The 72,089-nt window shown below is 35.3% G+C and overlaps 2 protein-coding genes across 2 annotated transcripts; both read right to left on the bottom strand.

The window, feature by feature from the left end:
• Window positions 1–37,564: 37,564 nt before the first annotated feature.
• LOC144256686 (phosphoglycerate kinase 1-like) lies at window positions 37,565–38,818 on the bottom strand. Its single transcript, XM_077802097.1, has one exon. The coding sequence runs from the start codon at window positions 38,816–38,818 to the stop codon at window positions 37,565–37,567; it is 1,254 nt and encodes a 417-aa protein (XP_077658223.1).
• An 8,567-nt stretch (window positions 38,819–47,385) lies between these two features.
• Window positions 47,386–58,368, bottom strand: LOC144256628 (cysteine-rich secretory protein 3-like). The gene is made up of 7 exons (XM_077801984.1): window positions 58,297–58,368; window positions 55,447–55,563; window positions 54,605–54,692; window positions 52,690–52,835; window positions 52,193–52,287; window positions 49,923–50,011; window positions 47,386–47,513 (listed from the first exon to the last, which is right to left on the bottom strand). Exons 1-7 carry the CDS (start codon window positions 58,366–58,368, stop codon window positions 47,386–47,388), a joined length of 735 nt encoding a protein of 244 aa, XP_077658110.1.
• Between the last annotated feature and the right edge of the window lie 13,721 nt (window positions 58,369–72,089).

Below are 72,089 nucleotides of genomic sequence, written 5' to 3'. Positions count from 1 at the left end.
TAATAAAATATTCATCCTGAAGTAAAGGAAATACCACTTACTGTTGATTCTCAGAACAGGATGAAATATTTGTTTTATCTGTTGTAACAAGGTGGAGAGAGACAAGTCAGACTTGTATATATATTACACCTATTTCCTGCTTTGGCAAAGTCTGGTCCTGCAAGTAAATCTTGGTCAACAAGGTCTGCATGAGCATTTGTCATACAAGTGGTTTCAAATTTCATTGCTATTTGTATCACTGAAATTTTGACATTAGTTGATGATTCTCCACATTGCTATCTAAAATAAATTGCTATATTTTTTTACTAATATGCATTTGTAGTTCAATGCATATGTTGCTATAATTTATCCACATTTTTGTCAATCAATACTTTAAAAATTCTTAACCAATTTATTCTCATTGTAACATCAGAGTTTTCAGGATTGCTCTATAAGAGTAGTCTATATTGTTAAAAGCTTAAGATTTATAGTTTGATGAACAAGGTCAAATTTCTGCACTAATATATATGGGGAAATCATTTTTTGACTAAGTTTTGAAATATGTGAATGGGAATAATATTACCTTTAAGGTGAAAATATGATGGAATATGTTCAATGGCTTTTCTTGTAGTATGAATTTTCTTGTTATTGTTTCCTACTTTGTGTGAATCTTTTCTTCTGTGTCTGGACAACTTGCCCCTAATGCTGGTGAACTATGGGATTGCATATGATTTTTATGAGAGGTTGTTTGACCTACTAAGCTAGAGGTAGAAATGCTCATGCAAAGTGGATCAAAAATGAAAAATACATATTTAACTTCTTATTCACACTTACTAATTTTTCTCTAATTTTATATTTATATTTTTATAATTATTATGTGCACCATGCTACATAAGGTATTTTGCTTGCTAAATATTAGCACTTTCATTATAAGCTAAATAAATATCTGTGTTCCCTTTGAGTCAGAAACTCCCATACCTATAATCTACTAACAAAGCAACAATCTTCTAAACAACTGTTTCTATTCACCTTGGGTCCCTTATCTCCCACATTATTTTTTCTGCATTTACAACCACTATGGTCATTGTTGGTCCTTCACAACATGTTCCCTAATTTTAGGAGTATCCTGAAACTGTTTTTCATTTGTTTATCTAATCTCTGTATTAAAAGGGTAAATAGTTTCCTTATATGCTATAATAAGTTTCAACTACTCTTCTAATGAAACTTATCCCTGAGTCTTTTACTGATCATTACTATGAATCATTACACTCTACTTAAGGAATGCTCCAGGCTGGGGATGTGGCTCAAGCGGTAGTACTGGGTTTGATCCTCAGCACCACATTTAAAAAATAATAATAAATAAATAAATAAATAAAATAAAGATGTTGTGTACATCGAAAACTAAAAAAATAAATATTAAAAAATTCTCTGTCTCTCTTTAAAAAAAGGAATGCTCCTTTTCTAACTTCTTCAAGTTATTTTTGCATTCCTGGGCTTTGTGAAGAACACGCTAAGCAGAAAGGCTATATGAGATACATAGGAAACATGGCTACATTCTTAGGCCACAGTGCTACTCTGCTGCAAGACCCTGTGGCATCTGGATACTACCTTTATGTCATTTTTATGCTATCCAAAACTGATTAGTAAATGCAAAGTTAATTAGACTCCTGTGTTAAAAAATTATCACAGCCCTAGTTTTTGTGAAGTCACCAATTGTTTACTGATTAAAAGCAGTCTTTAGAAACTTTCAGGTTAGAAATCTACAATGTTTCTCATTGTGGAAATCGCAGTTTTCTTATCTCTAAAATATAGATTTTCTATCAGAGATTTTCCTTGATGAACGAAAACCATTATATATATATATATATATATATATATATATATATATATATATATATATATAATATATAACTAAACTCTTAATTTAGTTTTAGGTATATGATAGTCTATAAACATGATTATTAGCATTTCTATTTTTGCCTCCCCCAAAGCCATAAAATGAGCACATAAAATGTTCCTATACATGTATTTTGAATTTCTAATTCAAATGTATTTTTGGCAGGCATGGGACACATGTTACTTAGGGGTCTGAGGAAATAGGTCACTTGAGCACAGAGTTGAAAGCTAGCCTGGGCAACACAGAGAAAACCCATCTCAAAAGTAAATAAAATATATAATGTTTACTGTTTTTATGCGTAATAAGAATTGTAGTGCATTCTGTTGTCATATATAAATAAAAATACATAAATAAGAAAAAGTTAAAAAAAAGATTTCAGGAACATTTATAAGAATTTTTTTCCACCCTGTGATGTTATAGGAAATAATAATAACTTATTAAAACTTATAAATTCCCATCTAAAAAAGTCCCCTTAAATCTTATACATAAAACATCCTAAAGTTTATAAATCATTCTTAAAACATATCAGAAACCCATACAACTGAAAACTTAAGAATTTCTAAACTTAAGAATCTAAATAAAATAATATTTCTAACATTATTCTAAAACTGCATCTTATAAAGCTACTGTAATTAATTCCTAAATTTATTCTCATAAAACTGGTTGAGCTGCTTTCTCAAAGAGTTTCTTTGTTTCTCAGTCAAGGTGCACTAGTTCTCATATCTTTATAATCTTTCTCAATAGAAAGTAAGTTCTAAACATCAATCCACTTTCCACCAATATTAACTATGCTCATCATAAATCCTTATGTAAAGTAAAAAAGGCTTTATAAAAAGAGAAGAATATATCTTTATATGTTTTAACTTTCCTAAGTGTATAATATAAGGTTCCTCAATCAAAAATGAGACTACATGTGGTGAGCTTTTTAAAATACGCATAATGATTAGATTTTCTTAAAAGCTGGAAATATGGGCTTGGGTTCTAGTTGATATAATCAATGTGGTGCCTAAAATTCTCATGACCTTTCAGAGGATGATTGTTGTCCATTATCAGATTTGTCCACAATGTACTGAGATAAGAGAACAGCCTTCTACTTTGTCCTTGATATGCTGAGGGGTAGTAGAACAGCCTCCAAGGCATGAACTACCTTTTATGTTCTAGCCATCTGAAATTTAATTTGGCATTTAACATACTCATGCCTCCTGTCAGGAACATAAGCATTAAAGAGAAAAGTTCCAATTACATAAAAAAGGGTCTCATGGTTTCGGTTTCCCACCAACCAGTGTGGCTTTGCCAGCATTCATCCTCACTGTGACCCTGTCAAGACAGTGGGTGAGCAGCTTTGCCAGCACTTTTTCTCACTGTGACCCTGTCAAGACAGTTAGTGGGGGATCGCCTTCACCATAATCAAAACCAAAACCTGAGAACAGGCCCAGAGGCCTGGTGAGGGGCACAGCCGCCACCTCCCCCCCCATGCCTGCAAGGTAGGTGGAACTGTGACCACGACAGAATAGGCCCAGCATCCCGCGGAGGGGTAGAGCCGCCAACCGAGCCTCCAAGGTAGGCGGACCTGCGACCCACCAGCAGAACAGGCCCAGCGGCCTGCTGAAGGGCAGAGCCACCCCCTCCCCCTGCACCTGCAAGTTAGGCGGAACTGTGACCATCAAAGAACAGGCCCAGTGGCCCAAGGAGGGACAGAGCTGCCAACCACGCCTGCAAGGTAGGTGGACCTGTGACCCACCTGCAGAACAGGCCCAGCTGCCTGCTGAGGGACAGAGCTGACCCCTCCCCCTGGGCCTGCAAGGTAGGCAGAACAGTGACCACCAACAGAACAGGCCCAGTGGCCCTCGGAGGGGCAGAGCTGCCAACCACGCCTGCAAGGTAGGCGGACCTGCGACCCACCGGCAGAATAGGCCCTTCAGCCTGCGGAAGGACAGAGCCACCCCCCGTGCCTGCAAGGTAGGCAGACCTGTGACCCACCATCTGAACAGGCCCAGCACCCGTGGAGTGGCAGAGCTGCCCCACACGTCTGCAACGTAGGTAGACCTGTGACCCATCTGCAGAACAGGCCCAGCGGCCTGCGGAGGGGCAGAGCTGCCCCCCCCCCGTGCCTGCAAGGTAGGCTGACCTGTGACCCACCGGCAGAACAGGCCCAGCGTCCTTCAGAGGGGTAGAGCCGCTGCCCGCACCTTCAAAGTAGGCGGAACTGCGACCACCAACAGATCAGGCCCAGCGACCCGCAGAGGGGCAGAGCTGCCGCCCGCGCCCGCAAGGTAGGCGGACCTGCTACCGACCGGCAGAACAGGCCCAGCGGCCTGCCGGTGTGGTAGGCACATTGCCCCAATTGGAGGAGGAGCAGAGCCGCCATTGGAGACTTTGCAACTATACAAGAGCAATACAAATATATAGGGGGAAAATTCAAAAACACAACAGTTTCACCAAGCAGAAAGAAACTCGAACAGTATGAAGAGACAAGGAAAGAAAGAACCACAAGCAATGCAGGTCAACTCAACATTAGAAGAGATAATATCTGCAGCAGATTGAATGTCAGATAAAGAATTCAGGATATACATGCTTCAGATGATCTGGAGTCTCAAGGAAGACATTAGACAGCAAAATCAGACAATGAAAGATCACTTCAACAATGAATTACATAAACAAATCCAGGAAGCAAAAGATCAACTATACAGGGAAATAGAGGTTATAAAAAACAAACAGAAATCCTAGAAATGCAGGAAGCAATAAACCAACATAAAAACTCAATTGAGAATACTACCAGCAGAGTAGAACACTTAGAAGATAGAACATCAGACAATGAAGACAAAGTATTTCAACTTGAAAAGAACATAGACAGCTCAGCCAGACTGTTAAGAAACCATGAGCAGAACATCCAAGAAATATGGGATAACATAAAGAGACCAAACTTAAGAGTCATTGGAATCAGGAAGGTATAGAGGTCCAAACCAAAGGTATGAGCAATGTATTCAATGAAATAATACGAGAAGGGCTGGGGATGTGGCTCAAGTGGTAGTGCGCTCGTCTGGCATGCGTGTGGCCCGGGTTCGATCCTCAGCACCACATACAAACAAAGATGTTGTGTCCGCCAAACACTAAAAAATAAATATTAAAATTCTCTTTCTCTCTCCCTCTCTCTCACTGTCTCTCGCTCTCTCTCTAAAAAAAAAAGAAAAAAAAAAGAAATAATACGAGAAAACTTCCTAGACTTGAAGAATGAGACAGAATCCCAAATCCTAAAAGCCTACAGGATGCCGAATGTGCAAAATCATAAGAGATCCACACCTAGACACATTATAATGAAGATGCCCAACATACAGAATAAGGAGAGAATTTTGAAAGCTATAAGAAAAAGGAAGCAGATTACATTTAGGGGTAAACCAATCAGGATAACAGCTGATCTCTCAACACAGACTCTGAAAGCTAGAAGATCCTGGAATAACATATTTCAAACACTGAAAGAAAATGGGTTCCAACCAAGAATTGTGTATCCAGCAAAATTAAGCTTCAGGATGGAAGATGAAATTAAAACCTTCCATGATAAACCAAAGTTAAAAGAATTTGCAGCTAGAAAACCATCTCTCCAAACAGTCCTCAGCAAAACATTGCAGGAAGAGGAAATGGAAAATAACAATGAAAACCAACAGTGGGAGGTAGGACAGTAGAGGGGGGAAAATAATCAAAGAGGAAAACAAACCATGTTTAGTAACATAAATAAACAAATATGGCTGGAAGAACAACCCATATCTCAATAATAACCCTACATATTAATGGCTTAAACTCACCAATTAAGAGACACAGGCTAGTAGAATGGATCACAAAACATGACCTAACAATATGCTGCCTACAGGAAACACATTTGATAGGAAAAGACATACATAGCCTGAAGGTGAAAGGTTGGGAAAAATCATATCACTCATATGGACTTCGGAAACAAGCAGGAGTGTCCAAATTCATATCAAATAAAATAGATTTCAAGCCAAAGTTAATCAAAAGGGAAAAAGAGGGACACTACATATTGCTCAAGGGAACCATACACCAACAAGACATAACAATCATAAATATATATGCCCCAAATAATGGTGCAGCTGTGTTCATCAAACAAACTCTTCTCAAGTTCAAGAGCCTAATAGACCACCATACAATAATCATGGGAGACTTCAACACACCTCTTTCACCACTGGACAGATCTTCCAAACAAAAGTTGAATAAGGAAACTATAGAACTCAATAACACAATTAATAACCTAGACTTAATTGACATATATAGAATATACCACCCAACATCAAGCAGTTACACTTTTTTCTCAGCAGCACATGGATCCATCTGAAAAATAGATCATATATTATGTCACAGGGCAACTCTTAGACAATATAAAGGAGTAGAGATAAAACCATGCATCTTATCTGATCATAATGGAATGAAACTGAAAATCAACAATAAAAGAAGGAAGGAAAAATCTTGCATCACTTGGAGAATGAACAATAGGTTACTGAATGATCAATGGGTTATAGAAGACATCAAGGATGAAATTAAAAAAATCTTAGAGATAAGTGAAAACACAGACACAACATATCGGAATCTATGGGACACACTGAAAGCAGTTCTAAGAGGAAAATTCATTGCTTGGAGTTCATTCCTTAAAAAAAGAAAAAAACCAACAAATAAATGATTTCATACTTCATCTCAAAATCCTAGAAAAAGAAGAGCAAAACAACAGCAAAAGAAGTAGAAGGCAAGAAATAATTAAAATCAGAGCTGAAATTAATGAAATCGAAACAAAAGAAACAATTGAAAAAATTGATAAAACTAAAAGTTGGTTCTTTGAAAAAATAAATAAGATTGACAGACCCTTAGCCATGCTAACGAAGAGAAGAAGAGAGAGAACTCAAATTACTAGCATACAGGATGAAAAAGGCAATATCACAACAGACACTTCAGAAATACAGAAGATAATCAGAAATTATTTGAATCCCTGTACTCCAATAAAATAGAAGATAGTGAAGGCATCGATAAATTTCTTAAGTCATATGATCTGCCCAGATTGAGTCAGGAGCATATAGACAACCTAAACAGACCAATATCAATGGAGGAAATAGAAGAAACCATCAAAAGACTACCAACTAAGAAAAGCCCAGGACCGGATGGGTATACAGCAGAGTTTTACAAAACCTTTAAAGAGGAACTAATACCAATACTTTTCAAGCTATTTCAGGAAATAGAAAAAGAGGGAGAACTTCCAAATTCATTCTACGAGGCCAACATCACCCTGATTCCTAAACCAGACAAAGACACTTCAAAGAAAGAAAACTACAGACCAATATCTCTAATGAACTTAGATGCAAAAATCCTCAATAAAATTCTGGCAAATTGGGTACAAAAACATATCAAAGAAATTGTGCACCATGATCAAGTAGGATTCATCCCTGGTATGCAAGGCTGGTTCAATATACGGAAATCAATAAATGTTATTCACCACATCAATAGACTTAAAAATAAGAACCATATAATCATCTCTATACATGTGGAAAAAGCATTCAACAAAGTACAGCATCCGTTATGTTCAAAACTCTAGAAAAACTAGGGATAACAGGAACATACCTCAACATTGTAAAAGCAATCTATGCTAAGCCTCAGGCTAGCATCATTCTGAATGAAGAAAAATTGAAGGCATTCCCTCTAAAATCTGGAACAAGATAGGGATGCCCTCTTTCACCACTTCTGTTCAACATAGTCCTCGAAACACTGGCCAGAGCAATTAGACGAAAGAAATTAAAGGCATAAAAATAGGAAAAGAAGAAGTTAAATTATCACTATTTGCAGTTGACATGATTCTATACCTAGCAGACCCAAAAGGGTCTACAAAGAAACTATTAGAGCTAATAAATGAATTCAGCAAAGTGGCAGGATATAAAATCAACACACATAAATCAAAGGCATTCCTGTATATCAGGGACAAATCCTCTAAAATGGAAATGAGGAAAAACACTCCATTCACAATATCCTCAAAAAAAAAATACTTGGGAATCAACCCAACAAAAGAGGTGAAAGACTTATACAATGAAAACTACAGAACCCTAAAGAGAAAAATAGAAGAAGATCTTAGAAGATGGAAAAATATACCCTGTTCATGGATAGGCAGAACTAACATCATCAAAATGGCGATATTACCAAAAGTTCTCTATAGGTTTAATGCAATGCAAATCAAAATCCCAATAGCATTTATTGTAGAAATAGAGAAAGCAATCATGAAATTCATATGGAAAAATTAAAGACCCAGAATAGCAAAAACAATGCTAAGCAGGAAGTGTGAATCAGGTGGTATAGCTATACCAGACTTCAAACTATATTACAGAGCAATAGTAACAAAAACAGCATGGTACTGGTACCAAAACAGGCTGGTGGACCAATGGTACAGAATAGAGGACACAGAAACCAACCCACAAAACTACAACTTTCTTATATTTGATAAAAGGGTTAAAGCATGCAATGGAGGAAAGATAGCATCTTCAACAAATGGTGCTGGGAAAACTGGAAATCCATTTGCAACAAAATGAAACCGAATCCCTTTCTCTTGCCATGCAAAAAAGTTAACTCAAAATGGATAAAGGAGCTTGATATCAATTTAGAGACATGGCATCTGATAGAAGAAAAAGTTGGTTAAGACCTGCATACTGTGAGGTCCGGCTCCAAATTCCTCAACAGGCCACCCATAGCACAATAGTTAATATCTAGAATCAACAAATGGGACTTACTCAAACTAAAAAGTTTTTTCTCAGCAAAAGAAACAATAAGAGAGATAAAATAAGGAGCCTACATCCTGGGAACAAATCTTTACTCCTCACACTTCAGATAGAGCCCTAATATCCAGAGTATACAAAAAACTCAAAAAATTAGACAATAAGATTACAAATAACCCAATCAACAAATGTGCCAAGGACCTGAACAGACACTTCTCAGAGGAGGACTTACAATCAATCAACAAGTACATGAAAAAATGCTCACCATCTCTAGCAGTCAGAGAAATGCAAATCAAAACCACCCTGGACAAGCATGGAGGTATTGTGAAAATAAGAATTAATTTTGTTTTTTGAAAATTTAAACACATACTACAGAGACAATATTTGGGAGGAGATTTGTTTCTGAACAAAACTTTGGTAGGGAGAATGGGAAGTGTTTGAGGCATTTTATGAGCCTTAATTTTTCAGTATGATTCTAAAAGATTACAGAAACCTGAGCGTATCCATGTAGAGAAACCAGAGTCTCATGTTAGTCTCCTTAACTCTGAACCTAGAGGAGAAGCCTTCAGTATGACTGACTATATTATTTTTCAGGGGGAGGTGTGCAGTGTATAAGTGATGTTGGGCTAAATGCTAGTGACAATAGAAGATTAAACCAAAGTCAGCGCTCTTCTGATGAAGGGCCTGTGTGACAGTTTTACCATGGAGCTTTGTCTGGGTTGCAAAGCTCAATTCATCTGAATAAGAAGAAAATTCTAGGAGTTCAGAGTAAACGGAGCAGGGACGAATGCTTTGCATATGTTTGAAGCACATCTGTACCTTACGATTAATTAGATGTCTTCAATGACAAACATAATTTCAGTAAAAAGCAAATTGGAGTTTTTCTCCATTACAAAGCTCAAGTCATCTTTGGAGAATATCAGAAATGGCAATGTGCAATTTTATGAAATTTAAAATACTACAGGCTTTGAAAATCACATGACCCTCCTGTTCCCTTAAAAGGATGCCACATATTATCAGTCACATTATTTGGCACTTTACCACAATACACTTCATCTATATTATACAGTTACTTGGCCTTAATTATCTTCAGCTTCTGTATCCATAGACGCAACCAATCATGGATTGAAAATATGTGAGAAAAACTTGTCTGTATGAGCACTTATATACCATTATTTCTTGTCATTATTTTTTTAAGTGATCCAATGTAATAATTATTTTCATAATGTTTACATTGAATTATGAATTATAGAAATATATAAGTGATATAAAGTATACAAGAGGACACTAATTGTCCTTAGATACTGAGGAGCAACTGTACTTATCCTAATGAAGTACATGCATTTGTTTATTTTTCTATATTACTCAGTTTTGTGAACTCATGGGGGGAATTGGCTACATCTTGCTGCAAGGTCAGAGACTATACAGAATTGCTGCTCAAGAAATGTATATGGAATTAATACTCTAATGTGAATGAGACTCACCGTTAGAGCAAGGTCATTACTTATAAAACATGCTTAATTCCATGTGTAAATAATTTTAATCTTTAGGAGGAAAGCTCTTATTCTGATTGATTTATTGTTATATAATAGTACATCTGTACAAATGATGAGAGAACAGGATGTCTTTTCTTAGCAGGCAATGCATTTGTTTATGTACCTTGAACTCACGTCAGACTTCCTCTTGTATGACTGGTGGCAGAGGACAGCTCTATCCATGATTTCATTTGACTCAGTGTGCTGTTACCTTAAGATGGCTTCAAGGTATCGCCTGACTTCTCAGAGCTTGTGTGGTCCATGGAGGAAACAAGAAAAATTAAAATTAAAAACTCATTTTCAAAGTATACACATGTGATATTCTAAAACTCCAGAATATTAATGGCACTGCAATATATAAGGTTAAAAAATGTGTTCAGATTGTTGCTGTATCTGGTGTTGCAAAAGTAACTGCTTCCTGGATTTTATGTAATTAATTTTTCAGGCAAAAGGCCAAATGCACTATTCCTCAATTTGCCCTTTCGAGTCTTAATCAGCTTTCATAGAAACTCAGAAGAAACTCTTGAAAGATACAGCTCTCAAAGTTAATCTACTTATGAAAATCAGCTATAAATCATCAGTATTATTTGGTAATACTGTATAATCTTTGAAATCACCACATATATCCAAATATCATATCAAAGAAAGAATTTATATGATACTGAAATGCCGCAGTCTGGCTGGGCACAATTCAGGAGCCACTTGTCAAAAGAAACAAACTTTATTTTTAAAACTACAAACGCCAAACAAAACAGCTCCTCAGAAAAAACCCTCAGAGCCCAACTGCCACCACCGGCTTCCACAAGCCTCTCCCGCACACCCCAACAACCACCTCCCACAATCCTCCTGCTCTTGAGGCCGATTGGCTAGGTCGTATGGGCGGAGCCAAAGAAGTCCCCCAATGAGCAGTTCCGTAGTCTGAAGGGCAGGGAAACAGCCCAATGAACATGACCGCAGAGGAGCCAATCAGCTAGATGTTGCTGGGGCCGCTGTGAGCCAATCATCAGCTGGCAGCTTAAAGGGCAGGGAAACAGCCCAATGAACATCACCGCAGAGGAGCCAATCAGCTAGATGTTGCTGGGGCCACTGTGAGCCAATCATCAGCCAGCAGCTGGAAGTTTGCTGGCAGCTGGAAGTTTGCTGGGGCCCCTTTGGCTGTGGCTCTCAACATCTCCCCCTCTCTGTTTAAACAACAAGCATGTGGCTTAGGGACCGTGCCTGCCTTAGGTTGTCCAATACTACATATGGTCCTTACCCGTCTTCGGATGAGCTGACCTCAGGGCATCAGCCTCCTGTCTTAGGTTGGTACCATTGTAATTGGATCATACCCCTCATTGACTACCGGTCCAGTATACAGCCACACCTGTGGAGAGGTACCAGCGGGGGGGTGAGGTTCTTTGCCTCACCTCTGTTGGCCCCCAAATAGCTGAACGATCATTACAAGCAGAAGGGAGGAAGATATACCAAATCAATACTCCAACACTACCACAAGTCGCTGCACCAACAGATAGTTCACAAAGCATACAAGTGAGTTTACAATGCATACAAGTGACACATAGTTTAGGCAAGTTTTGTAAGCGGTTCAGTGATGGCTATTGCAGAAACTGTAGATTAGTTTTATCTTTGTCTTCACCGGCACAGGGATGAAGATAGGAATTCTGGCAATAATGGCTAAAGAAAAAATTATATAACATTCTAGAAGGTACTAAAAGAAAACAATTTTCTTAACAATTCTTCACTGGCACTGGGATGAAGATAGAAATTCTGTTCAGAGTTTCAGAAAGTAAATCCTCTAAAATAAAATATATTTAAAATAAAAGAATGGAAAAACTTTTTAAATATTACTCTGAATTTCATTTCAATGTTTTAGTTATGAAGTATTAATAGCTTAAAATTCATAGTCAATTATGCATACACTTTTTAGAATTTTTTCTAAAAAGCCGTCACAAACCCTTTTGAGTGTTTTTTTGTTTGTTTGTTTGTTTTGTAAGCACACACTCTCCTACTTAAAAAAAAACCAAATAAAACAAACTTTAAAGTTAATGGAGTTTTTCCTTATAAGGTTCTATTCATTTTGCCAACCTGAGAGAAATTTTGAGCACAGATCCTAGTATCTTTAAGAAATGTCAATGAAAAAAACTGTACTGAGGAGAGGAGATAAGGTCACTACTTCTCTCTTATTGAAAATACTAAACCTGGACACATGGTTTCTTTTTCAAAGATAAAAAGACTTAAAAACACCCAAACAAGAATAGGTCAGATAATCTGTAATCCTGGCTGCTGTTTTTCAGTACATGGTCAGTTCACCAATATTTAGTAACAAAATATAGAATACAATATAGATCTTTAAATATTTCACCTTCCTGAAAACTTATTATATAGAACAGTTTTAAATATCTGACATGGTTGAAAAGACACTATTAGTGTTAGCATTTTGATTGCTATAAAAATGTTTTGGAATGCCCACAGTGGCAAAATTTTGTAAGCAATGAGCTATAACATCTTTAGTTTTTTCTCCGGCATGAAGGGAGCCCATCAAAAATCCAGAAGAAGTATCAACTGTAACATGCAAATATTTTAATTTTCCAAATTCTGGCAAGTGTGTGACGTCCATCTGCCAAATATGGTTAGGTATCAATCCTCTAGGATTGACTCCAAGATTAACTTGTGGTAAAAAGGTCACACAATTTTGACATTGTTTTATTATTTGTCTAGCTTGCTCCTTAGTTATTTTAAAACGCTTTTGTAAAGTATTAGCATTGACATGGAACCTTCTACGAAAATTTATAGCTTCTTCTAGTATAGAGAAAATATGTACGTCATGTGTAGTTTTATCTGCTAAATCATTGCCCAAACTAAGGGCTCCAGGCAATCCTGTATGTGCCCTGATATGTCCTATAAAGAATGGATCTTTTCTGCCCCAGATTAAACTTTGTATAGTGGAAAACAAAGAGAAAACAGTAGAAGAAGGGGAAATTCTACCAGCATCTTCAAGGGATACTATAGCATTAACTATATACTGACTATCAGAAAATAAATTAAATACAGAATCTTTAAATATCACAAAAGTTTGTAATACTGCATTAAGCTCTACCTTTTGAGCTGATTGTTTGGGTACTAAAAATGTAAAAGTTCGATCAGGTGTAACTATTGCTGCTGTACCATTATTTGACCCATCAGTGAATATATTTGGAGCATCCATGATAGGTGTTTTTCTTGTCATTTTTGGAAAAATTACAGGATGCAATGACCAAAAAGACAATAAAGGATTAGATGGTAAGTGGTTATCAAATGAAACATTAGATTTGCACATGATTATTGCCCAAGTATTTAATTCATTAGCTAATTCATCAATTTGATTCATAGTATATGGAGTAATAATTTTATTGGGAGAAATTCCAAACACTGCCTTTGCTGCTTTTATTCCTTTGAGTATTAATTGTCCTATAGCCTCAGGATACCTAGTAAGAATAGTGTTAGGAGAATAAGATAAATGTATCCATAATAATGGACCTTCTTGCCAAAATACTCCTGTAGGAATATTTTTTGTTGGTAGTACAATAAATAATAAAGGCAAACTTATATCAATTCTATCCAAATGCATATTTTCCATATATGTTTCAATAATTTTTAATGCCTTTCTTGCTTCAGGCGTTAACATTCGGGGTGAATTTGGATCTGATGGACCTTTTAGGATATCAAATAAAGGTCCCAATTCTCCTGTTGGAATACCTAGATAAGGCCTTATCCAATTTATGTCTCCTAATAACTTTTGAAAGTCGTTAAGTGATTTGAGTTGATCTACTCGTATTTGAATTTTTGGTGGACGGACCATGGTTGAGGATAATAGAACTCCCAAATAATTAATTGGAAAATTTAATTGTACTTTATCTATTGCTATCTCTAGATTATAATTTTTTAATAAGTTTGTAAGTGTGGCATAACATTCTAGCAATGTGTTTTTAGCTTTGTGTGCTAATAATATATCATCCATATAGCGAAATATTTGTAGCTCAGGATTTTGATTTCTAAGTGGCTGGATTACTCTGTTAACATAAATTTGACACATAGTTGGGCTGTTAGCCATCCCTTGAGGGAGTACTTTCCATTCATATCTCTGATCAGGACCTTCATGATTTAGTGCAGGGATAGTAAATGCAAAACGTGGACTATCCTCAGGATGAATTGGAATTGAAAAAAAACAATCTTTAATATCTATAACTAAAACATACCAAGTTTTTGGCAAAGCAGACAATTGAGGAATCCCTGATTGAGCAGGTCCCATAATGACCATTTCATTATTAATGGCTCTTAAATCTTGCAATAATCTCCATTTACCAGATTTCTTTTTGATGACAAAAATGGGAGTATTATCGGGAGATACAGAAGGTTGTATATGTCCTTTCACTAATTGTTGTTTGACCAGATCATGGGCTACTTGTATCTTTTCTTTAGTCAAGGGCCACTGAGGAACCCATACTGGTCTTTCTGATTTCCAGGTAATTTTTATTGTCTCAGTGGCCCTTTGTGAAAATCCAACCCATGTCTGTCTGTTCCTTGATTTATTTGTATTGGTGCTGCTATACCTTGTTCTTGTTTTTCTAATCTTTTTCCTTTCCTAAAACCTTGTCTAGCCATAATAGTGGGTGCATTTTGATTGATATTATTTGTTAATGTCAAACCTAATTGATCTAAGACATCTCGTCCCCATAAATTTACAGGAAGATGATCCAATACATATGGCTGTATAGTTCCTTCACATCCTTCAGGATCCTTCCAATCTAATACCATTGCACTTCTATCGGGATTAGTCGCCACTCCTAAGCCTCGAAGCGTTTGAGTGGCTTGCTGTAATGGCCAATGTTTTGGCCATTCTTGATGAGAGATGATGCTCAGGTCTGCACCTGTATCCAGTAGCCCATTAAATTCATGTCCTTGAATATTTAATTTTAGCATGGGGCCAGAATCTAAATTTAAAGAAAGCATAGCCCAATCTACACCTGTGGAGCCTAATCCCTTGGAATCTCTTTCTACAGCATGACTGGAAAATTTATCATGTAGGTTTGGTATTATTAGTAATTGTGCTATTCTATCTCCTGGTGAAATTACTGATATACCCTTTGGAGAACTGGCTATAATTTTTATTTCACCTTCATAATCGGGATCAATTACTCCAGGACTTATCAAAAGTCCTTTTAGAGTAGAAGAGCTGCGTCCCAATAATAAGCCTACTGTTCCTTTGGGAAGAGGTCCTTTCACCCCTGTGGGAATGATTTGAACTCCCATCTCTGGAGTTAGTACTGCTCTGGCAGAGGCGCAGATGTCCAACCCTGCGCTCCCTCTAGTCTGTCTGACGAGGGATCTGATGCCCTGGGCACTACCCTGATGGGGTTGCTGGGGTTGCTGGGTTCCTCCAGAGCTCCGTATATTTGTGGTTTGGGGCCCCGGAGCATTGGGGCCCCCTGTCCGTTTTTTGGCAACGGAGCCCGATGCCTTTGTCCACGATATTGTGGATAAAAACCTTGTCCTTGCTCGTTTTTTGGTAATGGAGTACCCTCTATGGTGGTTTGAGAACGGCATTCATTAGCCCAATGTCTCCCTCTACGGCATCGTGGGCAAATACCCGGTATTCTATTCCTTTGATACCTAGTATTGTTAAACCCTCCTCCTATGGGGCAATTCCTTTTAAAATGTCCTGCTTGTTGACAATTGTAGCATGTTCTTGGCCCGGCATCTAAAGCCTGTTTTACTGCAGCTGCCACAATTTGCCCTTGTTCATTAATGTCTCTGGCATCTAAAGCCTGTTTTACTGCAGCTGCCACAATTTGCCCTTGTTCATTAATGTCTCTGGCATCTAAAGCCTGTTTTACTGCAGCTGCCACAATTTGCCCTTGTTCATTAATGTCTCTGGCATCTAAAGCCTGTTTTACTGCAGCTGCCATGACTTGCTCTTGTTCATTAATGACTCTACACAATTTAATATATTTGTTTAAATCTTCCTGTTTCCATGGTCTAATGATATCTCTGCACCAACGATTCGCTTGGTCATAAGCCAGTTGTTTTATTAATGGCATTGCTTGTTCTGTATTCCCAAAAACTCTGGTAGCTGTTTGAATAAGCCTATCTACAAATTCAGCATAAGGTTCATTAGCTCCTTGTATTATCTTAGATAATTGACCTTGTAAACCTCCATGTCCTTGTAAAGTCTTCCATGCCTTAAGTGCATCTACAGCAATTTGTGCGTATACACCAGGATCATATGCAAGTTGTTGCTGCCGATCCTCATAAGGTCCCTTTCCTAACAACATATCTAGATTTCTCTGAGGATAACCAGCTGCTGCATTTCCCATAGCCGTCTCTTTGCAAAATTCCTCATTAGCAACCTTCCATAACAGGTATTGTCCTCCAGTTAGCACAGCTTTACACATATTAGCCCAATCTGATGGTGTCATGTTTAAGTTGGTAATGGATTCGATCAAGCTTACAGTGAAGGGTGCTTGAGGACCATAGGTTGTTACAGCCTCTTTTAGCTCCTTCACTGTTTTGTAAAATAAACCCTGGTGAATTCGCTGCCCTCCTACCTCAAATACAGGGCATACTTGAGATCCTGTCTCAGGATCCCAACTATCAACTGCGGGGGTTGGGAGCCTCCTAGCATATGGAGGTGGTGCTGTTGATTGGACACTTATGCCCTCTGGTGATAGAATGCTGTTAGTAGCAGTCTCCTGTAGAGGTGGTGCTGTTGGTTGGAGACTTTCACTCTCTAATAGAAAGATGTTATTAACAGTCTCCTGTTGTAACTTTTCCCCTGATGGCTTTTGCTGCTCTAAACTTCCTTCCTCTACCTTTGTCTGAACTGAAGGCTTTGGACTAAGCAAACCAGATACATTCGCCCACAATGTCAATGTGCCAACTGGCAGAGTCCCTGGGTTGTACTTTTCTATTCTTTTTAAATCTTCACCATGATGGTTCCATTGTGATATATCTAACAACTCCTCCTTAAAAAGCCATGGGCTATATTTTTGTATTGTATCAAAGTATGCCCTGAGTATTCTTGATTTTACTGAGATGCCTCCTTCGTCTAACAAAGTTAGAAGTTTGCTGGGGCCCCTTTGGCTGTGGCTCTCAACACTGAACATATAGTGATTTGGTTCCACATGAGAAAGCTGATATAGCTCAGGCCTTTACAGAAAGCATACATAAATATGATATTCCAGATGTTCCAATTATCATAGAAGTAGAAGGTTCAAAGGCTGCATTACACGGTGAACTGAGGAATAGATGTCTCCTGAGTGAAATAATCCTGTGTATAAAATTTATAATGGACAAGTGTCAGGGTACTCACTAATCAGTGTTGATATCAAAATGTATTCTACTGTCATGTATAAGTAAAACCAACCAATTAAGCTTGTTCTTGGCAGTGAATACCAAGGACTCTAAGAGGAAATGAGGAAGGGACACTGAACTCATCTTTTGCTCCAGGATTTAGGTGCAGACAGAGAAGAGCAATGTTGGTTGCAAAGTAAAACAATGTTCTTATAAAACATCTAAAGAAATCCACCTGCACCCTGGGTGTGTAACCTACCCTAAATATTCTCTCTGCTTGAAGGTGTGGAGTAACTCTCCATTTAGTCCCAGTATACTACCACCAAGGAGCATGTGAATAATGACATGTACAAACGAGCTCTGTGGAGTCCTCCCACTTCTTTCTTTACGATAGGCAAACAGTACTTTTACAGCCCTGAGGTTGGACACAGGGTTTTGTCAATAAGCAGACAATTATGGCAGGTTCAAAATCTTTGTATTTTTGTTTTATCTGATAGTATTGGATATTATAATATGTGAAATGTATGGTAAGAACTTAAAAACACATTTGAACTTATAAATTAAGCAAAATCAGATTTTCACTTTTCTCTTTAACATAAAATGAGCTTAGAAATTGCCACTCTTTGCTATCAAAATATAGACACTTAAACAAATGAAAAAGGCCTGTGTTTAGATTTGTCATGAAGTAAGGTCACAGGGATACAACTTCTCCTAAATTGGAGAAAAGGACAATAAGTTATAGAGAATAACAACTTCTTTTTATTTATTTATTTTTTACTTCAACATTTTATTTTATTTTATTTTATTTTTATTGATTGTTCAAAACATTACAAATCTCTTGACATATCATGTTTCATACATTAGATTCAAGTTGGTTATGAACTCCCATTTTTACCCGAAATACAGATTGCAGAATCACATCTGTTACACGTCCACATTTTTACATAATGCCCTATTAGTAACTGTTGTATTCTGCCACCTTTCCTATCCTCTACTATCCCCCCTCCCTTCCCCTCCCATCTTCTCTCTCTACCCCATCTACTGTATTTCATTTCTCTCCTTGTTTATTTTCCTGTTCCCCTCACAACCTCTTATGTGTAATTTTGTATAACAATGAGGGTCTGCCTCCATTACCATGCAATTTCCCTTTTCTCTCCCTTTCCCTCCCACCTAGTATATCTGTTTAATGTTGATCTTTTCTTCCTGCTCTTCCTCCCTGCTCTGTTCTTAGTTGTTCTCATTATATCAAAGACGACATCTGGTATTTGTTTTTTAGGGATTGGCTAGGTTCACTAAGCATAATCTGCTCTAGTGCCATCCATTTCCCTGCAAATTCCATGATTTTGTCATTTTTTAGTGCTGCATAATATTCCATGGTGTATAAATGCCATATTTTTTTATCCATTCATCTATTGAAGGGCATCTGGATTGGTTCCACAGTCTTCTAATTGTGAATTGTGCTGCTATGAACATCGATGTGGCAGTATCCCTGTAGTAAGCTCTTTTTAGGTCTTCAGGGTATAGTCTGAGAAGGGCAATAGCTGGGTCAAATGGTGGTTCCATTCCCAGCTTTCCCAGGAATCTCCATACTACTTTCCAAATTGGCCGCACCAGTTTGCAGTCCCACCAGCAATGTACAAGAGTACCCTTTTCCCCACATCCTCGCCAGCACTTGTTGTTGTTTGACTTCATAATGGCTGCCAATCTTACTGGAGTGAGATGGTATCTTAGGGTGGTTTTGATTTGCATTTCTCTGACTGCTAGAGATGGTGAGCATTTTTTCATGGACTTGTTGGTTGATTGTATGTCCTCCTCTGAGAAGTGTCTGTTCACGTCTTTGGCCCATTTGTTGATTGGGTTGTTTGTTTTCTTATTGTTTAATTTTTTGAGTTCTTTGTAAACTCTGGATATTAGGGCTCTATCTGAAGTGTGAGGAGTAAAAATTTGTTCCCATGATGTAGGCTCCCTATTTACCTCTCTTATTGTTTCTCTTGCTGAGAAAAAACTTTTCAGTTTAAGCAAGTCCCATTTATTGATTCTTGTTATTAACTCTTGTTGTATGGGTGTCCTATTAAGGAATTTGGAACCCCACCCCACAATATGTAGATTGGAGCCAACTTTTTCTTCTATCAGACGTAGAGTCTCTGATTTGATATCTAGCTCCTTGATCCACTTTGAGTTAACTTTTGTGCATGGCGAGAGAAAGGGATTCAGTTTCATTTTGTTGCAAATGGATTTCCAGTTTTCCCAGCACCATTTGTTGAAGATGCTATCCTTCTTCCATTGCATGCTTTTAGCTCCTGTATCAAATATAAGATAGTTGTAGCTTTGTGGATTAGTCTCTGTGTCCTCTATTCTGTACCATTGGTCCACCAGCCTGTTTTGGTACCAGTACCATGCTGTCTTTGTTACTATTGCTCTGTAATATAGTTTGAAATCTGATATCTCTATACCGCCTGATTCATGTTTCCTGCTTAGAATTGCTTTTGCTATTCTGGGTCTTTTATTTTTCCATATGAATTTCATGATTGCTTTCTCTATTTCTACAAGAAATGCCGTTGGGATTTTGATTGGGATTGCATTAAACCTATAGAGAACTTTTGGTAGTATTGCCATTTTGATGATGTTAGTTCTGCCTATCCATGAACAGTTTATATTTTTCCATCTTCTAAGATCTTCTTCTACTTCTCTTTTTAGGGTTTTGTAGTTTTCATTGTATAAATCTTTCACCTCTTTTGTTAGGTTGATTCCCAAGTATTTTATTTTTTTTGAGGATATGGTGAATGGAGTGTTTTTCCTCATTTCCATTTCAGAAGTTTTGTCGCTGATATACAGAAATGCCTTTGATTTACGCATGTTGATTTTATATCCTGCCACTTTGCTGAATTCATTTATTTGTTCTAGTAGTTTTTTGTAGACCCTTTTGGGTCTTCTAGGTATAGGATCATGTCATCCGCAAATAGTGATAATTTAGGTTCTTCTTTTCCTATTTTTATGCCTTTAATTTCTTTCCTCTGTCTAATTGCTCTGGCCAGTGTTTCGAGAACTATATTGAATTGAAGTGGTGATAGAGGGCATCCCTGTCTTGTTCCAGATTTTAGGGGGAATGCCTTCAATTTTTCTCCATTCAGAATGATGCTAGCCTGAGGCTTGGCATAGATAGGTTTTACAATGTCGAGGTAAGTTCCTGTTATCCCTAGTTTTTCTAGTGTTTTGAACATAAAGGGATGCTGTACTTTGTCGAATGCTTTTTCTGCGTCTATTTAGATGATCATATGGTTCTTATCTTTAAGTCTATTGATGTGGTGAATAACATTTATTGATTTCCGTATATTGAACCAGCCTTGCATACCAGGGATGAATCCTACTTGATCATGGTGTACAATTTTTTTGATGTGCCTTTGTATCCGATTCGCCAGAATTTTATTGAGGATTTTTGCATCTAGGTTCATCAGAGATATTGGTCTGTAGTTTTCTTTCTTTGAGGTGTCTTTGTCTGGTTTAGGAATCAGGGTAATGTTGGCCTCATAGAATGAATTTGGAAGTTCTCCCTCTTTTTCTATTTCCTGAAATAACTTTAAAAGTATTGGTATTAATTCTTCTTTAAATGTTTTGTAAAACTCCGCTGTATACCCTCCGGTCCTGGGCTTCTCTTGGTTGGTAGTCTTTTGATTGCTTCTTCTATTTCATCCATTGATATTGGTCTGTTTAAGTTGTGGGTATCCTCCTGACTCAGTCTGGACAAATCATATGACTTAAGGAATTTATCGATGTCTTCACTATCTTCTATTTTATTGGAATATAGGTTTTCAAAATAATTTCTAGTTGTCTTCTGTATTTCTGTAACGTCTGTTGTAATATTGCCCTTTTCATCCCATATGTTAGTAATTTGAGTTCTCTCTCTTCTTCTCTTCGTTAGCATGGCTAAAGTTCTGTGGATCTTGTTTATTTTTTCGAAGAACCAACTTTTAGTTTTGTTAATTTTTTCAATAGTTTCTTTTGTTTCAATTTTGTTTATTTCCACTCTGATTTTAATTATTTCTTGCCTTCTGCTACAATTGCTGTTGTTTTGCTCTTCCTTTTCTAGGTCTTTGAGATGAAGTGTGAGCTCATTTATTTGTTGGTTTTTCCTTTTTTTGAGGTATGACCTCCAGGCGATGAATTTCCCTCTTAAAACTGCTTTCATTGTGTCCCATAGATTCCGATATGTTGTCTGTATTTTCATTTATCTCTAGGAATATTTGATTTCCTCCTTTATGACTTCTGTAACCCATTGATTATTCAGTAACATATTGTTCATTTTCCATGTGATGTAGGATTTTTCCTTCCTTCTTTTATCATTGATTTCCATTTTCATTCCAGTATGATCAGATAAAATGCATGGTATTATCTCCACCCCTGTATATTTACTGAGGGATGCCCTATGGCATAATATATGGTCTATTTTTGAGAAGGATCCATGTGCTGTTGAGAAAAAAGTATTGCCACTTGATGTTGGATGATATATTCTATATATGTCAGTTAAGTCTAGGTTGTTGATTGTGATATTGAGTTCTATAGTTTCTTTATTCAACTTTTGTTTGGAAGATCTGTCCAATGGTGAGAGAGGTGTGTTGAAGTCACCCATAATTATTGTGTTATGGTCTATTTGATTCTTGGACTTGAGAAGAATTTCTTTTATGAACGTCGCAGCACCATTATTTGGTGCATAAATATTGATAATTGTTATGTCTTGTTGGTGAATGGTTCCTTTTAACAGTATATAATGTCCTTCCTTATCCCTTTTGATTAACTTAGTCTTGAAGTCGATTTTATTTGATATGAGGATGGCCACTCCTGCTTGCTTACGAGGACCGTGTGCGTGGAATATTTTTTCCCAACCTTTCACCTTCAGCCTGTGTATGTCTTTTCCAATCAGATGTGTCTCCTGGAGGCAGCATATTGTTGGATTTGTTATTTTAATCCATGTTACCAGCCAATGTCGCTTTATTGGAGAGTTTAAGCCATTAACGTTTAGAGTTACTATTGATGTATGGTTTGTACTTCTAGCCATGTTTGATTATTTGTCTTCTTCTAGTTTATTTCTCCAAGATTAGCTTTCCCCCCGCCCTCTGACTTTATAGAGGCACTTCCCACTGATGGTTTTGGTCATTGTTTTTCATTTCTTCCTCATGTAATATTTTGCTCAAAATGCTTTTCAATGCTGGTTTTCTGGCTGCAAATTCTTTTAACTTTTGTTTATCATGAAAGATTTTTATTTTGTTGTCGTACCTGAAGCTTAATTTTGCTGGATACAGACTTCTTGGTTGGCATCCATTGTCTTTCAGTGTTTGAAATACGTTGTTCCAGGATCTTCTCGCTTTCAGCGTCTGTGATGAAAAATCCATTGTTAACCTTATTGGTTTACCCCTAAATGTAATTTGCCTCTTTTCTCTTGTAGCTTTTAATATTTTCTCTTTGTTCTGTATATTGGATATCTTCATAACAATGTGTCTTGACGTTGGTCTACTGTGATTTTTTGTGCTCGGTGTCCTGTATGCATCTACAATTTGTATATCAATTTCCTTTTTTATTTCTGGAAAGTTTTCTGTAATTATTTCATTCAGCAGGTTACTCATTCTCTTGGTATGAATCTCTGTGCCTTCTTCTATCCCGATGACTCGTAAGTTTGTTTTTTTTATGTTATCCCAAATCTCTTGGATGTTTTTCTCGTGATTTTTTACCAGCCTATCTGAGTTGGCTAGACTCTTTTCAAGATAATATATTTTGTCTTCATTATCTGACGTTCTGGTTTCTACTTGCTCCACTCTGTTGGTGATGCTCTCGATTGAGTTTTTAATTCGGTTTATCGTTTCCTTCATTTCTAGAATTATTGTTTGATATTTTTTTATAATCTCCATCTCCTGATAAAGATGCTTAACTTCTTCTTTTATCTGTTTATGTAATTCCTTTTCAATGTGATCTTTAAGGTTCCTTTCCATCTGTCTAAGGTGTTCCTTGAGTTCTTTATATGGCCATTTTTCTGATGACTCTAGGTCCTCCTGAATATTTAGGCTGTCCTTCATTGTTTGTACTCCTTTTCTTCCTTGCTTTTTTATGCTCATGTTACTTCTTGTTCTGTTTGACTGCTGATTTGCTGTTTACTCTTATAAATTTATTTGATGCTTGGGAGGAGAGAGATATTAGAAGGGAAGGGAAGAAGTAACTAAAGACAATGAGTGTAGGCAGGTAGAATTCAAGAAAGGGGAAGTAAGAAAATTGAAAAGAAATGAAAAGACAAAAGAAAAAAGGTGAAAAGAAAGAGAGAAAAAAAGAAAAAATAAAAATTTAATTCCAATAAATAAAATTATAATGATAATAAAAAATGGAAATTAAAGCTTAAAAAATAATAGTAATAATAATAGAATAAAAAGAATTTAAAAAAAATTGAAACCATTAATACGAAAGTTAAAGAACAACAACTACATCAACAACAAAAAGTGAAATTAAAATTAAAAAAAATACTAATAATAATTATTAAAAAAAATAATAATAATAAATGCAGTCATAGAGCTCGATTAACTTCTCTTCCAGTAGGTGGAGCTATGCCCACTGGGCCAGGCTTCTCTTCTTGATAGGTGGGAACCAATCACTGTGCCTCAGCTCTTCTTCTCAGACTGTGCAGGTCTCCAATCCTGAGTGCCTAGGGCTTCTCTTGTGGTTCCTCAATTCCGGCCCCGCTCACCTGTGATGCTTACCACAATACTGGCTACACGCTGGGTCTGCTGCTCCTGGTAGCCCTGTTCCATGGATGCCTGGGCACACCCTTTCTGTTTGCCTCCCTCAGACCCTAAGTTTGTATGGCTTGGGGCTGAGGACCCCCAGCTAATTTTTTTGCCCTCAGGTGGCAACTCCCCTGGTAGCTGGTGCAAGGGACCTCTGATGTCAGCACTGGTGGAAGCGATAGCCGGGTTTTCTGCGCCGCTGGTCCCACGTCACTCCTGATTCCCTGGGTCTGGCTATGGTGCTCAGTTGGCTTTTACCTCTGTGAGTTCAGGTGGGCCAACTAATTATTTCAGCGGGATCGTTAGTGCTGAGTCACGAGAAGCAGGCGAACCAGAGCTTGAATGCAGCTGATTTGTGCTCAGTGTGTGTTTTCTGAGGGGCCCAGACTGTACGCCCTAGCACCACGTCAGCTCAGCATTGCCTAGTGATCCTGAGCAAACAGGCTTTAGATAGTTTACAGCTCCCTATGCCCGCGCAGTTGAAGAGGTCAGAGACTTGATCTCTCTGCGCCTGCCGCCATGTTAGACCTCCTCAATGATATTCATGTTACCCTTACAGCTTCCTGGCATAAGTAAGATCTTGGGATTATACAAACTGCTACTTCTGTTTCCAGTCCAGTTTTCTAGAACTGAAACCCTGCTGCCGTCGCCTCCAACTCTGGGCCTTGCTCAGGGGCGCCGCGCTTGTCTGCGTCCTTATCAGCGCCACCGCGAACTCTGTCGCTCCTCGGCTTGGTGCCTGGCTCCCAGGGCCCAAGCGGCTGCCGCCGCGGTTCTCCAGCCACCTTCTCCAGAGCACGGGTTCCCTCGCAGGGGGATGCCGAACGACCTCAGAGCAGGCTCTGCCCAAAGGTGCAGTGGGGAACAGGGGACCCCGGCGCTCGAGGCCGTGGTCCCGCCTTCAGAGGACAGGGCTCGGCACGCAGCCCAGTTCCAGTCTCTAGATGCGGCAGCTGGACCATGTAGGCAGAGCCATCAAGACAGCATGCAGAAAGCAAATGGCGGCTCCCGCGGAGTGGATTTTCTGCCCCGAAACCACAGGCCAGCCAACAATCCCAAACCACTAATTCTCCCTGTATAGAAAATATTCAAAAAAAAAAAAAAAAGGCGGGGTGTATTTCTGTTCTCTGGCCTTATGAGAAAAGAGCTTGAGACTTCAACTCATAAGTAATTCCCTGAAGCAGCATTGTCTCTACTCCCCTTTCACACTGCCTCCTCCACTGCCACTATGGCCACCCAGTGAGTGCGAGAATAACAACTCCTTAGAGCAGGTGCCCACACATAGAAAGCTCCATGGAAATCAATACCGGAGGAGAACTCAAAATGTAATTGAGGAATTTTATGAGTCATAAGAAACCCACGGGGATGCAGTTTTTAAGAGGGACCCCTGTACTTTCAGGTTTTGCTTCCAGGGACTTTAATAGGTTTTCCACACTAAAAAGCAGAGACAAAATCCGTCAAGTTCCCAGAGGATCATTGAAATATATACCAAAGCATTTTACTCCACATAAATTTCTTTCTGTGTTCCTGAGGAACTATTTTACTGTAATATAATCCATTAGGGTTTTAGAAGACCTTAACTGATGTGGGTGAAGGGAAACTTCCCAACTGTAGCTGTCTTTAGTTTTCATGTGGGGAAATGGAAATATCTGACTCCAGTCCCCTTTCACTATTTTTACCATTTAAAGAGTGGTTACAAAGAAGCATTCAGAAAGATCAGAGCCCAGGAGCATAAGCTCACTGAAAGATTAATATCAGAGATAGCTGCTCTCCTAAGTTTATTAAAGCACTACCTTCAATAGCTAAGATGTAGAGTCACCCAAGGTGTCCATGGGAGATGAATGGACTTAAAAATACTTGGCATTTAGGCATTAGGAAGTATTATTCAGTCACAAAACAGAAAACCCTGTTGTGAGATGAAATGGAGAGAAGAGGAGACTATGTTAAGTAGAACAGAGCATACACAGATAGACAAATACTACATGATCTTACTTGTATGTGGCAGCTGAAAAAGTTAATTTTATAGTAGAGAGTAGAATAGTGGTCATTAAAGGATATGAAGGCTGTGGAAAAGAGTGGAGTGATATTGGACATGAGTATAAAAATACAGTTAGGAAGAGTAAATTTTATTGTCTTCTAGCAGGAGAGAACTATAGTTTATAATATGTTACATATTTCATAAAGAAGTTCACAGCCTCTGAAAAGAAAGACATGATAAATATTTAAGGAGATGAAAGTATAAATTGTGCTTATTTTATTATTTTACACATTATATCATATGTTCAATTATCATACTATACATATATATAGAATTTGTGTGTGTCAAGAATTTTAAAAACACTGACTTAATATTAGCACTATAGAACACTTCCTCTTCTTTGATTGATTACAACTATATTACTACAGGCTTATTTACCACATTTCCTTTTATACACATGCCTACATTTCCAAACAAAGTTGCAAGGCACAATAAAGAAGGAAAACAAAAAAGGAACCAATTTGAAACAGTGCAAACATCAGAACCATTTATAGTAGGGTTATCAGACATAATTTTTTAAAAAGCAACTAGGTTAATTATGTTAACATCCTAATAGAAAAAGTAGGTAAGATGCAGAAACAGATTGATAATACAATGAAAGAGATGTAAATTTAAAAATTCTAGATAAACTGTCAGAATGGAAGAATGCCTTTGATGCGCTCATAAGTAAACCAGACAAAACCGAGGAAAAACTCTGAGCCTGTGAAATTTCAGTAGAAATTTTCAAGAAAAGTTAAGAGCAAAAAGATGGAGAAAATGTAACAGAATACCCAACAATTGTAGGAAAATTATAAAAAGTTGTAACATTCATGTAATATAAGCTCCACAAACACAATAGAGAAAAGTACAAGAGAAATATTTGATGCAGTAATAAGTTCAGGCAAATTTTCAGAATGTCAGACACCAAACAATAGATCCAGGAAATTCAGAGAATTATAAGAAAGAATAAAAACCATTTAGACAACATAATTTTCAAACTGAATAAAGTAAAGATAATGAAAATAAATCTAGAAAGAAGTCATAGGGGAAATCTTAAGTATACAAGAAAAAAAAAAGAATTATAATCAACTTTCCCTCAGAAACCAGAACCCTATATGTTGTCTACAAGAAACCCATTTAAAAATTGAAAACATGTACATACTAAAAGTAAAGAATTTTAGAAAGATATTATGGTACACACATCAACAGAATGCAGATGCAAAATATGGTGATGTAGCTACTCAAGAGGCTGAGGCAGGAGTATAACTGAAGTTCACATATTTGAGATTCCCAAGAATAATATAGTAAGACCCCATCTTAAAAAAAAAAGCAATAAGTAACACCTATCAAACCATTAAAATACATGAGATAAAAACTGATAGAAGTGCAAGAAATGAGTCTATTTTGTTATTGTTTTTACTTTTATTATCAGAAATTTTAACACCCATTTATCATAAATGGATCCAGCAGGAAGAAAATCAGTAAGAATATGGTAAAAAACTATATATATATATATATATATATATATGTATATATATATACATATATATATATATATATATATATATATATATTTGAATAGAGTTAACCTCTATGAACCACTTATTCCATAAATTTTTTCTCAAGCTCACCTGGAGCATTCACTAATAAAAGGCTGGCTGGGTGTGGTGGCACATGCCTGTAAATACAGGCTCTCCGGAAGCTGAGGTAGGAACTTCAGGATTTCAAAGCCAGCCTCAACAAATTAGGCAGTCCCAAGTCCCTGTCTCTAAATAAAATATAAAATGGGCTGGGGATGTTGCTCAGTAGTTAAGACTCCTAGGTTAAAAACAATCATATTCAGGGTCCTAAAGCACATCTTAACAAATTTAAAAGAGTAGAAATCAAGTCAAACACTGTGGCATATGCCTATAATCCCAGGGGCTCAAGAGGCCCAAGCAGGAGGATCACAACTTCCAAATCAGTTTGGGCATCTTAGTGAGACCCTGTCTCAAAATCAAATCAAATCAATCAATTAATCAATCAATGGGTTAAGGACTTAACTCAGTGGTAATTCCCAGAATATAACAACAGTGACAACAACAACAACAAAGAAAGAAAAATAAATAAAGAAATCATACAATGAATGCTCTCAGACATCCATAATATTAAAATAGAAAACAATAACAGAAAGATTGCTGAAAATCTCTCAAAATCCTGGACCAAGCAACATATTTCTGAGTTACACACAGGCAAGAGAAGAAATTACAAGGATATTAAACAGTGCTTTTTACTAAATAAAAATGCATCTTATAAAAATTTATGATGTAATGAAAGAAGCATTTAAAAGGAAATTCATAGCTTTACATGCTTCTTTAGAACAAGGGAGATCCAATATCAGTAATCTAATCTTCTCTCCAGTATTCAGCAAATTAAATCCAAACTAAAGAGAAGAAAACCAACAATAAAAATTAGAGAAGTCAATGAAACTGAAAATAAGAAATGAATATAGAAAATTTAAAAGCACAATTCCTTGAAAAGATATGTAAGATTGATGGTCCTCCAAGGAAAAATGGGAGAAGGCAACAAATTACCAATATAATAAATAAAAGAGGAGATATAACTACAGAACTCATAGAAATGAGAAGGATAAAAAAGGAAAATTACAAATTGTGTAATCACAAATTTAATAACCCATGTGAGATGGACAAAGTCCTTGAATGACACAATCTGCCAAAAATTACACAAAAAAATAGTCATTATGAACAGGTAAATATATTTTAAATAGATTAAATCAGTATTTAATATCCTTCCAAGACATAAAGCACCAACCAGGTCTATATGGGTTTGGCTGGAAATTTTATACAAACTTTTAAAAAAGAAATTATACTAAATTATACCAATTATCTACCATCTCTCCCAGGAGATGGTAGCAGTGGGAATATATGCTCACAAGTTTTCTATGAGGTCAATATTGCTCTACCAACAAAACAAAAGTTATGACATGAGAAAAGGAACTACAGATTAGTATTTTTATACTAAGATGTAAAAATCTTCAACAACATATAAACAAAGTGAATTTAACAATGTGTAAAAATGCAGTACACATTACAACCATACAGGATTCATCCCAGTTATGTAAGTTGGCTCAGCATTCAAAATCAATTAGTATAATTCAAAACATCAACAGGCTAATATAGAAAAACCACATGATAATTTCAGTAGATGCAGAAAAAGCCTGTGACAAATTCAAAGTACATTAATGACAGGCCCTCAAAAGTTTGAAATGGCAGGGGGGTGCTTCATCAATATAATAAAGAACATCTGCAAAATTCCTACTATTAACATTGTAGATAATGGCAAGAAATTTAAAGCTTTCTTTCTAAAATCAGAAAAAGGAAGGATGCCCCCTTTCACACTGCTTTTTAACATTATAATGGATGTCTTAGCAGAAACATATGGAAAGAAAAAATTAAATCGATTCTATAAGATAAAATAAAACTTTCTTTGATCACAAATGACATGATGATAGAAACTTTATATATTAAAAGAATTAAGACATTTAGCAATATTGTAGTATATGTGGCAAGCATATAGAAACTAATTGATTTCCTACATGTCAGCAATAGAGAAAAATATGGAATGTAAAATTTAAAACACATTATCATTATATCAGCAAATCTTACAAAGCAAGTGCAAGATCTATATGAGTAAAATCTGCTGAAAACATCTAAAAATAAATGAATAAATGTAGAGACCTTATGTTCATGAGTAGAAATATCCAATATTTTTAAAATATCAGTGTTTATCAAAATGATCTATAGATTCAATATAATATCATAAAATATCCCAGGAAGTTATTGTCTTAAGTGTTGACAAACTGATTCTACTTTGTGTGTGTGTTCGGGGGCAGAGGGCGACAGGCAAAAGACATAAAATGGTAACTATTTGAAGGTAAGGAGCAAAGTTAAATAATGATGTTATGAAATTTTAAGATTTACTACCCTGTTATAGGAATAAAAATAGTGTGATATTAGAAAAAGAATACACTACTATACCAATGGAACAGTGAACAGAAGCCATTATAAACATAGAATATAGTCAACTGATATTTGAAAAAGGATCAAGGGTAATATAATGAAGACACAATTTCAACAAGTGATACGGAAACAAGTGGACATCCTCATAGAGAGGGAGGGAGGGTATCTAGACACAGATCTTAGATTCTACACAAAATTAATTGAAAGAAGAGAAATTAATTAATTCAAATTAATTAAAATGTGAAATACAAGACTAATAAACTCCAGTGAGATAACAGGATCATTCTAGATAACCTTGTATAGGTAACATTTTTAGATACAGTACCAAAGCACCATATCAGAAAGAAATAAATGATTAGTTGGACTTCATTAAACTTATAATCTTCTGTGAAAGGCAGATAAAGGAGAACAAGAAGACAAATCACAGACTGGGAGGAAATATTTGTAAGAGATGTTAAAGGACTGCTATCCAAATTATATGAATAATTCTTATTACTCAATGACTAGAAAATAAGCAACTCAATAAAAAATGGACAAAAGATTTGTAAAGAAGTTATCCAGATTATAAGTCAGAAATGTCAGAATATAACAGAATATAAAGACATTCAATGCCACACTTTGTTACAGGATTACAATTTAACACAACAATGAAGTGAGACAAGATGCTTGTTAGGTTGATCACACTAAATATTGGAAAGAATGTAGAGCAACAGGAGCACTCATTCACTGCTGGTAGGATTATACAATTGGAATGCTTTTTGGGATACATTCTGGCCATTTCCTACATAATTTAGTATATTCTAACTGTATAATCCAACAATCACAGCCCTTGGTGTGTGTGTGTGTGTGTGTGTGTGTGTGTGTGTGTGTGTGTCTGTCCTAAATATTTTTAAAAATGTCCACAAAAAAACCTATGAATGGGCTGGGGTTGTGGCTTAGTGGTAGAGTGCTTGCCTAGCATGTATGAGGCACAGGTTTTGATTCTCAGCACCGCATATAAATAACTAAAATAAAGGTCCATTGGCAACTAAAAAAGTATTTAAAAAAAAACACATGAGTGGTCATTTATAATAAGTTTGTACTTAATTGTCAATACCTGGAAATGACATGTAGGACCTTTTAGGGTGACTGGTTTAATAAACTGTGGTATACACAATTATTTGGCACTGAATAGAATTGAGCTAACAAGGTGTGAAAAGATGTTGAAGAATGTTAAAAGGATATTAGTAAGTGAAAGAAGCCAATTTGAAAAATTAGCATACTATATGATTCTAACTGAATGACATTCTGGAAAAGGCAAAACTTTGGAGACCACAGACTTACTAGTAGTTGCCAGAGGTTAAGGAGGAGGGAGAAATAAATAGGCAAATCATAGAGGATTATAAAAGCAATGAAATTATTCTGAATTATATTACAATATTGGATTCACAACATAATATGTTTGTCAAAATCTACACAATGTTCAGCACCAAGAAAGAATCCCAATGTAAACTGCAGACTTTGCTTGATGAAGTATGAAGGTAGGTTCATGATTGTAACAAATCAAATAAAGCACTATGGGGCAGCACACTGATAGTGGAGAGGTAGAGTGTGTGGTGTGACAGGGGCATATATACTTTCTACACAATTTGGTCATGTACACAAAACTGTTCTTAAAGATAAAGAATGTTAAACAAATAATCCATTTTTAGTTAAGGGACTCAGGTGCATTGAAAAATATTTTGTGTTAATATTTAAAACCAGTATAAATAAAAAACTAGTACATCCAGATCCGCTGGGTCTTAAAAATAATGTTATTGTAAAAAAAATCAAAAGAAATAATTCTGAGTCTAAATTCATGACTAAGGAGTCAAAGCCAGGACTGGATCAACACTGTCATATGAAACAAGTAAAAAGATGGGCAAAACAAAGCAATGGCTGAGGCAGAGGGAATAAAGATGAGCCCACAGTTGCCCTGATACTGCCTGGGGAAAGTTCTCAGGCCATGGAAAAGGGAGGGAACCCCAAATGAACCTGTTGGACTCTGAGGTAAGTAGAGGCCAACTAAAGCATTATCTTGTATATCAGTTCACATACCCTCCAATTTGTCACTTTCCAAATATTTTCCTACCCGTTTTTATGTGATCTTCCAAGTTTTAAGATGAATAAATTTTGTTTTAGGAATCTCATGAATTTAAACTCAGGAGACTTCTACTTACTTTGTAAGATTGGAAATTACTTACAAGTAACATTAATGGAAGAATAAAAGCATGAAGAACAGCACCTAATTTTATTTTTTCATTGACTTCATGACAGTTTTATTAGCTAATGTTGTTTGAAATAAAAATAACAATAGAGATAATTTTGTTTAAAAAGCACAGAAAATAAATCAATAGCCATATATAAGCAAGTGAATTAAATAATGCAAAATGCAGGCTTGGAGTAAAACAAACCCCATAATGTAAACTTGAATAAAAAAATCCAAACTGATACTGCATTCTGATGGTAACACCTTAATTTTAAGTTTTCAGAAATTTTCATTTAGCAAATAAACAGCTCAATATTTTAATGCATATGGAATTTTAATTTGTGATGTATAACTGCACAAAATATCATATAAAATGAATTTGTCATACACTATGTATATGAGAGACATGTATATTAGTCAGTTTTTCATCTCTGTGAACAAAAGAACTTGCAAGAACAACTTAGAGGAGGAAAATTTTTTTGGCTTATGGTTTCAGAGATTCAGTCCTTGGCTGGCAAACTCTACAGCACTGGGTCGGAGGTGAGGCAGCACATCATGGTGAAAGGGCATGGTGGAGGAAAACAGCCAGTTATTATGGCAGCCACTTAGCAGAGAGTGAGCTCCACTCACCAGGGGCAATATATACTGCAAAGTCTTGCCAATAGTAACCTACTTCCTCCAGTCACACCCTACCTGCCTGCAGTTATCCCAAGTTAACCTATTTAAACTGATCAATCCACTGATGAGGTTACATCTCTGATAATTTAATCATCACACCTCTGAACATTCTTGCATTGTCTCACTCATGAGCTTTTAAGGGACACATCTTATCCAAACAATACCAACATATGAGTATCAGTATGCATATGTATATGCATATATGTTTCTAATTCATTTCTGGTTTTCTCCAATATTCTAATCCAAGTCTCTGATTCTTATCTCATAGCTTTTTCTTATTCCTTTTAATGCCATTTTCTATTTTGTACTACCAACACCTGAATTAATGTTTTTTAAATACTTTTTTCTAGTTTATTTGCCATCTCATGTTATTTTCTTCTTAATTCATTTTCTTTCAAAAAATACTTTTGCCTAACTGTTCTTCTTTCTTTTAGTGTAAAAATATCTACAAATGCATGTTTCCCATGGATCTTCCAAGGTATGGCAAAATGTACATAGGTTCTTCTTTTGGATGTTATTTTGAATTCATTCATCTTTATTCTCCTTTCTTTTAGTAGTAGCTTTAACGTGGCCTATGAGCACCCAGCTGTGGCGAGGGGGCCGCTATGCCCATGAGCAAAGCACCCCCCCCCCAGCCTTGAGTAAAAGGGGTATTGGACTGGCATTGCACACCACATGCTGTGCAAAGCAAGTGGCTTTTCCAAGGAAATGCTGCAGCTCTGAACTTGAGCATTACCCAATGCGATAGGGCAACCCCCCTTTTGAAACATTATCCCCTGCCTTATTTGGGTAGAATATTCTATCTAATGTCTTTTTCTTAATACACAGAGGGGTTCTCAGTGCACTCGCTTTCTGGCCTTCCAGTGTGGAAGAGAACCCTTGAGGTCACAGAGCAGTCCCACTCTTGACATAAAAACTACTTCTGTGTAGTGTGATTTCTTCTCTGTTTTCTTATCTTAATGTTGCAACCAGCTCTTTTGAAGCCAGCTCATCTGTCAGCAGGAGCCTCTGGTGAGACCCAGCCACAAACTACCTTGCCCAGGTTCCTTATCAGCCGAATGATGTGAGTTCACATGCTCTTACCTAAAGATAAACTGACTGCTCTGGGTTCATCACAGGCTCTCCTGCCTGCTTATTAGTTGGCCACAGCTTCTCATACTTAAAGAAGTGCAAGGTAGTCCAAGCAAAGAGGCCTATTTAGTAAAAGCAAGAGTCAGACGTACCTATAGAAGTATAACTATTGCAGGTTCGTCTAGCTTGCAGGCACAAGGACAGGGTAGGGACGAAGAGCTTGAGAAGAAGATTTACATTAACAGGGATGAGAGGTGGGAGGGAAAGGAAGTGAGAAGGGAAATCGCATGGAAATGGAAGCCGATCCTCAGGGTTATACAAAATGACATATAAGAGGAAAGGAGTGGTAAGACAAGATAATACAAATGGAAGAAATGATTTACAGTAGAGGGGTAGAGAGAGAATAGGGAAAGGGAGGGGAGGGGTGGGGGGATAGTAGAGAATAGGACAGACAGCAGAATACATCAGACACTAGAAAGGCAATATGTCAATCAATGGAAGGGTAACTGATGTGATACAGCAATCTGTATACGGGGTAAAATTGGGAGTTCATAACACACTTGAATCAAACAGTGAAATATGATGTATTAAGAACTATGTAATGTTTTGAACGACCAACAATAAAAAAAAACAAACAAAAAAAACTTTGGTAAGTTACTTCATCTCCTGGGCATTCCATGTTCTCAGCTAAAGTGAGAAATACCCCTTCAGTTGTTAACTTTTAAAATATGTACTTCATATATACATTGTTGAATAATGCCTTAGAGATTTTATTTTTCTATATTTTAATTTTCAAATGAAATATATATATATATATATATATATATATATATATATATATATATATCCTTGTGAATTAAAATGATTGAAAATTATCAGGAAAAAAAAAGAAGTATAACTAAAAGAGATTTTTGAGTTAGGTTCTTTTGCAGTGGATTAAAGAAACCAGAAACATGGATTCTTTTTTTCTAATTTTTTAAAAATATTTTTAGTTATATTTGGACAAAATATCTTTATTTATTTATTTACTTAATGTGGTGCTGAGAATTAAACCCAGTGCCTCACACATGCTAGCAAGTGCTCTACCACTAAGCCACAACCCCAGCATGAAATCTGGATTTTTGAGAAAGTTAAGAAACATCTATTCTGCCCTTCAAAAGCTTTTAATTTTGTGATACATGAAGACATCCTTGGTTTCCAGAAACTGTCCCAGCACAGGGAAGAGAGGAAACCTGTGAAGTGGCTTGATGAGACCCAGCTCTTCAAAATCTGCTTCAGAAGCTGTCTGGAAGTTAAAAAAAACAATGAAAATTTCTTAATTGTTCTTCCAGAATAAAGAATCATTCTAGCCACAGAAATTCTCCCATTGGTAGATAAGATTGTTTTTGAAATTCTGGCCCACCATGACTTACTTCAAAATTGTAAGAAACTAATAGTTTTTATCAGTTTTGAATTTTTACTATAGTTTTCCACTTTTTTCCAATATTGTATAATGGTTATATATGCAATGGGGAGAGTGAAAGACATGAGAAAAATGGTGTGATTTTTAGCTTGCCTGACTCTCCAGTCATGTCTAGCTCCCACTGAAAGAGTGGTGTAGCACCCAGAGATATCCAAATTTGAATAAGGTGTAGTTACTAGGCAAGAAACTTATTGTCCTTCTTGGACAAGTTTTGTTTTCTATATGTAGAAAATATCATAAATACTTGGATGGTTAGAGTCACACACAGTCTGTCAGAAACTGCTAATTTCCCCTCATCCTATTCCAATTAGTAGTAGATTCAATGGTTTATTCATTGGGTCCTGGATATCAGATGGAGAGATTATATCTCATGCATTCCTTGACAAATAGGCTTTATCTCACAACTAATTGTGGACATATTAAGTCAAAATTATTCTTGAACTTTTTGGGTCATGTGTTTAAAATAAGACTCATTACCTCTCACTAACTTTACCTTTCAGACTATCAACCATATAGCAATATCTCAGACTAACATTTTAGACAGATGGAACCCACTTATTAATTGCATGGAGAAAAGCCTACATTTTGCCCATCAACTTTTATGTGAGAAAGCAGTGTACTTTTTTACTTATTTAAAATATGGAAACTTGGGGCTGGGGTTGTGGCTCAGTGGTAGAGCACTTGCCTAGTACGTGTGAGGCCCTAGCTTTGATCCTCAGCACCACATATAAATAAAAGTATGTCAGCTACATCTAAAAAATATATTAATAAAAAATACTGAAACTTTTGTCTTCTTTTGTTTTTAAGGTTATACCTTAACTCCTACCTTTTTCTTGGGGTGACCATCACATTACTAATATTCTCTTAAATTCCAGTATGGTAACTCATGTGTATTAAGAGTTATATAAAAGTTATTCAGGATAATGAATAGATAAAATTGATTTCATGTTATGAACACAGGAAATTAAAACTGAAAAATGTGATTGCATTTTTTTAATCTTTCTTGCTAACAGTGCACTCTAGAAACATTTTCTTTTTCTTTTTTTTTTTTACATAATTAGGGGAAATATTCTTTATTAAATATTTTTGTTTCTTCCATATTTGTTATTTTTTTATTTTCTAGTATGAGTTGTTTTATTTTTCATATAAGAAGAATTATACATATTTTTATTAATCTAAAAAAATCCAGATTAAGATTAATTAGTTGATTATTATTAAATTACATGTATGTGCTATAAAGGAAAAAATGTATTTCCAATTTGACTTTAATTTGTTGCTCCATCTATAATATCTGTTTGTATGTGCTTACAGACTAATTTCTTCTTATTATCGAATACATTTTTTATTATTCAAATTCTTGCTTTTTAAAAATTCTTTATTTTTTCATATTTAGGGGAAAAATCTCTCAGCAGAGCCCTAATAATACTTATTAGCTTTTAAATGTAAATACTTTTGTTTATTTGGGTACATTCATTGTTTAATAGTTTGTCAACTTAAGCACCATCATACCCCAATATTAAAAAATAAAAAAAAATGAGAGATTCAGCTTTATTGACTCACTTTAATGGGCACCTTAAGAATACATCCTCCCTATGAGGCACAGCAGTGAAGTTCAAAGGTCCAAAGGAAATCTTGAAGGGGGTAGGCAAAGGCATGACAGAGCTAAAGTGAACAAGTGCTTTCACTGATATAAGGAGAAGTGGATGACACATTGCCTGCCCATTTCCTGGGTCTTGATATCTGGTAGTTTTTAACCAAAGTCAAGCTGAGATGTTAGAGCACTGAGTTAACCTAAAGGCTGAGGACAGAAAACAGGAGGAGGAGACTCTGTCAGTTACACATTGCTGAGGGCCTCTACTCCTGGGAGGCTTTTACCTTCCAGGAGCTCCAGACTGGCACCCCCTCCAGTGCTCACATGGCTGACTTTGTCTTCAGTGTTCCATTTGGCACAGCAAGTAGCAGTGTCCCCGCCCCCTATAATGGTGACACTACCCTGGGAGGTGGCTTTCACGATTTCATCCATAAGGGCCTTGGTTCCCTTGGCAAAGGCTTCCCATTCAAAGACTCCCAAAGGACCATTCCAAACGATGAGCTTGGCTTCAGACACAACTTGAGCATTCTTTTTAATGCTCTCAGGGCCACAGTCCAAACCCAGCCAGCCCTCGGGGATGCCAGATTCTATGGTGGCATTTCCAGTGTTGGCATGCTCATCGAACTTGTCAGCCGTGATAAAGTCCACGGGAAAGGTAATCTTCACACCATTCTTTTCTGCTTTGGCCATGATCTCCTTGACAATCTTGGCTCCCTCTTCGTCGAAGAGGGAGGCACCAATCTCCATGTTGTGGAGTACCTTCAGGAAGGTAAAGGCCATCCCGCCCCCGATGATCATCTGGTTGACCTTGTCCAGCATATTTTTGATGAGCTGGATCTTGTCTGCCACTTTGGCTCCACCCAGGATAGCCAGAAAAGGTCTCTCTGGGTTTTCCAAGGCTTTGGCAAAGTACTCCAGCTCCTTCTTCATGAGGAACCCGGCTGCCTTCTGGGGCAGATTCACTCCCACCATGGAGCTGTGAGCCCTGTGTGCAGTGCCAAAAGCATCATTGACATACACGTCCCCTAGCTTGGACAGTGACTGGCGAAAGGCTTCCACCTTCTCGGGCTCCGCCTTCACCTTGTTCCCAGAGGCATCCTGGCCCTTGCCTTCCTCCTCCAGGTGAAAGCGCAGGTTCTCCAGTAGGATCACTGAGCCGGCCTCGGGGCTGGCGCAGGCCTTTTCCACTTCTGGGCCCACACAGTCCTTGAGGAATGTCACGTCCCTGCCCAGCAAGGATTTCAGCTCGCCAGCGACAGGCTCCAGGGAGTACTTCTCGGGCATGGGGACGCCATCGGGCCTGCCCAGGTGGCTCATCAGCACCACCGACTGGGCTCCATTGTCCAGGCAGAACGTGATGCTGGGCATGGCGGCCTTGATTCTCTGGTTGTTGGTAATCTGGTTCTTCTTCATGGGAACGTTGAAGTCCACTCTCATGATGACGCGCTTGCCTTTGACATCCAGTTTGTCCAAAGTCAGCTTCTTAGAAAGGGACATCTTGGCAGTAGAAAGGGCTAGTGGACACCTGGATGTGGGCGCTGAAGGATGGTCTTAGGTGGGCTGCTGGGAGGCTTGTTGGTGGGGCTGCCTAATGTCTCCCATCAGCCCGCCCCTTCCTGGGTCCTGAGTCTCCCACGTGGGGGCTGTGGGCCAGGGGAAGGCAATGCGGCCTGCCCATTGGTCCAGAGTCCTGCCAATCTGCGTTTGGAATGTGTTGGCAGGTACAGATAGAAAATGCTAGGGAAGATGAAGTAAGGGCATGGAGTGAGTTGGGTAAGTGAAGGACACAAATAAGAATGGTCCAGAGGTTTGTGAGTACTTTTCTCCAAATTCCCCTTGACACTTAAACTTGTTCTTAATGAGAAAATAAATCAAATAATAATGTCATCCCCTCTTTCCCAACCCAGCATTTCCCTGCCTCTTGTAAAATCTTAATCATACTGATACGTAAAACTCTCGCAGTGACAAACAAAGGGATAATATGAAATAATGGGTCAATTAAATCTTATTTATTCAAGGCACAAGAGTATAACTTTTTTCCTTGATTCACTAAATATTTTTGTTAAGGACTTAGGTTGGTGTTAGACTTCAGTGTACATGTTCTAGTGGTGTGATGGTTTTGTGTTTTCATTATTTTGCTGTATCTTTCTCAGACTACCATAAAAGAATCTTTTTTTTTCTCTTTAAAAATATTTATTCAGTTTTGGAAATATGTGTGTGTGTGTTTATATATTATATATGGAAAAGGTACAAGAATACAGAAAATGATTTTTTTTATTTATTTTTTTATTTTTTTTTTAATTTATTTTTTTAATGTTGGTTGTTCAAAACATTACATAGTTCTTGATATATCATATTTCACATTTTGATTCAAGCGGGTTATGAGCTCCCATTTTACCCCGTATACAGCTTGCAGAATCACATCAGTTACACTTCATTGCTTTACATATTGATAAACTCATGTCTGTTGTATTCTGCTGCCTTTCCTATCCTCTACTATCCCCCCTCCCCTCCCCTCCCCTCCCCTCTTCTCTCTCTACCCCCACTACTGTAATTCATTCCTCCCCCTTGTACTGTTTTTCCCTTTCCCCTCACTTCCTCTTGTATGTAATTTTATATAACCCTGAGGGTCTCCTTCCATTTCCATGCAATTTCCCTTCTCTCTCCCTTTCCCTCCCACCCCTCATCCTTGTTTAATGTTGGTCTTCTTCTTGTGCTCTTCTTCCCTAGTCTGTTCTTAGTTACTTTCCTTATATCAAAGACGACATCTGGTATTTGTTTTTTAGGGATTGGCTAGCTTCACTAAGCATAATCTGCTCTAGTGCCATCCATTTCCCTGCAAATTCCATGATTTTGTCATTTTTTAGTGCTGCATAATATTCCATGGTGTATAAATCCCACATTTTTTTATACATTCATCTATTGAAGGGCATCTGGATTGGTTCCACAGTCTGGCAATTGTGAATTGTGCTGCTATGAACATCGATGTGGCAGTATCCCTGTAGTAAGCTCTTTTAAGGTCTTCAGGGAATAGTCTGAGAAGGGCAATAGCTGGGTCAAATGGTGGTTCCATTCCCAGCTTTCCCAGGAATCTCCATACTGCTTTCCAAATTGGCCGCACCAATTTGCAGTCCCACCAACAATGTACAAGTGTACCCTTTTCCCCACAACCTCGCCAGCACTTATTGTTGTTCGACTTCATAATGGCTGCCAATCTTACTGGAGTGAGATGGTATCTTAGGGTGGTTTTGATTTGCATTTCTCTGACTGCTAGAGATGGTGAGCATTTTTTCATGTACTTATTGATTGATTGTATGTCCTCCTCTGAGAAGTGTCTATTCAAGTCCTTGGCCCATTTGTTGATTGGGTTATTTGTTATCTTATTGTCTAATTTTCTGAGTTCTTTATATATTCTGGATATTAGGGCTCTATCTGAAGTGTGAGGAGTAAAGATTTGTTCCCATGATGTAGGCTCCCTATTTACCTCTCTTATTGTTTCTTTTGCTGAGAAAAAACTTTTTAGTTTAAGTAAGTCCCATTTGTTGATTCTAGATGTTAACTCTTGTGCTATGGGTGTCCTATTGAGGAATTTGGAGCCCGACCCCACAGCATGTAGGTCATAGACAACTTTTTCTTCTATCAGATGCCGTGTCTCTGATTTGATATCAAGCTCCTTGATCCATTTTGCGTTAACTTTTGTGCTTGGCGAGAGAAAGGGATTCAGATTCATTTTGTTGCATATGGATTTCCAGTTTTCCCAGCACCATTTGTTGAAGATGCTATCCAATTCTTGATGGCTTCTGTAGGAGATTCCCATAGCATCACAGCAAAGAGAATATCAGTGAAAATACTGAAAGCAATACTGACATTTTTTTTCCAGGCATAAACTTATGAGACTCCTTACCTATTCTATCTTCTCTGCATCATTTCATGTATAAGATAGAAATTGCGCTGAAAAGAGGCATAATTTTCTTAAGATTGAAATTTTTTTTAGAAATGAAAATATATGAGACAACTTTATTTTTTGAAATTAGAGCTTTATTGTTACACATTGTAGTTGGGTTCATCACCACAAACTCATACAAGCATGGAAATTTATTTCAGTTCATTATCCTACCTTTTTCCCCTCCCCATTTTCCTCTCATTTTTCCTCCCCTTTCCCCTTCTTTTTCCTTTGTTCTACTAGACTTTCTTTCACTCCTATTAATTTTTATTTGATTGATTCTTTATGTTATCCTATTCTTCCCCCCCCCCTTTCCTTTATTTTACTCTAGCTTTCACATAAGAGAGAAAACATTCAAGCTTTTGTGTTTTTGAGTTGGGCTTATTTCAATTAGCATGATATTCTCCATTTCTATTCATTTGCTGACAAATGCCACAATTTCCTTCTTTTTTTACAACTGAGTAATACTCCGGTGTGTATGTGTGTGTGTGTTTGTGTGTGTGTGTGTGGGTGTGTGTGTATCACAATTTCTTAATCCTCTCATCATTTGACAGGCACCAGGTTTATTCATGGAATCAAGTACATTATGAATTTACTTATTGTGAATTGTACTGCTACAAACATTGAGGTGCTGTATTGCTGTAGTATGCTGATTTTCGATCTTTTGGGAAAATGTGAAGGAGAGCGAGAGCTAAGTCATGTAGTGGTTTATTCCTAGTTTTGAGGAATCTCCATACTGTTTCCAGAGTAGTTATACTAGTCTCCATTCCCACCAACAATGTAGAAGTGTTCTTTTCCCCCCACAATTTTGCCAGCATTTATTGTTGTTTATATTCTTAACCACTGCCATTCTGACTAGAGTGAGATGAAATCTTAGTGTAGGTTTGATTTGCATATCTCCAATTGCTAGAGAATTTGAACATTTTTCATATACTTTTGGCAATTTGTGTTTTTTCTTCGAAGAAATCTCTGTTTAGTTATTTTGTCCATTTATTGATTGGGAGATATATATATGTATGTATGTGTGTGTGTATACATATATATATATTTTTTTTTTCATGTTTTTTGAGTTCTTTTTATATTCTGGACGTTAATCCTCTATTGGAGGGATAGCTGGCCAAGATTTTCTCCCATTCTGTAGGTTCTCTCTTTATGGTCTTATTTCTTTTGCTGAACAGAAGCTTTGTAGTTTGATGACATCCCACATACTGATGATTGCTTTTATTTCTTGTGCTTTGGGAGTATTGTTAAGGAAGTCAGTGCCCGAACCTAAACAATGGAGTGTTGGTCCTGTGTTTTCTTCAAATTGTTCTAAAATTTCTGGTGTAATTTGTAAGTCTTTGATGCATTTGATTTGAGTTTTGTGCGGGGTGAGAGATATGGATCTCATTTCATTTGTCTGCATACAGCTATCCAGTTTTTCTACTACCATTTGTTTAAAAATCCTGTTTTTTTCAATAAAATATATTTTGGCATCTTTGTCAACTATCAGATGTCTGTAGGTATGTGTTTTTATCTCTGTCTTCTATTCTGTTCCATTGGTCTTCATGTCAAATTTTTGCCAATGCCATGCTGTTTTTTTTACTATAGCTCTGCAGTATACATTCAGATCAGGCATTGTGATACATCCTGCTTTGCTTTTCTTGCTTGGTATTAATTTGGTTAATATCAGTCTCTTATTCTTGCAAAAGAATTTAATTTTTTTTTCTAATTCTGTGAATAATATCATTTGTACTTTGATTGGGATTGCATTAATTCTATATATTTCTTTTGGTAGTATGGCCACTTTGATAATATTGATTCTGCATATCCAAGAACATGACTTATCTTTTCATTTTCTAAGGTCTTCTTCAATTTCTTTCTTCAGTGTTCTATAATTTTCATCAACACTTTTACCTCCTTGGTTAGATTAATTCCCAGGTTTCTTGTTTGTTTGTTCATTTATCTGTTTGGGGTTTGTTTGTTGTTGTTGTTGTTGTTGTTTTTGAGATTATTGTGAAAGGGATGGTTTTCCTGATTTCTTCCTTGGTGAATCACTATTGGAGTATAGAAAAGCAATTCATTTTGAAAATTGATCTTACACCTACTACTTTGCTGAACTCATCTATAAGCTCTAGGAGACTTCCAGTGGACTTTTGTTGTTGTTGGGAGTGGGGAAGGTTTTTTAGATATAGAATCAGGTCATTGGCAAACAGAGATAGTTTGACTTCTTCTTTTTCCATTTGTATCCCTTTTATTTCCTTTACTTTCCTGATTGCTCTGTTAACGTTTCTTGGACTGTATTGAATTAGAGTGGGAAGAGTTGATAACCTTGTCTTTTTTTCTGATTTTAAAGGAAATGCTTTTGGATTATCTCCATTTAGTATATTGGCTTTTTTGTAAAAAATGGCCTTTAAAATATTGAGGTAAGTCTCTTTGATCCCTAGTTTTTTCAGTGTTTTAAGTATGAATGAGTGTTGAATTTCTCATAGTCCTTTTCTGCATCTATTGATATGATCATATAATTTGTGAAATAATTCTGTTTTAGTAGTGAATTACATTATTGATTTGCATATGTCGAAATAACCTTGCATGCCTGGAATAAAATCTATTTGATTATGATGTATTATCTTTTTGATTAAACTTAAGTATATGAATTTGTATGTAAAATCTAACGAGCTAATTCTAGAAATTATATAGAGATATAAAGGGCCTAAAATATCCATAATAATCTTTCAATAGAAGAAAATTTGGATATCTGATACTATTGATTTTGAGAACTTCAAGCTACAGTAATTAAGAGAAGATACAAGGAGCAGCACATAGATCAATGAAATATAATGAAGTCAGAAATAGAGAACCACTTAGACACTCATCTGATTTCCTAAGATGGTGCTAAAATGACCCAATAAGGAAAGAAAATTATTTTTGACGAATGAGGCTGGGATAGCTGGATATCCACATGGGAAAAAATTGAATCTTATATTAAAAACGTTGTCTTAAGATGGATCATAAGGGCTGGAGTTATAGCTCAGTTGGTATAATGCTTGCCTCCCATGCTTAAGACCCTGGGTTCAACCCCTAGTTCCACAAAATAATTAAATAAATAAGTAACTAAATAAATAATAAATAAGATGGATCATAAATCTATAGAAATTCACAAATCATGCAGAAGAAATTGTAGAATATATTTGTTTTGAAAGTAAGCAAATTTTATTGTACAGGCCACATCAAGTAATATTCATAAAATAAAAATGGAAAAATTAACTTCATTAAAATAAATTTTTTAATCAAAAGATACCATCAAGAAACACATAAACAAGTTATACACAGGGAGAAAGTATTAATAAATCATTAATATGATGATAGTGTGCTATTTGGTAAAATATGCCTTTAGCACTTAAATGATAAATGTTGTGTAACAGTTAATTTTAGCTACTGACTGAATTGACAGACTCATAATATTGACAATGCAGCCTTTTAGGTGTGTCTGTGAGCTTGTTTCTAGAGATGATTGGCATATGGAGCAGTAAACTGACAGGAAAAGACCTGACCTGAATGTGGGTGGCAAAAGACAGTTGGCTGTGGGCCTGAAGGGACAAAAAGTGGAAGAAGAAGAAAACTTACCAGTGTGTGAAACCTTGATTTATCTTGGGTTTGTACATTTTTTCTTGTTTCTGACATTTATTATAGATTTAATATGCCAGTCTTGTAAGTGTTTGAACTTAGTCTCACACCAGTATCTCTCCAGGGGTTTTCCAAGCCTTTAGCCTCAGCCTTCTGTTAGGTCATCCAGAGACTTCCAGCTTCCTACACTGAGCAGCTACTAGTTCCTTAGCTCTTCAGCTTGCAGACATGCTAGGAGTATACAGCTTCTGATTATGTTAGCCAATCTAATAACTAACCTGTCATAATTATATATACATTGCCTTGGTTTTGTACCTCTAGAGAATCCTAATACACATCACAATTTTTAGGCTTAATATCTTAAGGGAGCAAAACATTTGTATAGACATTATACAAAGAAGATATAAGACAGTACATGAAAAAGTGCTCAGTCTCAATAATATCTAGAGAATGAAAACTAAAACTACATTGAGATGAAATTACATTAGATAAGAATGGCTAAAATTGAAAAAAAATATTAACACTGAATATTGGTGATGTCTATGGAAAATGGCAGCAGTAAGAAAAACTGCTAATGTGATAATGAATGTCAAATATACATTTTACTAGCGAGGCACAGTGGCGAACACCTGTACTCCAAGCATCTGGGAGGCTAAGACAGGAGGATAGTGAGTTCAAAGCCAGTCTCAGCAATAGTGAGGCACTAACCAACTCAGTGAGACCCTGTCTCTAAATAAAACACAAAAATAGGGTTGGGGACATGGCTCAGTGGCTGAATGCCACTGAGTTCAATCCCTGGTTTCCCCCCAAAAAACATATATACATTTTATAACACTAGGAAGAATTTGGTGTGATGAAATGACCAATAATGTAGTTACATAGAAATGATTATAGTCATTGATTTTTATGAGTTAATCATAGTGTTTTTAATTATGAATTGCTGGATCTCCCTATTGATAACAGCAGCAAAATACTAAGCTGCATTCTAAAAAATGGCCAGAAAATGTAAACTAGGGATAGTGCATTGCTATATAATTTTTACACAGTGAAGCATTAGTTGGTAAACAGCTGAACAATCCACCCAGTAATATTATATATAGAATAGGCAATGCATATATTTTAAAGTATACATTTTTGCATGTTTTTATATTTTTCTCTCCATCAGCTCCTGTTTCCTTCTAATATAGAGCCATTATACAAATTTAAGTTAAAATTAACTGTCTTCATATTTTGTTTTCATAATCTATTACTTTGGAAAATACAAAGAACTCATGTTAATATACCCGAAATTAAGGATTGTTATCCAATTATGAATAAGCAATTTCTTTGTGATATTTCCATATTTAATACCCACAGATCTCTGTTTCTGGTTGTTAAGTGAGGGATGGGCTAAATACAACAAATTCATGTGGTGAGGAATAAGAAATTTAATGTTATTACAATGCTATTAATAAGACATTATACGTATTGTAATATTACATTATTAAAAACAAATAATCATAAATTCAAACTAATCTTAGAAAGGATTAACATGCTGTTAAGATTAACTTTCATTTTGTTTCCTGTTAATAGTCCAAATTGTTGAAGTAGTTATCCTGAATAAAATTTTCTGTTCTAAAAGTTGTATTTTGAAAGTTTTTCAAGGAAGAGTACTTCATTTAAAATATCAATAAAAGAGTTTGAATTCGAATTACTTGAGTAGGATGACATTTGTCAGATTTATCCATTGTAAAGTGAATATTATTCCCTTTCCATTGTCTATTCTTAGAAAGTAAGTCAATGAATTCAGAGAAGAATCAAAATGGATGGAACTGAGTTCTAACTTCTTGAGGGGAGATTGCATGCTTAAATGATTTTGAATTATTTTTTAAGGAAGATTTGTCTAAGAGAAGAGAGGCTTAGAAAGGTAAATGTGACATATTCTACTGTAAATTTTTTGCAATAGAAGAATCAAAAGTCTTCATTGATTTTGGCAAAATGAACGCCAGTTAACTGAGAATATCAGTTTTAATTTAATTATGAGACTGAGATCCAGATGAGTGTGAAGAAGAATAAATGAGAAGGAATTATAGACAGTATACATGGACACTTCTTTAGAGTTACTCAGGTGGAACAAGAAAGAATGACTATAGCCTAGGACTCATGTGACAATGACAATCACATTCTGTTTTTTGAGTATATTGTGTTCTGGGAACATAATTTTCAATTTTAATCCAGATTTTTAGCAACTTTAGTCATAGGAAAGTATAATTTTTAGAATCCTCAACTTGACTAAATTTAAATTTAAAAAATTCATATATCAAAATTGAAAGTTGTTATCATGGATTTTCTTTTTAATCATCTGCATAGAAAAGATTTCTGTAAAATAAGAAGCAGATCTAGATGAAAAGGATTCTTCACTCCTTGGAATAAAATTTGCAGCTAACCTGCCCATAATTTTCCTGGTAGTTTACACCAAATATCAACAGATGATTTGGACTTTCTTTACCTACCACTCCTCATGGGCACATATTATTTAGTAGATTTTGTTTTCACAATTGCAGGTGGCTTTGCAACTATTCTTGACTATTGGATTTTCACAGGTTAGTGCATTTTTCAGATCTTTACAGTTAGAGTAGCCATCTTCATAATCACAACCATTGGCTGAAATAAAAAAAATTAAAAACCTTATTATCATTTTCCTCCATAACAGCAACACACACAGTAAATTCAATGTGAATTTGGAGAAGGGAAGTGAGCTACCAAGTTGATCTCATTACAGTTTGATGATTGTCTCAATCTTGAGAAGAACAAACTTTGCTCTCTTTTTTTTTGTTTAATTTGAGGATTTAAAAATGTTTCTAAGATAAATTTGGCTTTCTATTTAAAAAAATGTACAGTAGTAAATGCTAGTGAGTGGTATTGGTCAAATTATATTGTTATATTTAAGCATGTGTGAATATGCACAACAAATCCACCACAAGTACATCTATAGTTCACCAATAGAAAATGTGGAAAAAATAAAATATATTCCAAATAAAAATTTAGAATAAAATTCACATAAGGGAATCTGTCTAGAACTGCGTTATCCAAAATGATAGCCCTAGACATATGCTTGTTCAATCTTACATTTAATTAAAAGTAATATTTCAGAACCATGGCAACACCAGTTTTATACCAAGTGCTCAATAGTCACTGAAATCTAAAAGGGGGCTACCTTAGAGCATAGTGAAAATACTGAATATTTTCATTATTGTAGAAATTTTATGGACCCAGTTAACCTAGACTCTAATGTCACTAGTCTTTCTCACAGGAGTAATTTTGTAGAAAGATAAAGATATAGAGTATGGAACATTTCCATTTTCTAACACCCCTCAGTGGACAAAAATTGAACAAATCTCAAATTATATTCATCATCCTATCTATAATCTTTACATTTTGCTGATATCAAGGAGCCCATAACCTTCCATTGACCCAGTTTCAGAGAAATGGCAGTTCTACCAACTGAATAATTCAAAACAGGAACTAGGAAATAACAGGATCTTGTTTCTTTTTACTTTTTGTTTTAGATTTTTGAGAAAGGGTTTCACCAATGTCATCTAGGCTGGTCTCAAATTCATTCATTCAAGTGACCCTTCTGCTTAACTCTCCCAAGCAACTGAGACTACAGGCATGAACCACCATAGCCAGCACTCTATTTTTTTTATCAGCATTTAATAAGCACAACCAACAATTACTAACTTCTCTCTCTCTCTCTCTCTCTCTCTCTCTCTCTCTCTCTCTCTCTCAGATACTTACTATTTTTCATTCCTTTGGCACTAATACAGTAAAGATTTACATTTGTTCGTGAGTCCATATTTATCAACTGTCTCATAGCTAGCTTTTATTCTATTATTTCTTCATACTACCTCCAGGAAGTCTTTATATAACACACTCCTGATCATAACACTTCTGTGTAAAATCTTTCAGGTAGATACTCATTACTGATGGATAGGCTCAAATTTCCTTAGCGAGGTATGGACACTTGGATTTTATTTCCTTTAGAGTTTTGACATCATCAAAATGCTGAAGAATAGTTTCAAAATTCATTCAGAAAGAATTGATATAATTTACTCAGATGAATGTAGTTTGAAAGGTAAAAAATCTTAGTGAATTGGTCACTTGCATTGTTCATAATAATTTTACTAACACACATAATTTTACAAACCCAAATCCTTACTCTTTGTAATTCCATTAATAATACTGAATATTAGGTCATATATGATATTTATTTTACTCACTCTTTTCTAAAACATTTGAAATAATATCATATATGGATTTGATTTTAACTTTTAAAAATGTACACACATTACTAATGAAAGGAGGTGTAAGTTATTTTAAATTAAATGTAAGAATTCTAAGAACATTATGGATGATTTAGGGAATTGTGATAAATTTATTGGCATATAAAAATTGCTATTTTTGTTTTGCCTCTCTGGACTGAGCCATATTGTATCATTTAAAATCCTTCAATATGTATCTGTTTTCCCTTTTAAAAATGCCAGCTTTGATATAATGACATTGATATTAGTCTTTTCCCTTTTCTTTTTATTTTTTGGTTCTGAAGACTGAACCCAGGATTACAATTGAGCTACATTCCCCAGTCTTTATTTTTATTTTGAGACAGGGCCCATGAAGTTGCTTAGGGCACTGAACTTGTGATCCTCCTGCCTCAGCCTCCTGAATCTCTGGGATTGCAGGCCTCTGCTTCTAGCTAATGACACTAATCTTGATGCAAGGATGAATTATTCCCATGGAAACATTTTCATAGATGCCAATATATAACAAACTAAGTATAGTCATAAATACACATAAATTGTGGATAATTCTTTAGATTATATATGATAATAGGGTTTTCGTTTCAAATAATGCTTAGATACAGAACCGTGAAAAATTTGTACTTAAAAATACTCTTATGTTATTGGTTTGCATGAAGGTATCACTTAAATTGATTACATTCAGAGTTTTAAATTCTTTAAAAATAAAATGCCATGCTCTTTTACTACACTAACAAGGTAATCACTTTGAACTTACTGCATAGTCCATCTTCACAATGACCAGGACAACTGCCACAAGGTGCTCCTTTGTCATAAGGGGTATTTATTCTACTAAGATAATTGCCACTGCAATTTTAAATGAAAAAAAAAAATGTCATTTAAAAAGATTTTCTGTTTAGTTTATACTCTGAGATTAATGTTCATCACCAAATATACATAGATATCTATTAAATGTTTTTACTTATGTTAAATAACCAATGCAAACTGTCATTACCTAAGTGTGTTCAGATAACATTGCAAAGTAAGGGAATAACTCACCATTTCACTAATCTCCTTGACTGTAAATTCAGAACCTGAGACACTGAAATAGAATAACTAGTCTAAAGTGTTGAGAGTGCATTTCAATGTGGAAATACTCTCTTCATTTCCCAACAGACATGGTTGAATTGTTAAGATGAAGTACAACAAGGTGCTGGTTAGGGGTAAAACATATTACCTAGAGAAAAAGAAGATTGCGTAGTTCAAAGGGGTACAGTATGAAAAATACCACTTAAATGTATTTTGCAATTAAAAATGAAACAATGTCATAATTTCTACAATATGAAACAGGGTAAGCAAAGCTTCAATGTAGTTTTTGGATTCCAGGTGGGGTTGTTGATTTTCAAATACTTTTTGGTGTATGTTTGAGAAAGGAAATAGGGTTTAAGAAGATTTGGGAATGTCTATAAGTAGCATGTGTGTGATGTGAAATTTTTATGTTTATCAAAAATGGGAATGTTAGAAAAAGACTAAATGGTCTGTGGTTGTGGCTCAGTGGTAGAGTGCTTGCCTAGTATATGTGAAGGACTGTGTTTGATTCTCAGTACCACATATAAACAAATAAATAAATAATAAAGGTTAATCCACACCAAAAATATATCTATTTTTTTAAAAAAGATTAAGGGTGACAATCTCAGTCTTACAATAACTATCCTGTAGCTTATTATGAATTTTATCCTCTTGGTCATTAACATGTGAAAATACAAGAGAATTTCTCCAGCTTATCAAGAGGGACAAGGGCCAAGACAATGAAGCTCTCTCACCTCTGCACATAGAGTATAGCTACGTGGATGTAAGCACTTGTAAAATGACCTAAGTGTTCAGGATATTCTCCCCCTTGCCTCCATTTATTATTCAATAACTCTTATTTCCGGTGTCAGGTTCTCAATATCTCCTCTTGGCCAAGGCATTTGATGCTTTCTCCTAGGGTCTTTCAGTTCTCTCAACCTAACACCAATAGGACCTTACTGAATAGTGTCTTTTCAAACTGGAATACCACGTCACCTGAGTTATCTAGAACTTCAAAATGAATCATGTTGGGAGCTTGGTTGAAAACACATTCTGCCTCCAGTGTAAAAAAAAAATCTATGTATTAAAAATAAATTAAGGGAGTAGGATTGTGGCTCAGTGGTAGAGTACTTGCCTAGCACGGGCGAGGCCCTGGGTTCAATCCTCAGCATCACATAAAAATAAATAAATAAATAAAGATATTGTGTCCAACTACAACTAAAAAATAAATACTTTTTTTAAAAAAAAAGAAAATTTAACTGACAGATTGTGGATATATGTTCATTACTGCGTTTAAAATTTTTGGAACATTCAAACATATTTCTTTAAGAAAGGGTTGGTTTCTGTCTATAAATTAAGATCATAATCAATTGTTCCTACAGTGGTTTTTGTCACAAATTCTGAGAGGCAAAGGCTTAAGGTGTTATCTTCCTCACAATTTGAAAAACATTAAGACTCTCTTAAAGGACTTTGAAGCTCAAGAATTGACCATTTCTTAATGAAATAAGACAAGGGTTTTAGATAAGCAGGAGTAACATTGAGAAGAAAGGCCTGGAATAACCAAATCAGTGAGATACATCATGCCTCCTTTGTTCTCACCTTTACCCCTGATCTGACATCAAGCTTTTACTTTCTAGTGTGTGAACTTAGTAAGATATGATAGTACAAATCCAGAAAACTGTACATCATTCACAACTACATACGTACTCACAATGTAACACTAAGTCTGGGGAATGGCACCAGAGAGGGAAACCAAATCGTAAGCATTGGGACCAAGCTTCAGTTATCTAGGAATTGGGAATTTGTTCTTTCTGAGAATTTGGTTATGTATGTCTCAACTTTAGAAAGTCCTCTAAAATTCATTTCCTTCCCCTTTTCTTGAGTAACTTTTTAGTTCATTATTATTTTATAATTGAAACATTAATGTGCATTTGGTATTATTTGATATTAATAGCAAAACATTCTAAAATATACACTTACGCGGGACAATACTGGCAAACCAGGAAGTATTTTAAATTTTGATTAGTACAGAGGGCAATTCCACATCCAACATGGAAAGATGAGTACCAAACCACCTACATATCAATAAGTGAAAATAGGAGTACATTAGAGAAGAAGAAAATATAAAATAGGAAGAATTACACACCAGAAAAGAAGGCTACTTTGTTTACATATGCCTTATGGATATATTTAATTTATAGAATCAAATTAAAGCATTTTAAAATTATTACATTTTTATGTCCATTTACTCTCTTTTATCCATTTAGAGTAATATTATAAAAATGTAGAGAATTTTTAATTTTTACCAAAAGCCTGTGAGCTATTGAAAAGTGACAGCCCAGATACTCCACAAAGATCCAGACAATTCTCTCTCTATTTAAGGCCTTCCCTCAAGTTCAATATTCGAATCGGTCAAATTTGGAGAGTCTTTACTTCTAGGGTATGTAGAGGAGCAGGTGTTCCAGTTCTTTTCTTACCTGAGTATAATGTCCAACTACTGCAGAAGGTGTCTTTGCCCCTACATTATAGATAAAATCATGGTGCTCATCATACCAGACTTGGATTGCTTCTGACCATGAAGGAGGGTAGTCTGACATGAAGAGATTCTCACCACAGCTTATATCTATAAAAGAACAAATCTTTCGTGAGGGAAGTAATAAAGTATGCAATGCACATATAGAAGCTCTCATACAGACACAGAGTCCATATGTTTCAAACATGGTGCCCAAAGTCACTGACACCTGGATGACACATAAGGAGGGTGCCTCAGGTCCTTAGCACCTGTGGCTGTATGGTAGTCAGATGTGCCCAACACATGTATGCTGGCCACACATGCAAAGCTTGAGGCAGATGGAGAAATCTTCCTTTACTATCTGCTCTCCCTGGACTCACTCATTTATACAGTCACTTGTCAAGGTGTTTGCCTCATGAGGGTTCAGATTACTGTGGTAATCATCCTGAATGCAGACACCAACTCCTGCAATTTCTTTCCTGCTCTAGCCCACACTCACTAGAGATTTTCATATATAAAAATGTGAGTAACTGTTAAGGATCATTATTTTGTGTACACTTTGAAAGAAATATTACACGCAATCTTTCAGTACCAGAAGTATGAAGCAATGGACGGTATTTTTAAAGTCACTTGGATATATTCCCTTTAATCAGCCAATCAGAATATCATAGGCTAAACTCTCCTCCTAGAATTAAGAAAAAGTGTCTTGCAGCCCAAAAAATCTCAGTTTTTAAAAGTATCTCAGTATTTTTAAGCTCTGCAAATGTTTAAATTTGGATTTTGAAATGTAATGTCTGCATACTTCTTAAAGAGAATGTAAACTACTCTTTGATAGCTTCTTTTTTTTTTAGAGAGAGAGGGGGGAGAGAGAGAGAGAGAGACGGAGAGAGAGAGAGAGAGAGAGAGAGAGAGAGAGAGAGAGAGAGAGAGAGAATTTTTTTTTAATATTTTTTTTTTTTTTTTAGTTCTCGGCTGACACAACATCTTTGTTGGTATGTGGTGCTGAGGATCGAACCTGGGCCGCATGCATGCCACATCCCCAGCCCCTTGATAGCTTGTTTAAAAGAGACAGAAAGAAGATTTTTACAGAAGATTTGCATCTTTTAGGCCAATTCTTTCAATCTTATACCAAATATAGTCATGCTTCTTCATGATTTTTAAATTGTATTATCAGTAATACAAATAGCAATGAGATCCTATCTCAAAACTTGTGAGATATCTGTTTTCCAGTAGAGCTTGATTATCTAGGTCTTTTTGATAATTCAAAAAAAATGATATCTCATAGTTCATTTATGTTATATTTTATGTCATTATTTCACTCTCCTTGATGTAAAAGTCATGTCTTATAGGTTATTAGTCTTAGAAAATATGCTTGGTGGGCACCCAGAATATCCAGATTTTCTGTCATCACATTTTTAAAAGGAAATAAGTGTAACTGATATATTAAATATTTTTAAGTAAACTAGAAATAATTTGATCAAATTTAATATATGTTATAAATTTAAAAAACATTATTAAGACACAAAGAGGCTACATTTTTTATTAAGGAAATACTGGGTTAGAATTTAGAAATTATAATTTAGGGTATGACAGTAATTATTAATCATTTTACTCCAAGCAGTTGGTTTTCTTATTCAAATGAATAAAGGTTGTCCATGACCTACTTGACTCCTGAGCTGGTTTATAAGTTCAAAGATGATACTGTGTGAGTATTTATGAAATACAAACAATTAGTACAAGGCAGTGATCTCAGTGTTTTCTCTACTATAGAGACAAAGGCAGCAGTGTTATTTTTAAAGTTTTCTAACAAAACATCATAAAATGGTCCCTTGTTATTTTAACTGTCCATTTGTCCAACACATATTCATTAATGTACATACTGGTTTTTCGGGCATCTGGGGCACTGTGACTGTAAGTGCACTGGTTGGCCCACTTTTGGGCATTGGCTGCAGCTTCATTGCTCCATTTCTAAAAGAAGGAAAGGAAAGATGTGCACTTAATAGCTCCAAACTCAAAGATGCCTAATCTTTGCAGTCAAATAGATATGTTGGTCTTTCATCATTATATAATTTCCATAGAGGAATCTACCAGTGGTTTTAGCAAAAAAAAAAAAATTAATTTACTGGTTTTTTTTGCTCCAAAGAAATATACATATTGTGTCTACCCTAAGTAATTGAACATTCTAAGACAGGTATTGGTTTATACATGATGGCACAACAGGCACACCTAAATCATGTTAATCATGTTAAATATTGAAAATATTTTTTACAATAGAAATGAGCTGGCATGCTTCATCCTAATTCCTTCCGTTATTTTTGTTTTGTTCCTATTGATTAATTTAGGGAGACATATGGCCTTTTGCTGGGGCCAGAAAAGTAGACTGTTTCATTGATCTGATCCTAATGGAAGTCTTCTTGATTCTCCTGTATTATTAAGAGTTAGAGGAGAGTGAGCAGAACAGGGGCCTTTCATTGGATAAATAAGGATTTGGTTTCATTTCTCTTACCATAACTTAAATTGCTCCAAAATGCTGACAAGTTATTTAATCATTATAAAAGGAAATGAAGAAATTCTGCCATGAACATAACACAACTCAAATGAAACGACAAATGAGAGGCAGCTGTTCCTAAGCCACAATGTTAAGTGATGCCACCTACCAAATGTCTGCTCTTACACAACTCAGAGTGCCTCCAGCTACCTTCCTTAAATTACTAACTCTTACCATCTTTAGCATGTTGCTGGCAGTGGGAGATACTGCTTTTCTTAGTTCATTGTGCTTATTTACAATCTCACTTTGAACTTCCTTTCGAGTGGTTGACAGAGCATTCAAATCTTGATTCTAAAGGGAAACACAATTAGAATTATTTTAGCATACTTGAAAATTCCATGTAATAATTAATAAGTCTTTACTTTTTTAAGAGATTAAGAATCATTTCAAAAAGTGTTTATTTCTAACCAACATTAGTTGTTAAGCATTGCCAATGAAACTAAGCCAAAGCTATGACTTTTAAATGGAAAAGTAGACCATTGAAGTTTAGAGAATGGAGATGTAATTTATGGCATGGCAAATTAAAAAATTCACTGAGGCCACAAATGCCAGTTTTGGTTTTAAGAAAAAGTTTCCTATTCTCTGGCTATATGAGTGGTATCATTAAGTACACAGTAGAAACCATGAAGACATTAACACTCTATTAGGCTGCAGCAAGAAAATGTTAAGTGTGGACAAACATGATTTATTGTAGACTTTAGGAGTAACATTCACCTGACAGGGTGTCAGGTGTCTAGATGAGAAATATTTAGGCATAGACCAAGTGTATATGTAGTGCTCCATATGTAGTAAAAGAACTTATGTATTATTTAGCAAATTTTGTAGGATCACTCAAAAGATGAGTTTACCATATTTTAAAAAAATGTCCAAAGCAATTTGAAGGGAATGAAGTCATTCAATAAAGGGACTAGAGATGACTATCTTTTTATTACCAGAAATGTAACTGAGAAGATATTAATTCCCATGCTGATATTTGAGTTTATTTATTTATTTTTTTGTATATGTGTGGGTCTGGAAAGTAGAATGAGGTTTTGTGAATTGTTGGCACAAGAGATAAAAGTGATTTGCTGATCCAAATTTATACAACAACATGCTATCTTTTAGGAATGAGCAGGAATTTCAAATATAAGTCTAAAGTGACAGGAATGCTTTAGATTTCATATTATTCCTTGGGATCAGTTATCCTCCATCCCTCCATTCTGAGTACCCAAAGACTCTCCAAATTCTCACAGATGTAACCATATTTTATTGCTGTTATCTAATAGTACGTTCATTACTCCCTCCTGCTTTAATGTTCCTAAGAACAGGGACCATTGCCATTGTGATGCTTTGTTCAAATAGATCTCAGCACAGCTACTGGATGCCCAATGTCCTACAGCAATAGTTTAAGGACTCCACAACAAAATTCTTGAATTTGACAACTGAATGCAAGGTGGCCAATTTCCGTCTTTTATCAAAGTAGAGAGTAACACCACTAGATATTTACTGTTGACCTCAAAAACCTGATTAATGTAGTTTCATTTTAAAACACAAAAATGTGGGTTTCTGAGAAAGAAGTAATGACTTTTTACTTCTTATACCATCTTGCTTTATAGATAAAAATTTTACTGATTAAGATACATATTTGGTTTTCTATTTAAATATGAATAAACCTTTCATTACCTGACTAGAAATATTAAAAGTGCACAGTATAGAATTGAAAATTAGAATCTAATTTAAAGTGTTTAGATTCCATAAGCAATATGGCATAAGTAAATCATTATAATAGCACATAGCAAAAATGATAGGAGGAATTTTGTGACATATTGAAGAAGGCAGGATGAATTATACATGTTCAAGATCTAAAAAGACTATACAAAAGATGTTTCTGGATCTCTCTGTCATTCCCCTTTTTAAAACTTTACACGTGATGAACAGGAAACAGACCAGAGAAGTAACAGGTCATTGGAAAAGTCATACAATATAATCTTTATAGAAAATAAATTGCAAAGACAGGAAATTACTTGTATGAAACCCTCAATAATGAGAAAAAATTCTCCAGGTTGATAGTTTGATTGTGTTAACACAATTACTATTATTATTGTGTATCAAATGAGCTTTGAACTGAGTTGTAGTCCTAGGGAATCCTAGCTGGACTTGTGGGCCAAAAGCCAAGAACTGTGTGAGAACAAACAGCAATGGTCAAATCTAACATCCAGGAGTTTTCTGGTGAGAAAATTAAACATATTATCTGGGAAAGACACACCCCATCAAAAATCATGATGATTGGCCTTGTTCCTGGGGTCATTTAAGAAAAGTATCATGTTATAAGTAAAGTATTTGGTTTCTAATCATATATGTTATAAGAGTATAGGATTAAGTCCACCTAAGACCTATAGTGATTTTTTTAAGGCTTAAAAAACAAGTATAATTGTTCTAGCACAGTATCTGTCAAAATTAAATATAGTGATGTATGTGATAAAGTCATACTAATTTGAGATTGTGTACATATATCATTCATTTTCTGTGGGGGTGAAACTGAATTGGATTTAACAAGCACACTTCCTGGAATAGGAGGAATTTATTAGTTTAAACACATAGACATGGTTTGTCCTACTAGACACCGGGTTCAGGCATATGTAATTTAAAATTTTTTGGTGGTCAATTTAAAAAAGAAATAAAATAGGTGTAATTAACAATAATAGATATTACATGATATATCCAATATTCAATTTCATTTTCATAAGTATTAAACATATTTCTCTCTCTTTTTTTGCACTTTGAATTTTTTGTTGTATATTTTAAGTTTATGTCCATATTGATTCAGAGGAAATGTATAACCAATGCACTATACACTCATGTAGCTTGGGGTCCCCCTCTGGTTACCACAGTTCTAAGGTATGTTAACTACCCTGAGCTACCAGTGAACACTTTGCCATGTCTTAGACCTGGTAGCCCTGTTCACTTTTGGAGATGGATCCAGGACCTGGTGTTTCCTCCTGGTTGCCTGAATTGTTCTGAAAAGATGAGCCACCTTAGCCATACCTCATTTCCATATGCAGGAAAGAATGGATGCAGCACAGCAGCTAGGAACAGCAGCACTGGATATGATGCCATCACTAGAAGAACAGAAAACAAGGAACAAAAACCTGCATAAAGATGCTCAGTACACGGTAACACAGGTGTAGGGAGTAATGAGCTGCTTCTCCTAGATTGATCAATAGGGGAACATGGGATGTGCCACATGCAGCAGTAGAATGATAGTGTGATTGTGCTGCTGAAGCTCATCTTCCAGTAGGATTGGAAAGAACAAGGGAAGTACTGAAGTGAAGCCCCTCAAGCACACATATTTATGCTAATACCACACTGACCTGTGAAGTTACTGACTTTGGACTCCAGGAATGACTTCTTTAAGTTGACCTTTCAGAACTAGTAATAGTTCCTAAGTATTCCTGTTAGAGGTGTACTACTGCTATGAGCCCTAGATGGTTAGTTGCCATCCTTTTTGTAAATTGATATTTTTTATTCCAATTTAGAAATTAGCATGTGCCATTTCCTAACAGTAGAATGAAAGAGAATTCAGCTGCGGAAGCTCTCCAGAATGGGGTCATATAGAACAATTGGAAGTGCTAAATTGAAGCTCCTGAAGCACATCTATAAATACGAAGGACACATATCCTTTTTTCTCAGTGTCACTCTTCTATCTATTCTCTATAGAAGGTTGAGGAAATTTAAGGACTTATGCACCATTAAAATTTCAGTAATAACAGTACGAAAATGTTGACTGTATTTATTCTGAAGTTTTAAGAAAAGCAGAAGAAGAGTTAGGAGAACAAGTTGATAATCATGAAGGCAGAAAAGGAAGAACATGGAGAAAAATTATTTTGTATGAAGCTGACACAAAATATTAATATCACAAGAAGACTTCTTAATGTGTCAGAGATAGCTGAGGCCATACTGATCGAACATAAGTGTTTGTACCTGGTACTGTAATAAAGGAAAGAGTTCAGTGTTAAGAATCTGGTGAATTTGTGGGTGTTGATGATGCTTACCTTATCTGTAATTAGCTTTGTGGAATTGAAAGTTAGAATATTGGTGACATAGGGTCACTTCATAGGGACTTTGTGAAGTTTGAGTACATACATTAATATGAAAGCATTTTGAAAAAAAATAGAAATCATCACATGCTACAGGTATTAGCATTTTCACTAGTATTCTCTTACCATGTGGTATACTTGCTTCCTCAGCCATCAAGGAACCCTTCTGTTGCCAGGCCTCCAGGCCTGTGATAAAGCATGTGATAAAGACAGGCTTCTGACCCTCCCTGTGAACACTCTGTGTGTGTTGGGGTAAAAGGTTTTGACCTCTTCAGTGAACTATACTATCACATTTTTCTGCTTCTTTACATTGATTGATATTAGGAATACCACCATGTTTTGAAACACTCACTTAAGTAAGAAAAGGAATTATTTTCTCAGATTAGGTTATCATTGCATATTAACAATGAAAATACGCACAAAGACTCACAGACATACTCATCCACACACAGCAAATGTGTGCATAAGTGTGTGTGTGTGTGTGTGTGTGTGTGTGTGTGTGTTTGTGGGTGTGTGGGTTTGTGTGTTGAATGTGAAGTGGACGGTAGTTTGTATTTCAGGGTAGGGGCAAGCCTGAAGTTGTAATGAAAATTATTTTTTAGCTCCTGTTCACATCTCAATACTATCATGGCTTCACTTTTATTCATTACAAATATTGGTAGCAATGGAACAAGCACTTTGTCTGGAATCAGGTCAGCAAGAAAACATGAGGGAAACATAAATCCATTGTGTGAGAGGAACTGAGAAAAATTAAGATATATGTAATATAACTGCTATTACAGTTTTACCTTTCTTTCTTCCAAAACCTATGTTTGTTTGATTTTTTAAAAAGCCATATTTCCTATAAGTTTTTACTACTTCTGCCAAAATATCAATTCTTTCTAATTTATTGTCTTCTATTCTTTTTAAATACTCTATGTAGGAACTTAATGATAAAATATTTTTTCATCTGATTCCTTTATTAATTTGATGAATTCACCAGTGAATTTTCTAATTTTGGATCATCCTGGTAGTCTTAATATAACTCTATTTAATCATGATATTTTTAATATATGTTTCATATTCATGAGTTCAGTGTTTTTAATGATCTTTGAATTTCATATATGAAAATTGGCTTATTTTATTTACTGGGTTTTTTTAAATCCATTTTAGGAATTAATCCCAGAATATTTCCACTTGTTGCCATTCTTCAGAATACACATTAGGAAGAAAGAACATTTGAAGAAAGTAGACATAATAAGTTAAAAAGTGGCAGAAAATTTAAATGATCCAGGGATTAATTCTTATAAAAGATGAGGATAATTTGGTTTGGATGTTGCCTGCCCTCCAATGATTCTTATGTTGAGAGCTTAGTCCATCAGGGACGCTATGGGCAAGTAGTGGGCACCTTTTAAAAAGTGGGTCCTAGAAGGAGGTCCTTAATTGACTTGGGATCACCCCTTCTGTTGGGGTGAAGTAGCTCTCCTATACTACCTGTACAGTTCTCTGGGAGAATTGTTTTAAAAGTGGGAATGTCCCCACCCCACTCTGGCTTCCTGTTTGGGAACATGACTGCTTACTCCTGCATGCGCTCTGAACATTGCTGTCCTACCACTGTGGGACACAGAGAAGAGGTCCCTCACCAGAGCTGAGCCAATGCTGGCACCATGCCCTTAAACTTCCCAAACAGTAAATAAATAAGCCTCTTTGCTTGAGGTTACTCTGCTCAGGTATTTCATTGCAGTGATGCTTAATGGTCTAATATATAGATCTGTGTGTGTGTATGTATGTGTGTGTGTGTATGTGTGTGTGCTGCTGGGGAATGAACCCAGGGCCTGGTTCATGTGAGACAAGCACTCTACCAACTAAGCTATATCCTCAGCCCTAATGCATAGAATTATACTAAAAGATGTATCGAACTATTTCATAAATACAATGCAAACAAAATATTAATTCACCAATTTAAAAAATGCATTAAAAATAGTATGATTAAGTACAGTTATACCAGGTATGCAAAGATGATTCTATATTGGTAAGTTCATTGGTGAAATTCACTACATTACATTTATTACATTAATATACTAAAAATATATGACAAAATGTTATCAAATTCAATCTATACATATAGCTTTAAAAAGATGGAGAATAGGGGAGATTATTAATTTGGTAGCAGGAATATTTTAAATATCTGTAGCAAATATAATGGTTATTAGAAAAATTCTAGGCACATTGCATTTATATTGGTATCAAAGAATGACTAATGATATTATTAACACAATACTGAGACATCCTGATAAAATAATTAAAAAGAAAAAAATTAAAATTAATTAAAAAGAAAAAATGTGTGATATGTGTAAGTCTTGTGAAAGAGAAATTAAATTGTTTTCAAAGAACATGATCATCTATCTAGAGAATACAACTACTTTGCAAGAGGCACTAATGACTTACAAAACACCATTGCTATATGTTATCAGCACTCACCTAAAAATAAGATTTTAAAAAGCCACTTATAATAGTAACAAAACTATAAATTATCCAGGAAATAAAGGTTTAAAAAATTGTTTTATGGAGAAAATTTTAAAACTCTAGAAAAGAACATAAGATTTGGTAAATTAACTTGTTTTCATTCTCTTAATTGGAATGTGCTAACATACTAAATTTATCCATCTTAAGTTAATTTTATAATTCCTTTTAATTGAAATAAAAATTCAGATTGGTCTATAGTAACTAAGTAATCTTTTAAAAGAAAAGCTGGGGACCATTGCACATGCCTTTAATACTAGCAGTTTGGGAGGCTGAAGCAGGAGGACACAAGATTTAGGACACCTTGGGCAATTTAGTGAGAACCTGTCTCAAAAGAAGAAATGAAAACCATGGGGAGGTACCTCAGTGGTAGAGCATCCCTGAGTTCAATGCCCAGTACTGAAAAATAAAAAGGATAATTAATTGAGGGATCTTTATTGCTTAATAAGATGAACTTCAAACCTTTGTTGGAAAAATTTAATGTTATTATAGGAGCAGATAAATGATATTGACTGGTGGAGATAATGAGAAATGTAAGTGGTAGACCAAACAAAATAGAATTAAAAATGCTAGAGGAAGAACAAGATTATCAAGCATATAAGATTGGTGAAAATATTTCACACATCTAAATAAATAAATAAACCAAATCTTATTTAAGCATTACCAATAAAGGTAAATGTATATGGATTATATTTACAAATAGATAAAATAATTTAAATATCCCTTTGTTCTAAATTAGTAACAAATATAATTGCAACAGAGATGTGTTAAGATGGCATGTTTTGTGCCAGGCACTGTGTCACTCAATATGGGCTTCATTTCAAACTAATAAAATCCTGCGTGGTAGATCATGTTATCCAATACCTCAATTTATACACAGGAAATCCTAGGATCAGAGATGTAATAATGAAATACTATAAACTGTCAAGTAGTAGAACTGACTGGTAAATCCAGGTTTTTTGGTTTGAAAGTCCTCACTCCCCAAAGAGGATAATAGAGAAGTTTTAAAGGATTATGTAGGACAGGAAAAGATGTTTTTAAAAACATCAGCACCTGTGCATGGAGTGTGTATTATAGGTATACATACACTGACATACTAGTCACAGAATAGACAAGTATCAGATACAGTGTTTTCTACCTTTAAATGTAGTATTTAATCTTGACTCTGGTCACTTTCTTTCATGTCATCATGTGTCTATGAGGCAGCAAATAGCCTGTGCCAATATCCAAAGTTTGCAAGAATGCTAAACTTCATAATGTGAGAATCTTGAAAAAAATTCTAAATATGAATAGCTACCTTGCCAATTCATAAGATATATGTTTTGTTTTGATATCACTGGAATTCATAGCTGTACCTGATTTACACAAGTTGAAAACTCCAACACTTTTTTCTCTATTTACCTCTGCCTCTTACAAGTCTGAGCTTAATTCAGGGTCCCTGATTCATTTCCCCACATATCATTATAGAGTACCTCCCGGGCTTGAAACTTGTCATCAATTTAACTTCTTTTGATCCGCCTTCAGAAGTTTAGTCACACAGGCAGACATTCTAGAATTTGGTTTTAACTAGCAGAAGAAGCAACACTGATCCTCTCTAGCAATAGTGTAAACATTCCCAGAACTTCCTGAACAGCATTTAGCCACAAGGGAAAAAAGCATTAGTAAATCCTTTTAAATAAAATGTTCTCTCTAGTGGTGTGTTATTTCTCTCATGTTGGCTTTTGGCAGTTCTATGGTATATTCTCCAAAATCACTTCTTATGTCACAAGTATAAAGTTTTATGTTGAAACTGCCTTCTTAAAATATACACAATAGATATTATACAAAAATTACCTGCATAAATGTCACAGCCAGAATAGTTTAACTTTTGATTGGAAAACTTCTGAAAGTTTATCTTTTTCTTTTTGAATTGAGTACATTTCATGGGATAAATTATAATTTATATTAATGATCGTTAATAAACTGTTTTTACCAATTTAAATCTATGAGCAAAGATGTCTTCTCATTGTTATATATTCTAATAATGTCTACGTTAATGCATAGCCACATGTGTTCATAATAGTAAAAGTCACTGATGCAGAAGTATGCACAGGAATATAACAGTTTTTCTTTTTCTATTAAATAGTTCTAATGTAATTGCTCCTGAAAGTCATAGGCAGAAATTGGATTATCTTACAAATTTTAGAATGAAAAAATTCATTAAAATATCAAATTGCACATTTGAAGTGATAGAGCTATTTTTGTTAGCTTCTCAGCTTAAAAAGTTTATTATCATAATTACTCAATAGAATTTATTAGAATAGTTTTGAAATTAATAGATAAATGCATCAATTATGTCATTTTGCCACTAACAAGTTATAAATAAATTGGCATAATAAAATATTCATCCTGAAGTAAAGGAAATACCACTTACCGTTGATTCTCAGAACAGGATGAAATATTTGTTTCATCTGTTGTAACAAGGTGGAGAGAGAGAAGTCAGACTTGTATATATATTACACCTATTTCCTGCTTTGGCAAAGTCTGGTCATGCAAGTAAATCTTGGTCAACAAGGTCTGCAAGAGCATTTGTCATACAAGTGGTTTCAAATTTCATTGCTATTTGTATCACTGAAATTTTGACATTAGTTGATGATTATCCACATTGCTATCAAAAATAAATTGTTATAAATTTTTACTAATATGCATTTGTAGTTCAATGCATATGTTGCTATAATTTATCCACATTTTTGTCAATCAATACTTTAAAAATTCTTAACCAAATTATTCTCATTGTAACATCAGAGTTTTCAGGATTACTCTATAAGAGTAGTCTATATTGTTAAAAGCTTAAGATTTATAGTTTGATGAACAGGGTCAAATTTCTGTACCAATATATATGGGGAAATCATTTTTTGACTAAGTTTTGAAATATGTGAATGGGAATAATATTACCTTTAAGGTGAAAATATGATGGAATATGTTCAATGGCTTTTCTTGTAGTATGAATTTTCTTGTTATTGTTTCCTACTTTGTGTGCATCTTTTCTTCTGTGTCTGGACAAGCTTGCCCCTAATGCTGGTAAACTATGGGATTGCATATGATTTTTATGAGAGGTTGTTTGACCTACTAAGCTAGAGGTAGAAATTCTCATGCAAAGTGGATCAAAAATGAAAAATACATATTTAACTTCTTATTCACACTTACTAATTTTTCTCTAATTTTATATTTATATTTTTATAATTATTATGTGCACCATGCTACATAAGGTATTTTGCTTGCCAAATATTAGCACTTTCATTATAAGCTAAATAAATATATGTGTTCCCTTTGAGTCAGAACCTCCCATACCTATAATCTACTAACAAAGCAACAATCTTCTAAACAACTGTTTCTATTCACCTTGGGTCCCTTATCTCCCACATTATTTTTTCTGCATTTACAACCACTATGGTCATTGTTGGTCCTTCACAACATGTTCCCTAATTTTAGGAGTATCCTGAAACTGTTTTTCATTTGTTTATCTAATCTCTGTATTAAAAGGGTAAATAGTTTCCTTATATGCTATAATAAGTTTCAACTACTCTTCTAATGAAACTTATCCCTGAGTCTTTTACTGATCATTACTATGAATCATTACACTCTATTTAAGGAATGCTCCAGGCTGGGGATGTGGCTCAAGCAGTAGTGCTGGGTTTGATCCTCAGCACCACATTAAAAAAATAATGAATAAATGAATAAATAAATAAATAAATAAAATAAAGATGTTGTGTCCACCGAAAACTAAAAAAAAATATATTAAAAAATTCTCTCTCTCTCTCTTTTAAAAAAAAAAAAAGGAATGCTCCTTTTCTTACTTCTTGACGTTATTTTTGCATTCCTGGGCTTTGTGCAGAACACTCTAAGCAGAAAGGCTATATGAGATACATAGGAAACATGGCTACATTCTTAGGCCACAGTGCTACTCTGCTGGAAGACCCTGTGGCATCTGGATACTACCTTTATGTCATTTTTATGCTATCCAAAACTGATTAGTTAATGCAAAGTTAATTAGACTCCTGTGTTAAAAAATTATCACAGCCCTAGTTTTTGTGAAGTCACCAATTGTTTACTGATTAAAAGCAGTCTTTAGAAACTGTTAGGTTAGAAATCTACAATGTTTCTCATTGTGGAAATCGCAGTTTTCTTATCTCTAAAATATAGATTTTCTATCAGAGATTTTCCTTGATGAACGAAAACCATTATATATATATATATATATATATATATATATATATATATATATATATATAATATATAACTAAACTCTTAATTTAGTTTTAGGTATATGATAGTCTATAAACATGATTATTAGCATTTCTATTTTTGCCTCCCCCAAAGCCATAAAATGAGCACATAAAATGTTCCTATACATGTATTTTGAATTTCTAATTCAAATGTATTTTTGGCAGGCATGGGACACATGTTACTTAGGGGACTGAGGAAATAGGTCACTTGAGCACACAGTTGAAAGCTAGCCTGGGCAACACAGAGAAAACCCATCTCAAAAGTAAATAAAATATATAATGTTTATGATTTTTATGTGTAATAAGAATTGTAATGCATTCTGTTGTCATATATAAACAAAAATACATAAATAAGTAAAAGTTAAAAAAAAGATTTCAGGAACATTTACAAGAATTCTTTCCTCCCTGTGATGTTATAGGAAATAGTAAGTATAACCTTTTGAGAAACATAAATGTTCAAGGCCTCAATAAAGCCCAACAGGGTGACTTTAGGAAAATGACTGACCATCTCTGGTTCTCTGTAGTCCCCCAAGAAATGGAGGGGCATGGGATCAGGTGCATTTTATAATTAGCATTAATTTCACTGTGTACTCATGAATTAATCTTATAAATGAACTGTTACTTTGTTGAATTATCTTAAAATAATGGTTTTATTCAGTGACATTAATTTCTAGGAAAATGATAGTTTACATGTTACTCTAATCACATTGGTCTTTGTTTCCTAGGTTCTAATGGTTAACTCTCTTTCTTCTTCTTATCATTCATATGTCTAATTATATGAAAAAAATATCTAAATTGTAAATTATTAATGTGTTCTGTTCTTCAGTGTAAGATCCATTTACTCCCACACATGTGTACACACACTTGTTTCCCAGGTCAAGTTTCTTAGAAGCAGAAATTGAAACACTTAGATTGCCTATGATTTGTGGATGAAGTACTCTTCAGCAAAAAGCTGTACTGAAGAGAATCAGGACAGGGAGGGCAAAAAGGTAAGGAAGAACATGGTCTTTTGGAAAGTCCAGCCTTCCCTTATTAAAAGGGGTAGCATTCCAGACAGCCACTTTTAACAATTATAATTTTAATTGTTAAATTTGCAGGGTGAAGTATTTTAATTCAATACATGTATATGGTATGTAATGATCAAATCATGGAAGTTAATGTTTCCATTTCAACCATTTTGTGAAAATTTGAACATAGTACTTGTACATATTTATGGGGTATAGTATAATATTTCAACACAAATAAGATGGGACAAAGGGTTAAAATGGGTAGTCAGGAAGCTTGGGCTCCTTCAAGATCATGTTTCTGTGTAGCAGGACTGAGAAACTACAGACTTGAGCCAGGCCTCATCAAGGTCACGCCAACTCTTATATAAGCAGAAATTTAAAAGTGAGACATCTTGTTATCGGTACCCCAATGCTCAACCCCCGCCAAAATAAAAGGCACGGTAACCTGATTAGACCAAACGGTGTGTGAAGAGCTTGTACACACTGAATGCCTTGGGTCCAAGGCTGCCTTCCTTAGCCCTATAGATTTATATAAACCCCTAGACAACAGCCACTCTTTAGTATCCCTTTCTTGGGACCCCTTTTTTGAGGAGTTCCTTCTTTCTTCCTTCTCTTTCCATTCCTTCTTCCCTCCCTCCCTTCCTCCCTTCCTTCCTTCCTATTACTCTAACAAGTCTTTTTTTAAATATGTATTTTTTAGTTGTTGATGGACCTTTATTTAAATGCAGTGCTGAGAGAAGAACCCAGTGCCTCACATAAGATAGGCAAGTGCTCCATCACTGAGCCACAACCTCAGCTCTATCATTCTTCAAATTCACAAGACAACCCCATACTTTGTGCTTTACAAGTATAAAATATGTACCGATTCAATCAGGGTAATTAATATTTCCTTATTTTTATCATTAATTTGTGTTTGGGGACTTTGACTTACTTCATAGAATATGTAACAGATTATGTGAACTGTTATTGCTCCACTGTGATGTATAATGCAAGAAGTTATTACTGCTCTATATTTTGGTGCCACCCTGCTTTCCCACCCTCTAATAATAACTGTTCTGTACTCAAATTGACTTTGTTTTAGTATGCATCTCTGAGAGATAATGTAGAATTTCTGAACTTATAGTCAGTCAGTCAGTAGTGGATGTGGAGAGTTGAAATTCCCTGGCAAGGTGGCTTCCATTGGTCACTGGCAATTCTCTTGATGGAGAACAGATGCAGGCACTTAGTAGCCAATATCCACCCTACCTGGAAAACAGAGGAACTTTCCCTGGAATGGAATCTTTGTGATACCTCAACAGCATTTACGATATTATGGAGCATTTGAATTATTATTTTAATAATGCATAGTTTAAAGTGTTAGAAAAGAGTTAAGGCATTTATCTTACACATGACTCATGTATGTCACTGGAAAATGAGAGGGCAGATGGGTGCATTTATATATTAAGTCACTGATTCTTGATGTCCTTAGTTTTGATCCAGTTTTCAGATTTTGCTGTAAAATAGGGATAAAAATAATAATGTTGAGAGGATCAAATATATTTTATGTGTGGAAAACAGTTTTTATTAGTCTTGCACGCAATAAGTGAAACAGAAAAACTAGCAATTCATAAATGTATGCAAAGTGGTGAGGTTATGAGAACTAGTAAGGGAGATTATTTAACACAGTTTTATTGTGTAAAATTCAGTTTTGATATACTGAAGTCATTATTTCTCAGTATAAAGTTCATAAAACTAATAAATAATTCCTTGATTACATATATATATATATACATTATACACACACATATAATGTATACACACACTTACATATATGTGTGTTTGTGTGTGTATACATATATATTTAATGTTTTACATGGATTTTCTGGTATTTAGCTGACTTGACAACTGCAGATGGGAAGTTAGTAAATAAATGTTGAAAACTGATGAGAAGAATAGTTATGTATTTGTCAAACAATTTTTCTCTTTGATATTCTCCTATTTAGTATAAAGGAATATATATGGGACAACATTTTGAAGGAAGAGAAAAGTAGTTTTTTTTTTTTTTTCCCCATGATGGAAGGAGCTGAAACATGTATACCAACTGTTAACATTGTAGGATATAATAGGAATTTAATAAATATTTGTTGAAAAATCTCTAAGTAAAATGTGAGATCAACAGAATGTAGAAACATGTCAGGCAATTACTCCTTAAAGTTGCTCAGGATTCTCATTTATGAAGCTGAAAGTTAAGTTTGTTGATGTTTTCATAATTATGATCCTACCAAGTATTCTATGAAAATGTAGTTGAAAACACAATTTTATAAAGATCATCTATGATCTTACCACTCAGAGACAAAATATTTTTACATTATATTTATAAATACAGAGTAAATATTGTCTGTGTTGCTTTTGTATATTTTGTTTTTATTTTTATTTTTTATTTTGGGGAAAATTCAGATTAACCAGCATTAACACAGGAATATTACATGATCTATCTAGAAGATGATTTTTAAAAACCCAGAATTTTGAAAATCATCTATTATTGTATGAATTTTTTAAATGTGTTTCTTTCCTTCAAAAATATAGCAGCCCCTTAAGTTTTTTAGAACTGCTATGTTTCAACAAAATTTGTTCCTACCAAATATCATGTAGAGGATGGCCTCCAATGTACTGTGTGAGAGGTGTTGGGGCCTGCATGAGGGTCCATTGCTTTTCTTGTGGGAATGAATTCTCACTGTCTTGAGACTGGATCGATTACCACAAGAAAAGACTGCTACAAAATGAGCATGGCACCTCCATGATCTCCCTCTTCATGTGACCTCTTCCATACAAGCTTGCATCCCTTCTCCTTTTCACCATGAAGTTATCTTGAGTCAATAGGATGGACTTGCCAGCCTCTTCAACCATAAGCCAAAATAAGCCTCTTCTCTTTATAACTTATCAGTCTAAAGTATGTTATTATAACAACCCAAAATGAACCAGTCCAAGAACAAATAATAAAGATGCAAAATCTCATTACTTCAGTTTATTGAGAAATACTTATATCACTACATGTTATTTGCATTCTACTCTCCAAGCTGGGGGAAAAAGTTTAAATGGTAGTAATCTCCCAGAAGTGTTCAAAAGAAGGAATTCGCTTAGGCATTTTTTAGAGATACAGTAGTTATCCTATGAACTTTGGTCCTAAAGAATCTGTTTCAAAAGGCACATACTGTCAAAGAATAGAAGCAGAAGAATAACTTCTATGTAATTCAAATGCCACATTGAAGTTACTTTAAGACCCATAATGAAGTCAACTCCACAAATAAGAATATGTCAGAATTTCTTAATCTCATTTTTCTCTGAAATGGCTTGCATACAGTGTATAAAAAATGTTTCAAAATGAAATGAGTGTCATAGAATCTGTTGCACCCTTGATGCTCTCTTTTTGTGACTTAAGAACACTACAAATAATGTATTTAAAATAAAATTTATAGGTAGACCCACTATTTTCTTCAAAATTCTAAAGACATAGGACTTTTTTACTGTGAATTTTTCAATATAGGTAATATAAATTTTTAGCTTGAAAAACCCTGACTTTTGGGTCCTACCCATAAATACTATGATTTTTTGGTCTGGGGTATGTCTTAGATGTGGAAATCTTTCAAAGCTCCCCACATTGTAATAATATAGGTTTCACTGCCACTTTTCTAAAGAATGGAATTATTGGAAAACCAGATTAGTCAGCAATAATTTTCTAATTATCTATAACATACCTAGTGTTAACATAAATACTATGAGAAATGCAAAAAAAAATCTGTCCTTAGTTACTCAGAAGACAAAAATGATATGTGCAAAAACATGAACACTATATGAGCCCACACAATTGGTGACAATATGTATGATGTCCATTGAAATGGTTAAAGAATACACAGGAAGGAACATATTTTATAGACAATGAAAGATATGTATTTACCAAAACTTGAAGATATGAATTGGCATTGCAACTAGATAAATGTTGAACCTAGTAAATTAAAAATCTAACTTGGATCTTATGTCTGCATGTAAAAATGTCTCCTACTAATAGAAAACTTATTCTGTATTTCTGTCTCTTTATAGGTATTCTTGGAAGAGAAGCAATCTCTAGTGCATAGGGCTTATATTAGACATTTGCTAAATGACAGTCATTGAAGTGAAAAAGTTTGACATTGCAATCACATTACTTAATTACTTAGTGCCTTATCCTAATAAAATATCTTATCCCTAAAATTATTTTAATTTGTAATACTTTGGTTTATTTGGCATAAACAGTCTGTGACAATTTTCACCCTTAATAAAATATTTATGTTAGTTAAAATTTCCTCCATGTAATTTATTTTGTATAAGGCCAAGAATAAATGATTATTTAATAAATTTTCAAAATTAGAACTGTGTTAATTCTCAATGTTCTAAAACAGCTTGAAAATCAGAACATTTAATCGATGCTGGAAATAACAGAGTATGTAACTAAGATTTTTCATTGCTGTGATAAAATGTCTGAGAAAATCAACTTGGAGAAGAAAAGATTAATATTGGCTGATAGCCTTCTGTCTATAGTCAGCCAAGCTCCATTGTTTTGGGCAAAATATCATGTCAGAAGTACAGAGGAAAGCTGTTCACTTCATGCCAGCCAGGAAGCAAAAACAGAGGATGTGGCCAGTGAGAAGATAAAATCTTCAAGGGCATACCCTCAGGAAGGTTTCCCCTCCCACAGCTTCCATCACCTCTCAATACTACATTCAGCTGTGAATCCCTCAGTGATTTAAACCATTGATAAAGTAACAGCCCTTATAATTCAATCATTTTCCAAAAGCTATACTGTTGAACTTACTCTATTGGAATGAAGCCTTCAACACGTGAGACTTTGGTGGATATAATAGAGCCAAAACATAAACAGGCCTTAGGAAGAGCAATACAAATCTAAAGTCCCGAGTTCTGATGCATGAAACAATAATTTAACCATGCATTTG

This window comes from Urocitellus parryii, chromosome 8, assembly GCF_045843805.1.
Source record: "Urocitellus parryii isolate mUroPar1 chromosome 8, mUroPar1.hap1, whole genome shotgun sequence".
NCBI lineage: Eukaryota > Metazoa > Chordata > Mammalia > Rodentia > Sciuridae > Urocitellus > Urocitellus parryii.
This window is presented reverse-complemented; position numbering and strand designations above follow the sequence as displayed.

Coding starts and splice junctions, on each gene's coding strand:
- LOC144256628 (XM_077801984.1), bottom strand. CDS start 58,368: ATGGCATCATATCCAGTGCTGCTGTTCCTAGCTGCTGTGCTGCATCCA. Junction 55,564..58,296: donor TTCCTGCATATGGAAATGAG/GTATGGCTAAGG, acceptor GTTTCCCTTTAG/AATCAAGATTTGAATGCTCT. Junction 47,514..49,922: donor TTGTGAAGATGGACTATGCA/GTAAGTTCAAAG, acceptor TTTTTATTTCAG/CCAATGGTTGTGATTATGAA.
- LOC144256686 (XM_077802097.1), bottom strand. CDS start 38,818: ATGTCCCTTTCTAAGAAGCTGACTTTGGACAAACTGGATGTCAAAGGC.